At 40.7% G+C, this 72,089-nt stretch overlaps 1 protein-coding gene and 1 pseudogene across 4 annotated transcripts; one reads left to right on the forward strand and one right to left on the reverse strand.

The window, feature by feature from the left end:
• The first annotated feature begins 19,510 nt into the window (after positions 1-19,510).
• On the forward strand, positions 19,511-24,728 carry LOC122001534 (protein SPA1-RELATED 4-like). Of its 4 annotated transcripts, none has more exons than XM_042556323.1 (7): positions 19,511-21,402; positions 21,477-21,634; positions 22,069-22,996; positions 23,054-23,200; positions 23,334-23,645; positions 23,758-23,807; positions 24,457-24,728. In XM_042556323.1, exons 1-7 carry the CDS (start codon positions 20,374-20,376, stop codon positions 24,650-24,652), a joined length of 2,820 nt encoding a protein of 939 aa, XP_042412257.1. In that variant the 5' UTR covers positions 19,511-20,373; the 3' UTR covers positions 24,653-24,728. The 4 variants fall into 4 exon arrangements, with proteins under 4 accessions (XP_042412257.1, XP_042412259.1, XP_042412255.1 ...); XM_042556321.1 differs by having other exon boundaries at positions 19,513-21,402; positions 23,748-23,807; XM_042556325.1 differs by lacking the exons at positions 23,758-23,807; positions 24,457-24,728 and having other exon boundaries at positions 19,512-21,402; positions 23,054-23,244; positions 23,334-23,470.
• Positions 24,729-26,100: 1,372 nt separating this feature from the next.
• LOC122001535 lies at positions 26,101-32,312 on the reverse strand (annotated as a pseudogene).
• Between the last annotated feature and the right edge of the window lie 39,777 nt (positions 32,313-72,089).

Here is a 72,089-nt window from a genome sequence, read left to right on the forward strand (position 1 = left end):
ATATTGTAGTTTAGAATGAATTGACTGTAGCTATCCAGCAAGGATTGCAAGATCAGGTCAGTAGCCAGCTCTTGGCCAAGAGGGAACCCCAACCTTTGTAGGTTCTCTATGTACCCAATCATTTTGAGTCCATATGGGCCTACGGGAGCCCCGTCTGACATCTTGCACTGAAACAGTGCCCTTGAGATCTCAAATCTCTCATGCCTCGCTTGTCCTTGATACAGCTGATGAAGATGTTCAACCATATCATAAGTGCCCATTAACTCGTGTTGCTTCTGAAGCTTAGAGTTCATGGTCGCGAGCATTAGACAGGACACATCTAATGCGTCATCTTGATGCTTCTTGTAAGCATCTTTGTCAGCTCGCGGGGCATTGGCAGGAGGAGACTCCGGAATGGGCTGCTCTAGAACGTACAGTTTACGTTCTTGGGTGAGAACTATTCTCAGGTTCCTGTACCAGTCCAGGAAGTTTGCTCCGTTGAGCTTGTCCTTCTCGAGGACAGATCGCAGGGAGAAGGTGTTCGTGTTCGACGTCATGGTAATCTACAACAGAAATAAAAGCAGAAATAAATACCATATTCTAAATCATTTAATTAGGCCTTTAACTAAATGATGCTCCCACTGAATTCTATAATTCATGTGGGACAAGATCCACATCATACTAACCCTTGAGTTAGCTTTGGCTAATACGCCCAAGACTTAGTATGATCGGTAGGTAACGATTATCAATTACATCTCTATGCAACTCTTGTTTATAGGATAAAATCCGCATTTATATTAAAACTCGAGTTAGCTTTGCACGTGGCTCTGATACCACTGTTGAGTTTTTCGGGCCGCGAAAACCCCGAATCACCCATGCCACCGGATCCGTGCAAAGGAAAAATTCGAAAAATTTCGAGTACGAGTTAGAAAACTTCAATTTACACTAAATCTACAAAGGCTAAGATGTATATACCCTTGATGCGCGCCCAACGCGAATCCCGCTCGTCCAAAATGCCGGATCTCTAGACCGTCAAGCGTACGGTCCTCTAGAAGTATCCACACGGACAACTTAGGTGGAGAAGACCTAAACAAAGGTGTGCTAGCACCTTGATAGGCCACGGCAAGAAGAGGAGAGGGAGAGAGCAAGAAGAACTCAAGGAGGAAGAAGAAGGAATCAATGTGCCTTGAATGAGGAAAATCCATTCATTTCACATTCAAAAGTGGTCGGCCACTTCATGTTGTGTAACTCCAAAAATTGCATTAAGTGCAATTAATGTGAAGCCATTAAAGAAAATGGCTTTGTAACTTCCATGAGGTGGCACCCTTGATGATGTGGAGTAACATCATTGGTCCACATCAATGCCAACTCACCAATGAGGTGGCATAAAGTCAAGTCAAACTTGACTTTTTATCTTCCTCTCAAATCAAGTCAAACTTGACCAAATCTCTTCCATGGTTGATCGAATCCAACCGTTTGATTCAAGCCAACTTAATATAATGAATCTAATTCATTTAATTAAATTGATTCAATGAGTCATAATCTAAATTAGACTCATTGAACACATGAATCAACTTGAATCGAACTCAAGTTAGCCCAATTAGGATTACTCTTAATCCAATTTGATTCATCAAATGAATCTAATCCTCTTGGTTCATCATATGAACCTAATTTCCATCTAATTGTCCTTAGTGTGTGACCCTATAGGTTCTTGTAACGTTGGCAATGCCCCTAAACCCATTTAGGAATATAAGTAATGAGCGGTATCTAGCAACACATCATTACTACCCAATGTTACAAGAATGTTGAGATCCAACATCACCTTGTGACTACTAATTGTGACTCCTCACAATATATGACAAGTGTCCTTCTATCCTAGACATGTAGATTGGTCAATGTGAGGCATAGACCGTGTCATCCTCTGACCAATCTAAATCTTGAACTCCAAGTAGACTCACTAAATCAAATGAGCTCAATATCCTATATTGACTCATTTGGGCATGGCCATGCACTTCGTGGTCTCACTCTATCAAGAATACCGATGTCTCTCCCGTCATATAGGAGGGATAGATCCCATCTACATCATTCACATCCCTCTGCATAATTTGTTATATACCTAGTAATCGCCTTTATAGTCCACCCAGTTACGGGTGACGTTTGACGAAACCAAAGTACATAACTCCTTATGTAGGGATCTATGGTGACTTCAGGTCTAAGGACTAGTAGTCATACTAATAGCCACATGAGAAAGTATATGACACTCATATAACGATCCATGATACTTTCTTATGGCGGGTTATTCAGTATACATTCTCTAATGTATACCCATGTGTCAACTTGATATCTCTATATCCATGACTTGTGAGATCAAGTCATCGAGTTGACCTACATGCTAGTCTTATTGCATTAACATTGTCCTTGAATGTTAATACTCGACTAGGAATGATTAAGAGTAGTGTTCCCTATATCATCTCACTATCGGTTCAACTAACCGATTGATTTAGGTGAGAATCGTCTACTCAAGGACATTATTATACTTAGTTTATTTGGCACCAATACAAGTAAGTATAATAACCAAAATCCAAATGTCTTTATTTATATAGAATATGATACAATAAGTCCAATATACAATCATCAAATGATTGGCTCTAGGGCTCTAGCTAACAGCCTCCAGACTCACGCCTCAACGTGAGTTATAAGTGAGCATGCTCTCATGCATCCAGACTCTCGCCCCAGCGCGAGTTATAAGTGAGCATGCTCTCACACCTTTAGACTCTCGCTTCAGCGCGAGTTATAAGTGAGCTTGCTTTCACGACCAACGAACTCTCAGTCAGGATTCAAGACTCTCGCCCCAACGCGAGTTATAAGTGAGCATGCTCTCACGACCAAAGACCTCTCGATCGAGATTTCAGACTCTCGCCCCAGCGTGAATTATAAGTGAGCATGCTCTCACGCCTCCAGACTCTCGCCCCAGCGCGAGTTATAAATGAGCATGCTCCCACGCTTCTAGACTCTCGCTTCAGCGCGAGTTATAAGTGAGCTTACTCTCATGGCCAACGACCTCTCGGTCGGGATTCCAGATTCTCACCCCAGCGCGAGTTATAAGCGAGCATGCTCTCACGCCTCCAGACTCTCACCCCAGCGCGAGTTATAAGTGAGCATGCTCTCACGCCTCCAAACTCTCGTCCCAGTGTGCATCATAAGTGAGCTTGCTCTCACGACCAACGACTTCTCAGTCGGGATTCTTGACTCTTGCCCCAGCGCGAGTTATAAGTGAGCATGCTCTCACACCTCCAGACTCTCGCCCCAGCGCGAGTTATAAGTGAGTTTGCTCTCACGACCAACGACCTCTCGGTCGGAATTCCAAACTCTCGCCCCAACGCGAGTTATAAATGAGCATGCTCTCACGTCTTTAGACTCTCACCCCAGCGCGAGTTATAAGTGAGCATACTCTCACGCCTCCAGACTCTCGCCCAGCGCAAGTTATAAGTGAGCTTGCTCTCACGACTAACGACCTCTAAGTCGGGATTCCAAACTGTTGCCCCAGCGCGAGTTATAAGTGAGCATGCTCTCATGCCTCCAAACTCTCGCCCCAGCGCGAGTTATAAGTGAACTTGCTCTCACGACCAACGACCTCTCGGTCGGGATTCCAGACTCTCGCACAAGCGCGAGTTATAAGTGAGAATGCTCTCACGCCTCTAGACTCTCACCCTAGCGCGAGTTATAAGTGAGCATGCTCTCATGTCTCCAGACTCTCGCCCCAACACGAGTTGTAAGTATGCATACTCTTACGCCTCTAGACTCTCGCCCCAGCGCGTTATAAGTGAGCTTGCTCTCACGACTAACGACCTCTCGGTCGGGATTCCAGACTCTCGCCCCAGCGCGAGTTAGAAGTGAGCATGCTCTCACGCCTCCAAACTCTCGCCCCAGCGTGCGTCATAAGTGAACATGTTCTCACGCCTCCAGACTTTCGCCTTAGCATGAGTTATAAGTGAGCTTGCTCTCATGACTAATGACCTCTCGGTCGAGATTTTAGACTCTCGGCCTCACGCCTTAGCATGAGCTATAAACAAGCACACTCCTGCACTTAGTAACTCATGGGTCAACTTTCTATCAACAAGCAAAGCCTTCACTAACCTCCCTCGGGGTTTGCATAAAGTAAAGAAGTGCCAAGAAAGAAAGGAACAAGAGATAAAGACTGAAGCCCAACCAGATTTGCATTTATTTGATAAAATGCAGGAGACACCCCTAGAAATCTCATTTCCACATTAAGGACATCTCAGCAATTAGAGTTCCTTTCTAGTATCAGTAGTCTGTCGACACCTTGGGCAAAGGTGTTCCGCTTGACCTGCCTACTCCAAGTAAGATCGTGCCTGAGCCAGCTCCGCCTTGGTGGACTGAATAATGCGACGTTGCTGAGCAATGGTTTCGTCTTTGAGCCAATTTTCTTCTTGAAGAAGGGTTATAGAAGAGACGTGTTTCTCTTTCAAATAGATCAGGAATTGGGCTTAGCTCTCCAGATCTACATAAGCTTTTTGTTTTAATGCTACTTCAGCCCGGACCCGAGATTTAGCGATCAACCAAAGTTCCTCAATATCTCGGCGGAGAGAAGATTGAAGATCTCTATCTTGCGCCATCTCGGCTAAGGTCGTATCCCTTTGGATAAGCAATTGAGTCGTCTGTTCCAATTGTTGAAGGAGACGCTGCAGTTCATCTGACTCAGAATTCACATTTATGGGTAAAGAGCGTCAGTAGAAAGAAAGTACGATTCTATGGAAGGTGATAGACTGGCCTCCTTTTAAATAGGAGGGGAAGGGGGAAAGCAACTTATGAAGTTAAAATGACACTTCTCCCTAGGGTGATTGAGTAATTAAACAGATTACGCGATCGATGACCTAGGAAAAGGAGCAACATTTAGGGACATAATGGCGAAATAAATGAAACTGAGATCCGAGTCTAGTCAGTCAGACTTGAGCCTCATTCGACTAGACTTGGGGGGAAGGTTTGTGATACAGTGAATAATGGTGGGGTCCAATAAAGCCGAGCAATCAGAAGTCAAGGAGACGTGATAGTTAGAAGTCAAGGGGACGTGTCAGTCAGAAGTCAAGGGACGTGACAGTCAGAAGTCAAGGGACGTGACATTCAGAAGTCAAGGGGATGTGGCAATCAGAGGTCAAGGGGATGTGGCAGTCAGAGGTCAAGGCGACGTGACAGTCAGCAGTTAGGGAAAGAAGAGGTAGGACCGTCTGACGACATCAACGACAGGGTTCCCGATCGGGTTCTCACAGATCAGGACCCCAGATCTGAGACACCATGGTCTGAAACATGGTGGACAATCGAGGTGATGCCTGACCTACTCCGACTGGTCGGGTTTCCACAGCTCGGCTATATCCCGGCCTGGTACTCCCAGAAGGCCAACTACCGACCGTCTCAAACTTCCCCTATTCATACTCAGTCGGGACAAAAAGGTCGGGACAGAAGGTGCTACACGACAACAAGGTCAGAGAATCGTAACCGCCTATCAGAGAATAACTGCTGTATGTCAGGGAATATGCTAACGGTCTGCAGTCATCTACGAATGGAACTTTCTTCTAGCCCATAAAAGGGTGATGTGTGCCCTCCATCACCAAACAGGTCCTGACACCCGACATTCCCTGACATCAGTCAGGCTCCAGAAGTACGCACTGTCATATAAAAAGGGAGGTCTTCTCCCTTTCGCAGGTACGTTTTTTCACACATTCGGACTTGTCTTCTACTTTTCTTTCTCTTTCGTACACTGTTCTTCTGGGGAAAAAAATACCTGACTTGAGTATTGGAGGGTCTGCTCTAGGAACTTTTTCCTTGGTTTCTGGCCTCTAACGTTACGTGTGCCTGTTTGAGTGTGCGTAGAGCTCAAGTACCGCCGGTTCAGTTATCGTCGTCCGTTAGCACCACGTGGGGGTCCATTCGTGTAAGTGCATACGAGAAGGGTGTCCTAGTCGCCTCTCCGTCAACGCTAGCAACAACTCATCCGACCTTTGTTTGACAAAGATTCTAAATAGGATAATAAAATAATATTAAAATAACGATTGATGTAGATATAAGTTGACGGGTAGAGAAAAAATTAGGGAGAGGAAGGACGACATTTTAGTCTTTTCGCTGGTTAGGGCCTTAGTGGAAAAAAGGAGGCACTGGGGGGGGGGGGGGGGGGACGTTTTCTCCTGGGTTTCTTCTTGCTTCCGCCGAAAAGGAGGGAGTCAACTTCTCTCCCTGGTGCTCAACTCCTCGCCGAAGCTGCCCGTCGTTCCACTATCCTTCTCCTCTTCGCGACGCCGCCGCCAGACCAGCTACTGCTCCTTCTTCTTCCTTCTCCTCACGGCGCCGGCAACAATCTCATCCATCGGAGATGCCGCCAACACAGCTAATGACGCCTCACTGTTTCCGTTGGCCATCTGTCACCTTCGACCCTTTCTTTTTCTCTATGCCTCTGCCGTCGCCGACATCCCTGACACCATCGTGTTGCCTTCCTCGTCGCCTCCGGCCAGACCCTCATGCACTCTGTAGCCTCATCGCACATCGCCTCACTGGTCGACGCCGCCACCACCAGGTAGCACACCACCGCCCACCTCCTCTATTCTCTCTCTCTCTCTCCCGCCTCCGGCCACCATCGTCAAGGGTGCACGCGGCTGCCTCCTTCTCTCCTCCTTGTTCACATGCGGCAGCACCCTCCGCACCGGCGGGTGCCACAAGCCACAGCCGGGTTCCACCATCGTAAACGACCTCCGATCTGTATTGTTGCCCACTTCCGAAACCAATCCGGTATCTGACCCACGTGGACGAGTATCTTCGGCGCTATTCCGACCATCGAGCTATTGTTGTGATCTGGTCTTCGTGCCGATCTAGCTTGTGTATTGTGTTCCAACTTATGCGATGAGCCAGTCTAGTTGTGTGTCATACCTCGACTTGGGCGCTGATATCGTGTTCTGACCTTTGTGCTATCATTGTATTCTGGCCTGCGTGCCGCTAGTACCTCCCGGCCTGCGTGTCGTTAGTACCTCCCGGCCTGTGTGCCGCTAGTACCTCCCGGCCTACGGGCCAATGTCTTAGCCTGACCTGTGTGCTGGGGTCACATCCAGTTTCGTGCCACCGCGTCCGGCTTCGCGTCGTCAGATCTAGCTCTTCATCCGGCTTCGAGCCACCTGCTCTTCCGTGTCGCGACAACTTGAGCAGCGTCCCATCCGAGGGCACCCCCTGGGCTAGGGTACATTTTTGTACTCGCTGTCTATTTATTTTATTATTCCAGTATCAGTTTGTTACTTATATGTTCGTTGGATCCGCCTCAAGACTCGGGGTACCAGGGACCGGAGGGACCCGGTCGCTGGCTGCAGGTAGCATTTGTTGGTGCGGTTAGCACTAATGGTCTAACTCAGGTTTTGATGAATGACAAATCAGGTTAAGTTAGGTTTGTCGTTGTCTAACACTCTGATCGAGTGTGCAGGCGAAGTCCAGATAGGTCGACGGGCTGACCGGATGTCTGGCACGAAGCCCAGCTAGGTCGACGGGCTGACCGGATAGCTGGCACGAAGTCCAAATGGGTCGAAGGACTGACCAGACATTTGACACGAAGTCCAGCTAGGTTGACGGGCTGACCGGATAGCTGACACGAAGTCTAGACGGGTCGAAGGGCTGACCGGACGTCTGTCAAGTAAGTAAAGGTAAGTCATTGGAAGGGAGTGACTGTGAGGACGCGTTCCCGGGAAGGGAACTTAGGCGCCGATCCGACTTAGAACCATTTCGGAACTCTAAGTCGAGATCGTGACTAGATTCCGATCTCGGAAAGATGGAATCTAAGTCATACTCTTTTCTATCAAAATTATAAACTGTGCTAATTCTTTGTTTTGCAGGATATACATTATATATTTGCCTCTGACTAACCTTGTCTTGCAGGAGAAGATGTTTTCTGGAGAAAGGTGGTCCGGGCGCCCGGAGGCAAGTTTTATCCTGATCGCGGGGTCGACACATGGAGCTCGCTGGTTGGGTCAGCTACGTTATGATCGAGGTGCCCTGAATATTCTAGGCACCCCGAACCCTCCTATATAAGGAGGGTCAAGGCTGAAGCTTCAACACAACTCAGAACTCTCATACTGCTCTCTTATGCTCGTGCGATGCCGCAAGGCTACTCCGAAAAAGCACTGTCCTCAGTTTATTTCTTTTCATTTTGTCAGTATGTATTTTCTTATTAGCATTCCTGTAATTCATTTTTGTAACATTCTTCGAATTGCTAGTGGATTGCCGAACGAAAGCACCCTTGTGTGCGGGCCTTGGAGTAGGAGTCGCCAAAGGCTCCGGACCAAGTAAAATTGGTTTGTGTTAGCTTTGTCTCATTTTCGTACTTTCCGCTACGTACTCGTTCGAAATTTTAGATCGATATTCACCCCCCCCTCTATCGAAATTCACGATCCAACAAGTGGTATCAGAGTGGGTACCGCTCTGATTTGGTGCAACCACCAATCAGACAAGGGGGTGATCTGTTTTAAATCTTTTTTCTCTTCTTTCGGCTTTCAGTTTTTCGTACAATTCCAAACAGGTATTATTACCTTTTTGGAAACTTTTTCCGTTGCAGTTAATCTAAATTGGTGCAACATCAATTTAGTTTTCCTTATTAATTATATTTCTTCCCGTACTACTAAATCTAAGACCAAGTCTTGGGATTTTTTTTGTCGCTACTCTATTGTGTGCAGGATGTCTTAGATCGAAGGCTTCAGCACAGTGCGACCTCCCCTGTTCAAAGGGGATGATTTCCCGTACTGGAACAAGCGGATGGAGGTGTATCTCAAGACGGATTTCGACCAGTGGCTCAGCGTCACAAAAGCCTACAAAGCACCAGTTGATAGCTTCGGGAATCTATTGGATCATGAACAATGGACGTCAGACATAAAGAAGAAGACATCAACGGAGAACAAGGTGATCAACACACTACAATGCGGATTGACAAAGGAAGAGTTGAACCGGGTCGGACCGCATCAGAATGCGAAAGAGCTATGAGATAAATTGATAGAACTGCATGAAGGAACTAGCGATGCTAAGGTAACAAAAAGAGATTTGTTGTTAAATAAAATTTTTAATATAAAAATGCAGGAAGGAGAAACAGCAAGTCAGCTCCACGCGAGGATCAAAGACATCCTCAACGGGCTTCATGTGATAGGCCACCAGATGGACAACAGAGACCTAATCAGGTATGTATTAAACGCGTTTCCACGCAACAATTTGTGGGCATCCATTGTGGATGCCTACAAAATTTCTAAGAACCTCTCTAAACTTAAATTAGATGAATTATTCTGTGAATTAGAATTACATGAGCAGACTAACGCTGGAGCCGAGAAAGATATTGCTTTATTTGCAGGTTCCTCCAAAAAAAAGAAGATCAAGCTTGAACCTGAAGAAGACTCTGACCAAGACTCCGAAAACGAAGAGTACCTGGTGAACTTGGTAAGAAAAATATTCACCAGGAGAAAGAAAAGCTTCAGCAAGAAGGATCTACAAAAGATCAGTTCTCCAACCGAACCGAGGAACGTGACATGCTACGGATGCAACAAGAAGGGGTACTACAAGAATGAGTGTCCGAAATTAAAGATTGACAAAACGAAACTTACCAAAAAGAAGGCCCTCAAAGCGACGTGGGACGACTCCTCGGACGAATCGGAGGTCGAAGATCAGAAGCACCAGAGTCATCTTGCGTTAAGGGCCTATGAAGCTGAGTCGGAAGACGAATCGGAAGACGAGTCCGAACCCGAATCGAGCCACGAGTCGGTACTCGTTTCCGAAGGTTCCGAAAAGGTATACCTAACTTTAAATCGAAAGTTTTTTAAAATTATTTCTTGCTTAAATAGTAAATTAGATAAATTAGAAAGTGAAAACAAATCACTCCTTGAGGAGAATCAAAACCTCAAGGAACAAATTGTGAATAATAATCCAACTTAAGATCTAACACTTGAGAAGAAGAATCTATCACTAAAATCAGAAGTTAATAATTTAAAAGAAATGTTAGAAAAATTTACAACAAGATCAAAAAACTTAGATCTAATTTTAAATAATCAAAAGACATGCTATAACAAAACCAGACTTGGATATAAGTCAAACTCAAATAAATTTTTTAAATCATTAATAACCCAACACAAACCAACGAGTAAAGCCTCGGTTTCGAAAGCGTGTTTGATCATGCAAGTAGGGCTTAACCAATACTATATACCTAAAGAAAAAATATATTATATAAATTCGAATAAACCAAATCAAAAACCAAAATACAAACCTAAACAAAAAAATTCAAAATCTAAATATTTTAAAACTCACCAAAAACTCGACCTATCATCAAGTAAATTATAACTATAAAAGAAATAGACATAAACCCAAAACGAAAAATTAAATTAAAAGTTAATAATTCAAGGGGAGGCTCCAGAATAGCTGGCACCTCCAGAACTAACGTACCCGGAAGGATAACTTAAACTAATCTACTCGACAGGGTACTTAGGATTAATTAGAAAAGGGGACTCAAGTTTAACTTGAAAAATGATACTGGTGAAGTTTTGGATGATAGTACGTTAGGGAAATTTAGTCTATGCATGTATAGGAAGATATGGCTTCGACCTGGTGCATTTGGCTAAGTGGAACTGACCGAAGTTATCCTTTATGGATTCTAACCAGTTAGACCAAGGTTTTGTACTAAGTCTAGTGGATAAGATTATTTGGAAAACCTTGAAGGTATGGTTACTGTGATGATGTCCAAGTGACTCACCATAGTCCAGAATTTTATCCAGAGAATGCCTATCTATTGAATCCAAAGCTAAACCCGAATCTAACACAAGTTAAAACCAAACCCTAAAATTGAATCTAATTCATCTCACAAAATTATAGGATTCTCTGATTGAAAATATAGATTGGGTGAGATGACTAAGGATTTAAAATTAAAATTAAATTAAATTAAACTAAAATTAAAATTAAATTAAATTAACATTAAAATTAAATTAAATTAAATTAAATTAAAATAAACTTAAATTAAAATTAAATTAACATTAACATTAAAATTAAATAAAAATTAAAATTAAATTAAACTAAAATTAAATTTAAATTAAATTAAATTAAATTAAAATTAAAATTAAAATTAAAATTAAAATTAAAATTAAATTAAACTAAAATTAAACTTAATTTTTTAAAAATTTATTTCAAAATTAAACTTAATTTTTTTAAAATTCATTTTAAAATTAAACTTAATTTTTTTTAAAAAAAAATCATTTCAAAATTAAACTTAATTTTTTTTAAAATTAAACTTATTTTTTTAAAATTTATTTTAAAATTCAACTTAATTTTTTTTAAAAATTAAACTTATTTTTTTTAAAATTTTATTTTAAAATTAAACTTAATTCTTTTTTACTTAAAAATTCATTTTAAATTAAACTTAAATTCTGTTTTAACCAAAAAAAAAAAGTTATTTTAAAAATTAACTTAAATTTTTAACTTAAAAATTTATTTTAAAAATTAACTTAAATTATTTTTAAACTTAAAAATTTATTTTAAAAACTAACTTAAATTTTTTTCTTAAAAATTTATTTTAAAATTAAACTTAATTTTTTTAAAAAATCATTTTAAAATTAAACTTATTTTTTTTAAAAAAAATTCATTTTAAAATCAAACTTAATTTTTATTTTTTATTTTTTTAAAATTAACTCACACTCTCACATAGAATAATCAACCTTAAAAATGACTTTAAAAGAATAAAATTAGACTAACTTTAACTCCTACCTATTATAGGAAACCAGGTGGATTTTGGACAGTGGGTGCTCCAAGCATATGACTGGAGATCACACCAAGTTCACCCAACTTACCTACAATAGTTTAGGAACAGTTGCCTTTAGAAACAATAGCAAGCTCAAGGTAAGCGGTATATCATCACGAATTTTCATGCCCTAAAACTCCTTAATAAAATGAAATTGTAGAAAGAAAAAATAAAACTCGAAGCATCTAGGACAATGCTAAATGAATACAACCTACCTAAATATTTATGGGCAGAAGCTGTTAGTACAGCCTGCTATGTACAAAATAGAATAACACTAAATAGAACACATAATAAAGCCCTCTTTGAGCTTTATTATAACAAACAACCCAATATAAAATATTTTAAAGTTTTTGGATGCCCAGTCTTCATCCTAAACACAAGAGAACACTTAGGAAAGTTTACCTCTAAAGTAGAAAATGGAATCTTTGTAGGCTACTCCTTAAATAGTAGAGGTTACAGAGTCTATAATAAAGTGACATTAAGAATTGAAGAGACTATCAATGTGAAATTTGAAGAATCCAAACAAAACCTAGAACAAACTCAACTACAACCAATTGAATTTGTTCAAGAAAATAATAATTCTGAAGGAACCAATCAACCTCTAAATCATGAAGAAGAAGAACAACCTCAAGAGAGTCAACCTCCTAGAACTATAAGAGTCAACCCTAATCATCAAACTGACCAAATAATTGGTGACCCAGACCTAAGGGTTCAAATTAGGTCATCTTTTAGAAATCTAAGTCAAATATCTTTAATCTTAAAAATTGAACCCAAAATCATAGTTGAATCCCTACTTGACCTAGACTGGGTCATAGCTATGCAAGAAGAACTAGCTCAATTTGAGCGTAATGAAGTTTGGGAATTAATACCATCACCTAAAAACAAAAAGGTAATAGAAACAAAATGGGTATTTAGAAACAAATTAAGTGGAACTGGGGAAATTACCAGAAATAAAGCTAGGCTAGTTGCTAAAGGATTTAGTCAAGTAGAAGGACTTGACTATGATGAGACTTACGCCCCGATAGCTAGATTAGAGTCCATTAGAATGTTACTTAGTTATGCAGCCCACAAAGGGTTCAGATTATATCAGATGGACGTTAAATCCGCGTTCATAAATGGACTAATAAAAGAAGAAGTCTACGTAAGACAACAACCTGGGTTTGAAAATCTAGAACATCCTGACCGTGTCTATAAATTAAAAAAGGCTTTATGTGGACTTAAGCAAGCACCTAGGGCGTGGTATGAAAGACTTACTTCGTACCTAATCTCTAAAGGCTTCAACCAAGGTCAAATTGACCCAACCCTATTCGTTAAGTTAATAAAAGAAGATATTTTTATAGCCCAAATCTACATAGATGATATAATCTTTGGTTCAACAAATTCATAATTTTTAGATGAATTTACAAGCCTAATGGAACACGAGTTTGAAATGAGTCTAGTAGGTAAATTAACCTATTTTTTAGGATTACAAATCAAACAAACGAATGAAGGAAATTACATTTATCATTGTACTAGGAATTAGTTATGACATTTGAAATTCAACCTACTTATTTGATTAATATAATTGATTCTGACTTGTCTTATAGACCAGGAATTTTAAAACTGTTTTCAAAATGGTTATTTTCAAATTCTAAGGCAAAATACTTTTATGTTTTCAAAATTTCCTATTTTTAGAATTTCAAAAAGGTTTTAACCTTAGATTAGGTCAATCCCCTATAAATCATGTTCCCCTAGGACTAGTAATTGAGCATCTCATCAACACTCTAGGATTCTCTTGTTTGTGACTATCAAACGTAGAAAGGGGTGCGATGCATAGGCAGATTGTCTGGACTTAAGATACTTATTTCAGTGTATCGACATAAGTCTGAGCGTTAAATACTAAACAGACATTGATCAAGTTAAGTTATTCAGTTTAGTCAAACATTAACTGATTACAATGCACTTAACTTGACTAACCAAGTGAAAGCTACCATCTTCTGATAGTTAGTAAGTAACTAACTGGTTAGACATATTTTGAATATCAGGTTCAGGGGGAGGATTAAATCAACCTATTCGCATACTTAGTACAAAAACTATTTTCTCAGATTTAAAAATTTTTATTTAAATATGATCTTTGAAAATCTAATTTGATAAAATCCATTTTTTATTACTAGCTTGTATAAAACTAAGCTTTTAAATTGTATCTTATAAACTCAGGATTTAAAAATTGAATCTTTTGCAAACTTAGATTTGAAAAATAACCCTTAATTAGTTTTGAAAAGTAGATTTTTCAAACTTAGTTTTGAAATTTTGGTTTTGAAAACTTATGCTTAAAAAGTGTTTCAAAGTTGAAACTTACTTTTAAAACTTGATCTTGAAATTTGAAACTTATACACTTATGCTTTAAAGATCTGAAATTTTAAAAACTTGATTATGTTGCAAAAATTATCTTTTGAAAATTAATCAATACTAAATTATGTTGCTAAATTAGTTATCTTTAAAAAACTTAGTCATTTTATAAAAGTTAAAAAACAAAAATTAAATTCACTATGTTTTAAAATTTAAAGTCCCTCAAGTCAACTTGACCTTATTTCGTGAAATGTTTACATTGGCTGTCTTCTTTTATTTTGCATGTTCTCTCTATGTTCATGTTTGATGAATGCCAAAGGGGGAGGGATAGATGGTTAAGTTAGTGCAACAAAAATATCAAATTTAAAATCTAACTTAAACCCTATAAATGCTTGTTTTACTTGCATATTTTCACTAACTTAACTAGGTTGTCATTCCATCAAAAAGGGGGAGATTGTTGGTGCGGTTAGCACTAACGATCTAACTCAGGTTTTGATGAATGACAAATCAGGTTAAGTTAGGTTTGTCGTTGTCTAACACTCTGATCGAGTGTGCAGGCGAAGTCCAGACAGGTCGACGGGCTGACTGGATGTCTGGCACGAAGCCCAGCTAGGTCGACGGGCCGACCGGATAGCTGGCACGAAGTCCAAATGGGTCGAAGGACTGACCAGACATTTGACACGAAGTCCAGCTAGGTTGACAGGCTGACCGGATAGCTGACACGAAGTCCAGACGGGTCGAAGGGCTGACCGGACGTCTGTCAAGTAAGTAAAGGTAAGTCATTGGAAGGGAGTGACTGTGAGGACGCGTTCCCGGGAAGGGAACTTAGGCGCCGATCCGACTTAGAACCATTTCGGAACTCTAAGTTGAGATCGTGACTAGATTCCGGTCTCGGAAAGATGGAATCTAAGTCATACTCTTTTATGTCAAAATTATAAACTGTGCTAATTCTTAGTTTTGCAGGATATACATTATATATTTGCCTCGGACTAACCTTGTCTTGCAGGAGAAGATGTTTTCTGGAGAAAGGTGGTCCGGGCGCTCGGAGGCAAGTTTTATCCTGATCGCGGCGTCGACATATAGAGCTCGCTGGTTGGGTCAGCCACGTCATGATCGAGGTGCCCTGAAGGTTCCAGGCACCCCGAACCCTCCTATATAAGGAGGGTCAAGGCTGAAGTTTCAACACAACTCAGAACTCTCAGACTGCTCTCTTGTGCTCGTGCGACGCCGCGAGGCTACTCCGACAAAGCGCTGTCCTTAGTTTATTTCTTTTCATTTTGTCGATATTTATTTTCTTATTAGCATTCCTGTAATTCATTTTTGTAACATTCTTCGAATTGCTAGTGGATTGCCCAACGAAAGCACCCTTGTGTGCGGGCCTTAGAGTAAGAGTCGCCAAAGGCTCCGAACAAAGTAAAATTGGTTTGTGTTAGCTTTGTCTCATTTTCGTACTTTCTGCTGCGTACTCGTTCGAAATTTTAGATCAATATTCGCCCCCCCCCTCTCTATCGAAATTCACGATCCAACAGCATTGACCAGAAGACTTCTCATGACTTGGTCAATATTGAAGCCATCTCAGCACACCCCCCTCCGGGACGTCGCGATTCGGTCAACATTCCATCTATTAGTTAGAGACCTAGAGCCAATCACGTTGTATGGACTCATTGTATTATATTCCTATGTATATAAAGGCATTTGTTTTGGTTATTATACTTACTTGTATTGGTGTCAAATAACTAAGTATAATAGCGTCCTTGAGTAGAAGGTTTTTATCTATATCAATCGATTGGTTGAATCGATAGTGAGATGATATAGAGAATACTACTCTTAATCATTCATAGTCAAGTATTAACATTCAGGGACAATGTTAATGCGATGAGACTAGCATGTAGGTCAACTCGATGACATGATCTCACAGGTCATGGATATAGAGATATCAAGTTGACACGTGGGTATACATTGGAGAATGTATACTGAATGACCCGCCATGAGAAAGTATCATGGATCGTTATATGAGTATCATATACTTTCTCATGTGACTATTAGTATGACTATTAGTCCTTGGACCTGAAGTCACCATGGTTCCCTACATAAGGAGTTGCATACTTTGGCTTCGTCAAACGTCACTCGTAACTGGGTGGACTATAAAGGCGATTACTGGGTATGTAACAAATTATGCGGAGGGATGTGAGTGATGTAGATGGGATCTATCCCTCCTATATAACCGGAGTGACATCGTTATTCATGATAGAGTGAGACCACTAAATGCATGACCATGCCCAAATGCTCAGCTCAAGGGCTTTGTTCCCGTTTACCTTCGATCTCATTGGCTCCATGCTCGCGTCGTTCACGAGATCCGCTTTCGCTATGCTCATGAGTTTTGCGATCATTCGTCATCGACCTCTTGGTTCAGCTCGACGATTGTCTCTTTACCTGGTCGACATTTTTTAGTCGCCCGGTCGTGGTTATTGTCGCTTGGTCGGTATTTTCCTAGTCGCGCGCTCGACATCGCTCGCCCGTTCTCATTCTGCTCGATCGACATTATCTTTGTTTCCTGGTCGGTATTTTCTCGGTTACGCGCTCGACATTGCTCGCTCGTTCTTATTCCACCCGACCCGCATTTTCTCTATTTGCCCAGTCGACATTTTTTGATCTCCCGGTCGTGATTTATTGTCGCTCGGTCGCGCGCTCGACATCGCTCGCCCGTTCTCATTCTGCTCGATCGACATTATCTTTGTTTCCTGGTCGATATTTTCTCGATTGCGCGCTCGTTCTTATTCCACCTGACCCACATTTTCTCTATTTGCCTGGTCGACATTTTTCGATCGCCCGGTCATGATTTATTGTCGCTCGATCGCGCGCTCGACACCGCTCGCCCATCGTCTTTCGACTCGCTCGGCATTCTCGATCACTCGGGCGCAATTTACTGTCACTCGGACGATATTTTTTTGGTCGCGCGCTTGACACCGCTCGTTCATCATCTTTCGACCCGCTCGGCATTTCCTGGTCGGTAATTCTCGATTGTTCGGTCACGATTCATGGACGCTCGATCAGTATTTTTCTTGATCATGCTCACGGCTTTGCTCGTCCATCATTCTCTCTATTGTCCGGTCGTGATTTACTATCACTCGGTCGACAACTTTTCGGTCGCTCGGAATTGATTTATTGTCGCTCGATCGTTTTACTCAGTATCTCTCGATCATCTGCTCGATGTCGCTCGACATTTGCCAGATCACTCTTTCAACACTCGCTCGGTATTGGTTTTGTCGCTCGATTGACACTTATTCTTTTCGTCGCTCTGTCAGGCGCTCACCGTTTGCAGCTACTCGTTCGATGTTATAAAACAAGCTCAGTGATATAAGTTTGCGTTAAATAGCAATTCTGTTTTACGTTGGCTTGCTCTAGTCAGTTGGACTTGCGTCTCCTTCGACTAGACTTAAGGGGGAGGCTTGTGATGTGGATATAGGTTGAGGGGTAGAGAAGAAATTAGGTTGAGGAAGGACGACATTTTAGTCTTTTCGCTGGTTAGGGCTTTAGTGGAAAAAAGGAGGCACTGTAAGGGGGGGGGGGGTGTTTTCTCCTGGGTTTCTTCTTGCTTCCGTCGAAAAAGGAGGGAGTCAACTTCTCTCCCTGGTGCTCAACTCCTCACCGGAGCCGCCCGTCGTTCCGCTATCCTTGTCTTCGCGACGCCGCCACCGGACCAGCTACTGCTCCTTCTTCTTCCTTCTCCTCACGGCGCCGGCAGCAGCCTCATCCGTCGGAGATGCTGCCAACACAGCTAATGACGCCTCACTGTTTCCGTTGGCCATTTGTCACCTCCGACCCTTTCTTCTTCTCCACGCCTCTGCCGTCGCCGGCATCCCCTACACCATCGCGTCACCTTCCTCGTCGCCTCCGGCCAGACCCTCATGCACTCTGTAGCCTCATCGCACATCGCTTCACTGGTCGACGCCGCCGCCACCAGGCAACACACCACCGCCCACCTCCTCTGTTCTCTCTCTCTCTCTCCCGCCTCCGACCACCGTTGTCAAGGGTGCGCACGGCTGCCTCCTTCTCTCCTCCTTGTTCACATGCGGCAGCACCCTCCGCACCGGCGGGTGCCACAAGCCACAGCCGAGTTCCACCGTCGTAGACGACCTCCGATCTGAATTGTCGCCCACTTCCGAAACCAATTCGGTATCCGACCCACGTTGACGAGCATCTTCGGCGCTATTCCGACCATCGAGCTATTGTTGTGTTCTGGTCTTCATGCCGATCTAGCTTGTGTATTGTGTTCCAACTTATGTGATGAGCCAGTCTGGTTGTGTGTCATACCTCGGCCTGGGCGTCGATATCATGTTCCGACCTTTGTGTCGTCATTGTATTCCAGCCTGCGTGCCGCTAGTACCTCCCAGATTGCGTGTCGTTAGTACCTCCCGACCCGCGTGCCGCTAGTACCTCCCGGCCTGCGGGCCAATGTCTCAACCTGACCTATGTGCTAGGGTTGCATCCAGTTTCGTGCCACCGCGTCCGGCTTCGCGTCGTCAGATCTAGCTCTTCATCCGGCTCCGAGTCACCTGTTCTTCCGGGTCACAACAACTTGAGCAGCGTCCCATTCGAGGGCGCCCCCCGGGTCAGGATACGTTTTCGTACTCAGTCTCAATTTATTTTATTATTCCAGTATTAGTTTGTTACTTATGTGTTCGTTGGATCCGCCTCGAGCCTCGGGGTACCAGGGATCGAGGGGATCCGGTCGCTGGCTGTAGGTAGCATTGACCAGAAGATTTCTCATGACTTGGTCAACATAAAAATCATCTCAGCACACCCCCCTCCGGGACGTCACGATTCGATTAACATTCTATCCACCTCAACCGATGATCCGTCTGACTCAGATTCCGGACAGAATCAATAATATTTTAGTTCACGAAAAAATAGTGAAGATTTTGAAAAGTTAAAATAATTTTAATTGATATTGAAATAATTTTAATTAATATCTAAAACAGTTTATTTAATTTTTTTTAAAAAAATATAACTATTTTATACTATATATTTTAAGTCAAAACTGTTATAATTGAAATAAAAAATATTTTAAATAAAAAAGAGAAAGGTTGTCCGTGATCTACTTGCTTAAAATGGTTCGTGATGTATCTTTCTCTTCTTAGCTACAAAGAAAATCAAAATCTCCATGTGGATTTGCGATCTGAGGAAAGGCGTCGGCGATGCGCCAGTTGACTGCGATTCCATGAAGAGAAGGGAAGAGTGCCGTCACAAACAAGCACAGGCAAAACGCCGCAAGCGGCCCGACCTATTCAAAGTCGTGTTTTGGGCATGCAAATTCAAACTGAACAGTAAGCGGACTGTTGAGATGCATGTGAACGAATCACAAGTCGCTGCCACTTGTTACAATTCAACTCTTCCCAATGCGGAATGCGAGAAATATGGAAAAGGACAGAGCAGAGAATTAAGAAGTTTGGTAAAAGGATGACCTTTTGGTTGGCGATCGTGGAAGTCTGGAACAGGAAAAGGCGGCTTCTTTTTTTCTTTTGAATGATTGGTGGTTTGGTACCAAATGCTAGTAGTTGTCGCCGCCGATAGGACAAAGATCAGGGTGACGGACCGAATGAGTCATCCTTCCTCGAGCGCCATCGATTTTGCCGCTGGAGAAGCCCGCAAAACCTAGGCGACGCCTACAGAACAGAAGCGCCTTCTTCTTCGCCTCCCACTTGCAAAACCCTAAAATGGCCCAGGGAAACGAAAGGGGAAAATCGAGAGTGAAATGAGACGAAAAGAGGGGGAAATCCTCTTTTTATATTTATCCTCACAACTATACTTTTTTTTATAATATAATTATATATAATGTTTTATACTTATTTATTTATAAGCTAATATCCATGCACGAGTGCACGACCCGACGCTTCCGGCTTCTCCGTCGCACAACTTCTGTCTTGAGCATTCCGTCGAACACTTCGGGCGCACAGTTGACAGCGACTGCTGCTGGCTGTTGGCCGCTGCGAACCACCCAACTCCGCATCAGCTCAACAGCCTTGTCCTGCCTCCCGCTTGCGGACCAGCGATAGGCCACGTAGCTGGCCATCGCCATGGGAGCCGAGCGCGTGCGGTCGGCCAGGCAGCGAACAGGATCCCTTTGCTAATGCTGCGGCTCCACGTAGACTCTTTGTCCGGCTTCCTAGTCGCACCCTCAGTATCGGTCCTCATGTTTACAGCATTACTACGTTCGGTTTCGTGGTCCAGAATGCAGCGCAGCGCCAGGCGCAGCAATGTTTCACGGCATGCCAAGCGGCCGCCAAGTATTCGCGATTAAAGGTGGGCTGAGAGAGGAGAGAGGAGAGAGGAATCGAGCGAAGGGTGGCGAGAAAGAGAAAGGGAAAGGGGAAGGAGCGGAAGCGAAGGGACCGAATCAAAGGTGGGACTTTGCGGCTCTCTTCGCCTCCGCGGCGTCTGGTAATCCTGATCCGCCCTTTGCTTGGTGGTTCTCGTTTGCGAATGCTCGCTTTGTCTTAGTCTCTGAGGTAGCGAGCGGGGAGAGGGAGCAAGGCGCCGGTTTGCCTTTTTTGCTTGGGTTTGATTTGATCGGAAGGGATTTGGTGGAGGAGGTAGAGAGGCACGGGGCGAAGAAGATGGATGGTTCAGAGGAGACGTCGGGGCGGGCGCGGTCGTCATCGGCGTCCCGTGCAGCAGGCGGCGCCGGTTTCAGTGGCAGTATTGATTTTTCCCGTGGCCCAAACGGATGCATCTGGGGTTGGGATCAGGAGGAGGAGGAAGAGAAGAAAAAAGAGGATTTTGTGAGGGAGGAGGAGAAGGAGGAGCTACGCCGCTTGCTCTCCTTCGGAATCGGTGGCAACGGCGCTGGCGGTGGCGGCGGGGATGTCAGTCTTCGGGAATGGCTCGATCGGGCGGGACGGGCGGTGGAGCTCCTCGAGTGCTTGCACGTGTTCCGGCAGGTTCTGGAGGCGGCACACAAGCAGGGCGTCGTCGTCGGCAACGTGCGGCCCTCTTGTTTCGTGATATCGCCTTCTAACCGCGTCTCGTTCATCGAGTCTGCTTCTTTCTCCACCTCTGGCCTCGGCGGGTCGTCTTCCTCCGCTCAAGGCGAGGGCACTGAAGCGTTTCCCGAGGGCCCCTCCTCCCTGCTCAGGGACGCCGACGGCAATGCAGAAAAGACAACCTTCCCAACGAAACCGATCTTGCTTATGGAATCGAGTTGGTACACCAGCCCAGAGGAAGCCGACGGCGCTCCCGCCACATATGCTTCCGACGTTTTCCGATTAGGCGTCCTCCTGTTTGAGGTTGCGGCACTACTTGCATCTTGCTCCTCTACTCATCTGCTTCTCGATCGAGCTCATCGCTCCTTGTTGTGCAGTTGTTCTGTGCCTTCGACTCATTGGAGGATAAGCTGACCGCCATGGCTGACCTCCGGCATCGCATCCTTCCTCGGCAGCTGCTGCTCAACTGGCCAAAGGAAGCTTCTTTCTGCCTGTGGCTGTTACACCCTCAGCCGGACACCCGGCCCAAGATGAGGTCAGTTCATGGTAGAGCTCCATTACTTGCTCATCTGATCATGCTGCATGCATCTGCATGATGTTGCCTTGATAAATTATGGATCCACACCTCATTTTCAGTTGATGAAATGAGATCCAAATCGAAATAGAAAGTTCGGTACCCTTCGGGATTGTAGCATATGATCTCTGTAAAGGAGATAATTTCAGTCACTTCCTTTAGTCTAAGGGCTGGTTAATCTATAGTGCTTTGTTAACTATGCACAAAATGTAGGAGTTCCAATGCGAATGCTATAGTTCATTTCGCATAGCTTGCTTTAGTAGATGCAGAATTAACTTGTATCGAACTAACAGTAATCTGAGCTCCATTTTTATCATAATACTTCGATAATCGTCCATTCGGTATGGAATTTGTATATGCTTGATTCAGTTGTCTTTTATGTGGCCTTTTTTCAGTGAAGTGTTGCGTAGTGAGTTCCTCAATCGACAAATAAATTTTTTGGAAGAGGGAGAATCCGTATCAAAGATTTCAGAAGAGATAGAAGATCAAGAATTGCTTAGGGAGTTTCTTTTGCATTTGCAGTATCAAAAGCTAGATGTTGCTCATAGATTGCATGACGCTATTGCTTGTATCTCTTCTGATATTCAAGAGATCCAAGATCAGAGGTCTATCCTCACACAGAATTCATTTCTAAAATTGAACAGAGATGGACACTCGTCGTCATTATTCACAAAAATTGATCAACCTGCAAGAAAACGTTGCAGACCAGATTATAAGAACGAGCTCAATAATTTAGGTTCTGAGGATCCAGAATCAGTGACAGAATTGCAGATTCATCAGCAGAATATAGCGGTAAAGAGTTCGAGATTGATGAAGAATTTCAAAAAGTTGGAGGCAGCTTACTTTTCTGCAAGATGCAGGAAATCAAAATCAACACACAGACCACCAAATAAGCCCGTGCCAGTTTCGAGGTGTGGCACTGGATCAGCTGTTTGGACCAAGCAGAGTTCGATTGACGATACAGTTCTTAAAGGACATGGTGGAAGGGAAGGCAAATGGGTAGTAAGTTCATTTCTTGAGGACTTGTGTAAATACCTGTCTTTCAGCAAGTTGAAAGTTAGGGTGAACTTGAAGCAGGGTGATTTGTTGAATACCATGAACTTAGTATGTTCCATGGGTTTCGATAGGGACAAGGAGTTTTTCGCTACTGCTGGTGTGAATAAGAAAATCAAAGTCTTTGAATGCGATATGATTCTAAATAAAGATCGAGATATTCATTATCCCATTGTCGAAATGATTAACAAATCAAAACTCAGTTGTATTTGTTGGAACAGTTATATCAAGAGCCAGATAGCTTCGAGCGACTTTGAAGGTGTAGTGAAGGTAATCTTTTCTTGATTATATTGAATTTGATACGAAATTAACTGTAAAATCATGCAGGTATGGGATGTTACAAGAAGTCAAAGTTTGGCTGAAATGAAGGAACACGAGAGACGTGTATGGTCCGTTGATTTTTCACTCACCGACCCAACGAAGTTCGTTAGTGGAAGCGATGATGGTACCGTGAAGCTGTGGAGTATTAATAAGGCAATTCTATTCTTACACATGCTGTATGTCTGCTTTTGAATTATGTATGCCGCATAGTCAATTTTAAGATTAAGATCGAAATTCATCACGAACAAGTTGATAAAACTTGCATTTAAAATGTTTCATCTTGCAGGCTGGAAGCACCGGTTCTATCAGAACCAAGGCTAATGTTTGTTCTGTTCAGTTTCATCCAGATTCTGCATACTCACTCGCAGTTGGTTCAGCTAATCATCGGGTCTATTGCTATGATCTCCGGAACTTGAGGATGCCTTTTTGTACATTACCCGGTCATACAAAAACTGTGAGCTATGTGAGGTATCTAGATGCATCGCATCTTGTCTCTGCGTCCACCGATAATACGTTGACGCTATGGAATTTGCCTACATGTACAACGAGTGCAGCTGACAATATACTTCAAACCTTTTCAGGTCATACAAACAATCAGGTACTTCAAGTTCTCCTGCTGAAAGAATTCTCACCGATATAGTTTTGCTAAATATTTCCTATGGTAATTGATCACTTAGTCTGTCTATCATCATGATTCCAGAACTTTGTAGGTCTATCAGTATACGATGGATATATCGCCACTGGCTCGGAAACAAATGAGGTATGCTTCATATTAAAAGTAATTGTTATTTATTAGGCTTCTTATGTTCAGAAGGACCTGGGAAATATCGAACACAAGTGCTTATATCCTCTTAGTTTTCTTCCATTCCGAGTTTTTTGCTTTTTGTAGAATTCTTCTACATTGAGCTCGTGTTGCCCCATCTATTGGTTGAAGAGTTGTCAACTCGTCTCAGAGGCTTTAGGATGCACCATATCTTGAGGTCTCGTGTTGCACCATGTGTGCCCATATGATTGGTATCGATCAATGTGCTTAAAATCTGAATAACCATATCTTGATGCGTGTCTGAGCTGTTAAAACTATTGTGAGGTAGCTCAAGCATGCATATGAGGCCTCGCCGTGTGGTTACTCTCTACTAGGCTCGATCCCATTCTACCAATTTGGACGAACTATGCTCTGTTTGACCCAGCTCAATCCTTCCTAAACCCCAACAGAGCTTAACTATGACCTTCTCTAGTCACATTCCCACTCGAGGCCATTGCTATCGGTTTCCTAGTTTCTTTCCAGCTTCCTCTTCTTGATAGTAAATGTTAACAATGCTGATTGTCCTATCGGAGCCGAGTACAGATTACATTTGTAGAAATGCTTTAGTTTGGGTTTCTTACAATTCGTTCTCCGTATCCTCGTGCAGGTCTTTGTCTATCATAAATCATTCCCTATGCCTATCTTGTCTTACAAATTTGGGAGTGCCGACCAAATATCAAGCCAGTCAAACAATGACGCTACACAGTTTGTGTCTTGTGTCTGCTGGCAAGGTCAGTCGACGATGCTGCTCGCAGCCAACTCGAGTGGCAGCATCAAGTTCTTGGAGATGGTCTAACTCTTAGTTCGGAGGAAGAATGAAGACACTGCTGCTAAGCTTTTGAAGCTGTGTAGTTAAAGGGGGAGAAGGTAGAATTGTGTTGTTTTATACAAAGAGGGAATTGTTTTGTATAAAGCATTCGATTTGAGGTACATATTCATATGTTTATATATGAGTTGAGGAGAGGTAAATGTTGATCACAATCAACAAAGTTATATGTGGATCTTAGGTTGGGATGAGTACCATATGTGTTGCAACTTTGAATGGTTTTGTTGATTGAGGTTTAAATTGGTTACAAAGGATCTTTTTGTTGCTTTTCCTATGAAAGACTCTTCCATAGAGATTTTTACTCTTCTGGCTGATTGTTAAAAAGTTGATGAAATTTATGTTATTTTATTGTTTTTAGCATATTATAATTAATTTAAAATTATAAAAAATAATATATATATTCCTAATTATGTTTTATTCCCTTCATACTCCATCTCTTCTCTCGTGTCTTTTCTCCTTTTCCTCGCTTCTTCCGGATAAGCTAAACCTAGAGCTGTCAGACGGGCCAACCCGTGGCGGGCTAATCATTTGGCGGGGCGGGGCGGGCCAACCCGCCAACTTAGCGGGTTGGGAAATTTCTAACCCAACCCATTCTAAGGCGGGTTGCGAGTTTGGCGGGCCAACCCGTGGGCCCATCAAAAATTTTTAAAAAAAATTAAAAAATATTTCATATCTTCAACATTTTACTTCAAAAAAGTTTTCTATAATTAAATGTATACATAAATATGTATTTTAAATATAAATGAACACAAACGAGTACTAATGTTGGATGAAAAATATTATTTTTATTTTAAAATTATAACACAGAATGATAATAAATTGGCCTAAAACTTATCTTACATGTGTTTTTCAACCCGCGGGCCAACCCAAGCCCGAGCGGGCCAACCCGCGCGGGTCGCGGGCCTAGGCGGGTCGGCCCACGGCGGACTTGGGTTGATAAAATTCCAACCCAACCCGCTTAAATTGTTTGGCGGGGCGGGCCAACCCGACGGGCCCAACCCAAATTGACGGCTCTAGCTAAACCAACTAGGAACCCCCACGATTTAATATAATTCTAAAAAATTAAAATATTAATTTCGGTGAAATTATATTTCAATATTCATAACAAAATAATTATTCCTTTATTCTACTGACAGTTATTGCTCATTTTTACAAGTCATACGCAAGATAAACTATAAATTAAGGCTTATTCAGCATTAATTGACTAACATTTCCACTAATATATGTGCTCTGGATTTAAGAATTAATTAGGTGAATTATATATATATATATATATATATATATATATATATATATATATATATATATATATATATATATATATATATAAAATAATCTGCATTATATGACCGTGAGTCGGCAAAGTTAGAATAATATACGCATTAATGTGAACCCCAGGACTTAAAAAGTGGACGCCTTTGCAAGTATGTTCAAAAATCAACCATGAAATCATGAAATTAGAAGATCGTGAAGATACACAACTGCAGTTACATGTTTCTGGTGGATGAATGAGAAGAGAGGCTTTTAGGATCTTTTTCCTTCTTCCACATGGCTTCGAAATTTTGAATGCACTTCAACCGAAACAACTGACGAAGGAACAATCAGAACGATGAGTTGAATAAGTTTTCATCCAGAAAGAATGAAAAATCTAGGTTTGAAGGTTTTTTTTACCTTCCAGCGTTGTTTTTTGATAATACTGTGTTGGATGTGATTATCTCTCTAAATGTCGGTCTGTCAGCAGGATTTTCGCTCCAGCATTGTTCGATCAACCTGAACAGAGAAGAAGAAAAACAAGCATTTAATTCACGAGGATAGAAACGCCAATGAACAACTTGTAAAATTTGTTCCATGTTTGTCTTTTTGTCACAAGACTAGTATTACATACATAAGGCGCGCTGTATCGAACTGATTCTAAACATACGGATCACAACTGAATGCACTAGCTTTCACAGCCGGTGGACGTGCAAACTCAGAAGGATTGTAATTGCCGGTGGTGGATATAGAACCAAATGAAAAATGAAAATAAAACCATAATGATGAAAAGGACAGTCGAAAAAATAAGGAAAACTTAATTAAGTAAATTGCTTACTCTTTCAATCCATGTGCGTACAGTTTTGGTGCAGCTCTAAATGGTGGTCTCTCCTTGGATGCATATGCTTTAGGAACTTCATCATCTTGTTTATAACTAAAAGGTGGACATCCTTCTATCATCTACAAAGAGTTGTATACCATTAGAGTCAAACATATATGCAATTTGACCGCATATTGGATTTGAAAACAAGAGCCTATTTGAACAAAATGTTGAAGCATTATTGGCATGGTTTCATAGTGAAGAATCTTATTTTACTAAACTAGACTTGTTACAGTGATAGATGAGAACTACATATTGAACAGCAAGCAAACTGGCACATATTCACATATTTTAATGTTTATATAATTTTTACTCAGAGAACCAGACAGTAGATGATGACATGAGACTTTTTCCGCACTACACAAGTTTCATTATCCAAACCATTATTTCCTAGAAAATTTTGAAGTCTCGACATATAGAATTTTGGTTTAAAGTCACATTCTGAGTCTGGATAGCACAAGATCGTGTGCACTCAAAAGGAGAAGGAAAAGAAGAAACACATCTTATTTGATCAGCGCCTCACATTGCCAACGATGGAGGAAGCTTCATGCACTGTGGAAGCAGAGAAGCCACAAACCCATCTGTCCATTGGAGGAAGTAAGGTTTTGGTGTCAATTGACAGAAAATTAGAAAAGTTCATTTGATGTTGTGTCTCAAGTGGTGGACGGATCATAAGGAACCATGAGGAAGAATCATAAAGGACAGGGTGCTAAGCCTATGTATCATAGAGGAAGAAGCCCGTGGGCACTTTCTTAGTTGTTGTGCCAGTATTATTCCGCATCTCAGTGCAAGAAAGCAACATTAAATCTCAGTGTGCCATTGGCACAACACAAGATTTTAACCCTTGGTTCTAATAAATTCAACTGCAAAATGATGTTTATGGTAATGACAACAATAATTATGATAAAAACGTTATAGATACATCTGAAATAATAATTAAATCAGAATCAAACATGTAAGTGAAGCATATACCTCCTGCAAAATCAAGGCAAATGAAAAGACGTCTACTTTTACATCATACTCTTTATTATAGTAGACTTCGGGAGCCACATATCTGCCTGCATATAAAATAATTGCCACGTATTGAAAATCCAAAAAAAAAAAAAACGACTTTGAGGTTGACTATTGACTTTTATTATAAAGACAAATGCTGTTGAAAACATGTCAATAATTTTGGAAAAGCAAACAAAATGCTTGTTCAAGAAAAGGGTATCAAACAATTAAATAAAATTTTTAGAGCAACAAATCACAAAAATATAACGCCCATCTCGATTATTCCTTTATTAATATCATATCATGCATCACAAAAGAGCTTATACATTACAAAATAAGTGAAAACAGGAAACATAGATCACTCACATGAAGTGTCGAGACAAGTTAATGGCCTTTCCTCTCTAACAGTCTTTGCCAATTTCAATAACTTGCTCACACCAAAGTCTGCAACCTTCAAATGCCTGGTATCATCTCGCAAGATATTTCTGTATCTCAGAAATAGTGAAAGCCAAACTTAATAATCAATCAAGGGTATTCCAAAAAAATAATAATATATGGAAACCACAGTGCACAACAAAGAAGAGCATCTAAACACTCACGAAGGCTCAAGATCACGGTGAATTATGGCTTCTGGTTTATGCTCATGCAAGTAATTCATCCCTCTGAAGGTTTGGTCATAACACAGCAGGTAGTGATGATTAATAAAAAAATGAAAAATCAGTTCTCTTCAGCAAAATGAATGTTTGAAATTAGCGCCCACCAATGGAACCAGTAGAAATGCGGAGGTGAATTGGTACTATCGGATGATAAAAGGATGAACCAACTTACCTGGCAATATCAAGTGCAAATCGCACTGCCACTGATGGCTTCAAAGCTCCTTTCCGTTTCAAATAGGCACAAAGATCACCCTACCTCAAGGAGGATGATTAAGGAATAAGAAACGAATCTTAATAAAAAAAACAAATTTTTCTGTTGGCAGCCCATAAATAAGTTACAAGTTACTGAAACAAATGTTCCATTTTGAACTTGTATTTGTCATCATGCACACACGCATTCTGATGATGAGCATTAAAACAAATCTTCTTCTATAGATCAGTTGGCATTTAAATGATACCGAAGAGGTGTCCAAATCTTGAAAAAATTGTTCACATCAAAGGAGGGAAATGGGAAGTTTTAAATAGCATTAGTTGATAAGATAAAATTTAGAAAATAGTATAAAGAAACATATATGAATTCAAAATTTCCTAAACATAAAGAAGGTTACAGTTTGAGGAGCAACCTTTCGCAAATATTCTGTGACAATCATCATTGGACTACTTTGAGTAACAGCACCTAAGAACTGGACAACATTTGGATGTCGTATTAATTGAAGTAATGCAAGCTCATCTCTGAATGCCCTTCTGTAGAAAAGAGGGGAAACTCTAATTGAAAAACTATGTATGTGTCTCAAGAAATCAAGGTACTAATATCCCCACAGGCCACTATAGATTATAAGATTAGCAGACACAGATTTCATGATGAAATATAGAACCAACCCACAATTTATCTTCATCGGTCATTACTTCATCGCTGAACTTCTTGACAGCAACTTGAATTCCCGCCATCTTGCAATGATGAATGTTCCCTGAAAAATAAATTATAGCACAGGCAACAGAATATGGCTAATTGTAAATTTTTAGAGAGATTAGAAATCGAAAAGTCTTTTTCCTATTCACTTCACAAAAAGCAGACAAGGGAATAATTTTGTTTTGCACTTCAAATAAAAATACAAACAAAATTTTGATTTGTTTGTAGTTTATAACAAAGACTCCAAGGAGCTGAAGCTAGTTAGTGCGAACTGTTTCAAATACAGAACCCGAGTTTCAACTCAATCCAATCAAATTAACAATTCAGGAAAACAATGGTGATTATACATACAATCAAAGAGGTATAAGAATAAGCTAGAAGGTCTCAACTATTAATAGGTTAGCTATGTGATTAATTTGCATATGCTATGCTTGTTAAGGTCGCAACACTATACAAGAATGTTGAGAAAAGCTCCATGTTCTATAGAATTTTCCAAAATATTGCCCTACATATACAACTAATCCCACTGACTCAACTTATTTAATTATGCAACTACAAGTGTCAGAAACAAGAATTGTTTGCAACATAATAGTTGTGGCTTAGAGGATGAAGATGATATACATGATACAACGAAGTTATGAAACAAATAACTCGTAAGCATATTTGTTCAAGATCATATAAGATGCATTGACAATGACAGAAAGTAACATTGAGATGTGCTGAGGCAGAGAGAAGCTGACATAAATTTGGAATTAGAACTAATGTCCACTGAATCTGAAGATACCCCACAATGGAACTGTGGGAGAAGGAATTCATAATACCGGCCAAAAAAGATGATGTTAATTAGACAGAAGTGCAAAGGTTGCAGAAAAATGAAAGAAAAATCTTCCCTTGCTAAGATCATAAAACAAAGCAAGAGAGATTTTAACAGAATGGACGTAAGACCACACATTTTCATAGTCGCGAATGAAGAAAGTATGAATATACCTTTGTAATGTTAACACTGTTAGTGAAATCAAGTTCACTGGGATCAATCTCATATTCAGGAATTTCCCTGGCATTCTCAACATGCATAGGAGCAATCTACGGATGGTACGAGAAAACAAGAGTCAATACCATAAGACAACAAGGAGTTTAGTGTGTGGTATAATGTCTCCTGTTTGATCTAACTACAAAGAGTAACATACTTTCTGTCATACCTTTAGCTTGGCACCATGCTTCTCCAACAGCTCAATTACTTCATGGTTTTTATAATGTATTGCATCTGCAAGAGGCTGTTAGCAGAAGAATGTAAACAAATCTGACTCTGAAATAAGTGAAAACACATGCAATTCAGTGCATCGATCACCACAGTAATTAGATCACCATGACTACAAGTTTACCAGGTCATTAGTTTCAGACAAAATAACAATTCAGTTTTCCCCATACTTTTTTGTTTGAAGTTTCAGGCAGACTAGTGTCGGCCCAGAAAGGTTCCAATGAAACCAGCACAATAGAAAGAATAGCTTCTATCATATCTTTTGTGTGGATTATTGTTTATCTATCAGAACATACGGTGAAAGACAATTCCATTTCATCAATGTTGGATTTTACATTATATTGAGAGATCATGTTTAATTACTTCCTCTAAACTATAGCATCTAATAGAATTTTGCAATCTCAATAGCACAACCTCAAAATTCGACAGTTTGGTTTCTCCAGTATTTCAGTTCATATTTTGGTATCATGTTTCATACTTTAGTAGCCATTTTAAAGAAAAATTGTACAATCTAGAAATCAGATCCAAGGTGAGAGTACCCTTAAGATAAGGGTAGAGCAATGAATTTTGACTATGGTAGCATCTCTTCCTTCTTCTCTGAAATAGTGTCCTGTATTTCAGGTATGTAATAAAAAGTGACTAGAGTGCCCTTGATATTACTAGTAATAAAACCTTCAATAGAAGGATAAGATATACGCAGTGACAAACACAGATTTGATGGTGGTGGTGTTCTTGTGTTTCAGCCTAAACATTAAAATTCCTAAATAAAGCTATCAATTCTACATAAATTGTCAAAACCAAGTATAAATGTGTCCAAAATTGAAAGCAACACAATGACCTCCATAACGATTGTGTATAAACTAGGCTTTGGGAGGAGGTGAAGGAAGGGTAAGTAAAGGGAAGGTGACATTTACCCTTGTTTGGGAAGGAGGTGAGGGGAGGGAGGGGGAACTTTTACCCTCCCTTACCCCTCGATTGAACTATTTCCTTACACCCCGAATCGGGGTGTAAGGAAGTTACCCTCCTTCCCCTTCCTTTCCATTAATTTCGCTATTTAGTAAGGACGATAGTTTAAAAGGAGAATGCACGGCAAATGTTTTGCTTCGATATTCCTGAACACGCCAAGCAGACACCAGCATTATTGTGACTCGATTCCGTCCATCATATTTAAGGAATGCGACTCCGGGATGGTTGACAGAGATTAACATCAATTCCAGAAACAACGGCAAGGCCAACAGGCAGTACATAGAGGGAGGGGGGAAAGGAGGGGCATTCCCACTCACCGTGCTACCCCAGCAGTCCTGGGGATCCACCTGGGCGCCCTTATCGAGCAGTAACCGGACGACGTCCGCGAACCCTTGGCAGGCGGCGACGTGCAGGGCAGTGCGGCCGTCGATGTCCCGGAAATTGACGTCGACGCCAGAGTCCAGGAGCTCCCCGATTCCGCCGACGTCGCCCTCGTTCGCCATGTACATGAGGCGGATGTTGGCGTCGATCTCGTCGGGGACGCTCGCCCACCCCTCCTCATCGCTGCCGGAGGGGGCCAACGAGGACTGCTTGCCGAGAGTGAACCTTCCATTTGACTTCGACTCCATGGCCGGCGGAAAGGCCTCGCCGGGGATCGGGATCCCTAGGTCAAGGGCCTAGAATTTTGGGGGACGGAACATGCGTCAGGAGACGACAATTTATAGCGTGGGCGGAGTCGTAAATAGGTCGTAATTTCTGGCAATCAGCTGGGAAACGCCAGCGGTGGGGATCGTAGATGAGAGCAGCCGTACGATCAAAGAAATCAGGAAAGCAACGAACCGTTGGATGACTTAATGCGCTCGTCGGTTGCGTTTTCGGTTGACATGGCGCCGGCGAGACTCATCGCTGTCTTCCCCCTCTGGCTCCACGGTGTCGCATTAGGATAAGCCTGAAAGATTTCCTTTTCCAGCCGAGTCAGGAAACAGGTACGCTGACCGCTGATGTGCTGGCAAATGTTTCTCGAACATTTAATTACTTCGGAAGGGCAGAAACATAAAGAGGGCAGAAGCAAAAAAAAAAAAAAAAAAAAAAAAAAAAACTAATGGTTAGATGAATGGAATGAATAGGCGGAAATATTATTAAGAAATAAAGTAAATTTTACACATAGAAATATCCATGAATAACCGATTATGAAAACGATTGATTGAGTGCTCAATTAGGGAGGTTATTAAAGGGTGACAACGGTTGTTATGCTGGAAGGGTTGGATCATTAGTAAAGGATGGGGCGGCCCCCATTTGTGGTAAGACAATTATATTATTGCTAAATTGGAGTGGTAACGGCGGATGTCACCGACGTCCTTTGACTCGTGTTGACCTTGGACAGGAGCCTACTCATCCGGTTGCATGAAGACAAACAATGCTCGAGGTCATAACAATGGTATCGTTGAGTATTATCAAATTGTCGTTAGTAATGAAAAATAATTTTTTTTTGTAAAAATACAATAAAAAAAAGGAGATTTAATTTGACTCAAAAAAATTATCAATTTCTGTATGATACGGGAATAGATGACCCCACTAAAAGTGTATTAGAGCATTGAAAATTAGATGGTATGGAGGCCAAAATCAATCGGTCAAACAATTAGGACATAGATTAGGTAAAGTTGATCGAATAGGTCCTCAATGTCGGTCGGATGTGATCATCCGAATGATCGCCCTCTGTAAACTTGCAGCTGGAGTTAAAGACAAATAATAAATTTCCTGACCTATCATCCTGCCTGAGCGAACCTTATGTCTGGTCAGATGATATGCAACCCTCCAACAACTAGACAACCAAGTGAAGAACATGTTAGTAGCCTTACACTGTATGATCGAGATTGTGATGTCCCGGCCGAGAGGTTTTCGGTCGGCCTATAACGGGACCCATAGGCATATATCACCGTACCCCTTTGGAAATTTGTGTCACTGATAACAAAGCATGTCTGACATGCAAATCGTACTTTAGAAGCTTTCAGCCTGTCGCATCAGAGATTTGTGTGCTTGCTTAAGAAAATGTGTAAGGAACAACTTTTGACTTGTCTTTTCCTAGAATGTTTTGAAAAATGTACATATACTTTGAGATACGTGCACAGACGCTACAGTGACACTATAAAAGGGGGTTCTCATCCACATGTGGAGGTATGTGATACTTTACTTTTCAACATGTTCATTGCTATAATTTTTCTATTATTCTTCTCCACTGAGCCGAGGATTGACTTGAGCGTCAGAGGATCAACACTGGGAACCTCTTCCCAGCTCGACACTAACGCTCCTAGTTTTGCAGGACAATAAGAAGTCTTCATCCAGTCAACCATAGAGTCACGTTCCCAGCCTACCATCTTCTCAGCTTTCGGACATGATCATATTTAGCGCCGTCTGTAGGAATTTTGCCTGATCTAGAATGTAAAGATGGAAGATAATGGACGACTTACCACCATGACACTAACCTAAGAAGAAGAAGAGCTGGAGATACTAATTAATGCCTGAGCTGCAAAGATGATGTAGCAACAATAGGAGATAGAAGCCGACTACCAAGCGCCAAACGACCTAGCTACGTCGTGCAGTGTCAGGTCAGCGAGCTAACCAAAGAGATTGAGCGGAGGACCCGATAGGCCGCAAGCCGAACTACCATCAGAATACTTGAAGCAAGCTCCTCTAATGCTAACAAGATGAATTTACTTGATATCCACCTCAAACGAGGTGACTAATCCAAGGATCCAACCCTTTCTCACACATCCACTATGAAAGAGCTCATTCTCAGAAATAATCCGGAGGCGGAGAAACCTCGTACAAGCTCACACAAAAAAAAATACAAGAAGAAGAACAAGAAGAAGCTAATACAATATGAAATCTTACAAGATTTACAACAAATGAAACCCTAGCTTCTTACTTCTTGCTTGTAGACATCTCTTGATCAACTTGGAAGTGCAGCAACATTTCTCTCTAAGTCTCCAAGAACTGGTGTTGAGCGGTGAGAAATTTGTAGTGAGAGCTCTACTGAAACAGTGTACACCTAAACCCTTTTCTAGGGATCTTCATGCGCCTTAATCGCTTAAGCTTACTCTTAAGCGATTACCATGATTACCACGATTACCACGTCAGCAACCTGCTTCAAATGGCTATATTTTTGAAGCTCAATCGATTAACCTAGTCGATTATGCATGCCTAATCGACTAGCCTGATCGATTAAATTTCAACTGGGCTCAAAAAACACATGCTAGGTGGTTGGAAATCCATGTAGTCGGGTGGAGCAAAGAAAAAGCACAGGGACTAGAAATCAGATTTGGTCCCCAAGATTTGTAGGGAGTAGAAGCCCCTCACAATGATTTCTTGATTATCAGGGCGATAATTGCTAACTATAATATTCATCATACTTTTTTAATATAGGCAGTTCGGTGAATATTATATTCAAGAAGGCGTTTGATCAGCTTTAGATCGATCAAAGCGAACTTCAACCCATGACAACTCCACTGTATAGCTTCATGGGTAATGAGGTGTTGCCGATCATCCCAGCTTGGCTGATCATATCACTTAGAGAAGAGCCACTCGTGAGGATGAGGACGATAAATTTCATTATAATGGATGCTCCGCCCGCTTATAATGTTATATTGGGCTTGTTGGTGCAATATTCCCTAGGTCAAGGTTGACCTGGTTAACCAAGCCTGAGTCTTGGTTTGGGTTTCGATGTTTGACAATATATTGGGTTTAGATGATATGGACAATGCAGGTGCAGTTGTTCATTTGGGGAGATTGTTGATACAATTCTCGTTTGGTCAAAGTTGACCAGTTAAGATTGTGAAGGAAAGTCAAGTAGGTCAAGGTTGACTGGATACTTGACTGAAAGTCCTGGTGAGTGAAGCCAGGCAGAAGGAAGTCCTGGTGAGAGAAGCCAGGCAGAAGAAAGTCCTAGTGAGTGAAGCTAGGCAGAAGGAAAGTCCTGGTGAGTGAAGCTAGGCAGAAGGAAGTCCTGGTGAGTGAAGCCAGGCAGAAGAAAGTCCTAGTGAGTGAAGCTAGGCAGAAGGAAAATCCTAGTGAGTGAAGCTAGGTGAAAGTCCTGGTGAGTGAAGCTAGGCAGGAGGAAAATCCTGGTGAGTGAAGCCAGGTGAAAGACCTAGTGAGTGAAGCTAGGCAATTGGGAAAGTCATGGTGAGTGAAGCAAGGCAGGAGAAATCCAGATGTGTCAAGATTGACCAGACATCTGGTGAGAGTCCAAGTAGGTCAAAGGGATTGACCGGATACTTGGCAAGAAGAGAAAAGTCCAAGTAGGTCAGAGGGATTGACCGGATACTTGGCAAGAAGAGAAAAGTCCAAGTGGGTCAAAGGGATTGACCAGACACTTGGTGAGAGAGTCCTAGCTGGTCAAGGGTGACCGGATGCTAGGTCTTATGTACCAACAAGTCATGGTTGACTAGATGTTGGTTTAGGGGGCTTTGGACTTGGTTTTGGGCAAAAACCAAGATCTGGATTGATCAGCCGATTGATCCAGCAGATTTGGATTGATCCGTGGATCGATCCAGCAGATCTGGATCGATCGGCCGATCGATCCGGTGAGTCCCCGCGAACAAAACCCCTCTAGATCGATCGGTGGATAGATCTAGAGGTCCCAATCGATCAGTGGATCGATTGGGACGCTGCTGCTTCCCGCGATAAGCGCTGGATCGATCCGTGGATCGATCCAGGCGTTTTTCTAGAGCACAGAGGCGCTATGGATCGATCCGTGGATCGATCCAAAGCCTCCCCGATCGATTGGGAGCATTCCAATCGATCGGGATTCGACCGTTTGCGTCGATTTAAGCCGCAAGAGTTCATTTCCTTCTACATCGCTTCCACGACAAAGCTCAGATCTTCACCAGCGACTCCACAGAGCTCTCCACGCCAGTTCTTGAAGTTCTTGGAGGTTCTTCCAAGTCAAGAGGCGGATCTATTGCAAGAGGAAGAAAGCTAGGGTTAGGGTTTTCTTGTACTCATTGTAAGCTTTGTGCTTGTATTTTTTATCCTTTCCCCTTCCTTTTGTAGTGTGAACTTGTAGGGCTTCTCCGCCTTCGGTAGTTACCGAAAAGGAGGGTTTTATTAGTGGAGGGTGCGTGAGTAGGTGTGGATCCTTGGACTAGTCACCTCTTGTGAGGTGGATACCAATTAAACCAACCTTGTTAGCGTTGTGTGGTTTGTTTCTTGTATTTCCGCTGCACATGTTTGAAGAAATAAGCAACGACGAGCACCTAGCGAGCGACGAGCTATTCACCCCCCCTCTAGCTACTTTTCGGTCCCAACAAGTGGTATCAGAGCGAGGCCGCTCTTCACCGGAATCATCGCCGGAAGGGTCAAGCATAACAAGAAGAGCTAGAGAGTGAAGAAGTTGAAGCAAAATTGTCAAAGTCAAAGAAATTCAAAAGCTCAACTTCTACAATGGAATTCTGAGATGGGCTCAGATTCGACACGAGGGTGGCTCCACCATACACTTCCACGAGCTTTGATTCTTGGAAATCAAGAATCGAAAATTTTCTTATGATGGAAATAGAGCAATGGTTTGCTCTTATGGAAGGCTTCAAGACTCCAACAAACTAAAGGGCAAAGTTCTCAAGAGGAGCAAGTGGAGCCAAGAGCAAGTCCAAAGGTGCGAGGCAAATGACAAAGTGACCAAACTTTTGGTCAATTTATTTCCAAGCACCATCCTTTGCAAAATTGGAGAATTTGAAGATGCAAAGGAATTATGGAGTAAATTGGCCAAGCTTCATGAAGAGATCCCCTCCACTGTACAAGAGCAAGAAGAATCCAGAGAGGGTGACTCTTTGGAGCAAGACCAAGAGGAGGACTTCGAGGCTGAGAGATGCTCAACCTCCGAAGAAGAAGTCCAAGAAGAAGCTTCATCTTCAAGGGAGTGCAATGAAGAGAACAAGGAGGGAGCATACTCCTTGTTCCATGTACAAGATGATGAAGCCTCCACCTCTAGGATTGAGGGGGAGTGTAGATCAATGAACCCGGAGCAAGAAGAGGCCTCCACATCCGGGTCAAGTGAAGAAGAAGAAGATGGTGCCACCTCCAAAATTCAAGAAATATCAAATGGAGGAGCAAGTGTCATCCCTACACAAGAAGGTATAAATGTTTCAATTAAAAATAAAAATCATATAATATGTTTTGAGTGTAGGGAAAGTGGGCACTACAAGAGCAAGTGTCCCAACTTGGCCAAGAAGAAGGGTCAAGTGACATAAAAGGGCAAGGAGAAGCCCAAGGAGACCACCCCCGGGACAAAGAAGAGCAAGGAGCACATTGTGTGCTTCTTGTGTCAACAAAAAGGGCATTACCGAAGTCAATGCCCTAAGGGGAAGAAGGTGGTCAAGGCTCAAGGAGGAAGCACAATTCAAGGGGGAGCCTCCCAGGTAAAAAGGAAGGTATCGTTCATTGAACCTACCCCCTTTAATAATGGTAAAAAGCATGATAGTTCTAATCTATATCATTTTAATGCTATTTACCATGAAAATAGGAGGCATGATAAGGTTAAGGAAAATCATGTAGCTTATCATGCTAAAACCTCTCAACCTAGGGCTAGGAATGTAGATAAAAGTCTAGGCAAGAACTCCAAGGATTTTAGCTACAAGCCTAGAAACAAAAATGCTCATGGATTTAATGGCAAACCAAAAACTAAGGACTTAGTGATGGAAAATCAAGTCTTGAGGTCAAGACTTGACAAACTAGAAAAGACCCTAAAAAGGATGGAAAATATCCTTAAAGGGCAAAATGAGCAAAATCTAGGTTTAGGACAGCAAGGGTCATCCAAGGGCCATAGAGGTTTGGGATACAAACCTAAAATCAAAAAGGATGCACCTATTTACCATAGAGTTCCATATAGCTATGGAACCAACCCTAAGTCTAGATGTCAAGTCAAGGATACAAGGGAAGTTATCCCTAGAAGTATCTTTGCAACGACAAACGTGACTAAGACTTCTAAGAAGTCTAAGAAAGTCACAAACAAGGTTACAAGGGAAGCAATCCCTAGAGTTGACCTAGAAAAGGTGACCAAGGCTTCTAAGAAGCCAAACAAGGTCACTAGGAAGGTATCTAGCGGAGTTATCCCTAGTGAATACCTAGAGCATCCAAGGAGCACCAATAGGTTTTGGGTTCCTAGGAGCATCTTCTTTACCCCATAGATGGGTTAGAGAGTGTCAACTCTAAGAAGAAGGGTAGTTAACCCAACTTTGAAGAAATTGACACTAAAGGAGCATTTTCAAGGTTTTTGTTAACCTTTGAAAATGAAATGAAATTATCATTTACTCTTTGGAAGAGTAAAATGTGCCAAAATTCGAGAAGTATTAATTTTATTTTAAAATGGCAAAATTTGGGAAAACATAAGAAATACCAAGTTGAGATTTTGGTATTTTCTTAATAATTTAAGGCAAATCTAAGCCTAAATTTAAAGTGCTTCTCTTGTGGAATAATGAAATATGCCAACACTTGGGGAATATGCTTAATTTCAATTGGCATAAATTAATCAAGAGAATTAGAAATGTCAAGTTAGGATTTGGCACTTTCTTGAAGCACTTTGGGCAAATCTAGGGTTTAAATTTTAGGATTAGCTAAGATTAAGGATACTTAGATAGATAATCTAGGTATATTTTATTTATGCTAAATCTTGCCATGATTGTTTGCCCATTATATGTCATGACATCATGTTTTATTTTTGCACTCATGCCTTATTATAAAAATATAAAAATACCATATCATGTCATACATACATCATGTAATTATAGGAATCTTTCTTTTGAAAGCTATTTCATTTTGATGTATGCCATAACATTATCATGCATCATGTTTAATTCCTTAAAAAGCAAGGACAAATGGCATTTATCAACAAGTGTTTTCAACAAGTGTTGTCAACAAGTGGTATTAATAAGTAACATCCTAAGTGGATGTTCAATATCCACAAAATACCTAGATAGATATGCATGATCACTAGATTAGGGCAAAACCAAACTTTATATCTCACAAAGACCAATAAGATGACTTGTATGTGTTTTAGTGCACATTAGATACAAGTGAGATGTTAGGATGATGAACAAAACTCAATATGTTGATTTAGTGCATTCTTTTGAGTTTTAAGTTCATCAAAACACATAGTTATGTGTTTTCCCATCATTGGGAAAGCTAATGTACAAGTAATGTGCATTAAACCCAAGGAATATGGTGGGATATTGTTTTTGAAAATATTTTTAAAAAATAATTTTGGAAAATCTTGGTGAAGGCTATCTTTTGATAGTAATCACCATTGAATAGTTAGACACAAACTTAAAGAAAACACTAAAGTTTTTGTAAGTTCTCAATTTTGTGTCAATATTTGAAAATATGATGTATTTTCATAGAAAACTATTTTTCCATGATAAATTATACCCTAAATAATGTCTACACAAATTTTTACGATTTTTGGAATTTTGTAGAATTTTCTAGGGGTTTCTGAAATTGGCTGAAATTGAATTTCAGCAATTTCAGGCCTCCAATCGATCAGTGAATCGATTGGAGTGCCTCAATCGATCAGCCGATCGATTGAGAAGGCATTTCTCGCGAGCAGAAGCTCTCTGGATCGATCAGCCGATCGATCCAAGAAGACTGAATCGATCAGTGGATCGATTCAGCAGGGTTCAATCGATTGAAACCCAACTCCAATCGATCGAAGATGTTGATTTTGGCTGGGAAAGCTTATTTTCAACATTTTGAACCTATTTTAGTCTAGGTAACCATTCCTAACCCCTCAAAATACATTTGTATACATAAAAAGGGTGTTTTCATGTTGAAAACAAGGATGGATTGGTTAAGGGAGACTAAATTGAAGTTTAGGTTGAGGTTTGTTTCAAATTTTGAATATTTGAACCTCAAAACTTCTAAAATTGGGTTTCCTAAAGTTTTAGGGATTCCGAGTCATTGTTGGTGCAATGACAGAAGTTACCACCATGTCTTTAGGGGGAGGGACTCTTTAAAGACATGAAAATTATTTTTCATGAACCTTGGAAGGTGGTTAACCTTCCGTTAAGAACATGCTCAAGGTTGAGCGTTTGAACTTTAATGGGGAGTGGATATCCTCATTGTTCAAGTGGTTTCAAGTGGATAATGCTCAAGGATGGGCATTTGCCTACATTGGGGGAGAATGTAGGGTGAAGGATAATGAAGGGTATGAGATCTTCATTATCGTGTTGATCACAACGAGTAAAGTTGTGAACAACGATGAGCAACTCTTCAGGGGGAGAGTTTTCCACAAGTGAATTTGTTGATGTGTGCCCAAAAATGGGGCATGGTTTGATGTGTGCCAATAGGGGGAGAATGAAAGGGAGTAAGTTAGGATTTCATTACCTAGAGGGAGTTTGCCCTCTTAGGGGGAGAATGAAGGGCTTAACTTATGGATTCATATATTGACATGAAGGGAGTTGAGGCTATGGGAGTAGCCTAATTTCCTAACTTAACAAGAGGTATTGTCAAACATCAAAAAGGGGGAGATTGTTGGTGCAATATTCCCTAGGTCAAGGTTGACCTGGTTAACCAAGCCTGAGTCTTGGTTTGGGTTTCGATGTTTGACAATATATTGGGTTTAGATGATATGGACAATGCAGGTGCAATTGTTCATTTGGGGAGATTATTGATACAATTCCCGTTTGGTCAAAGTTGACCAGTTAAGATTGTGAAGGAAAGTCAAGTAGGTCAAGGTTGACTGGATACTTGACTGAAAGTCCTGGTGAGTGAAGCCAGGCAGAAGGAAGTCCTGGTGAGTGAAGCCAGGCAGAAGAAAGTCCTAGTGAGTGAAGCTAGGCAGAAGGAAAGTCCTGGTGAGTGAAGCCAGGCAGAAGAAAGTCCTAGTGAGTGAAGCTAGGCAGAAGGAAAATCTTAGTAAGTGAAGCTAGGTGAAAGTCCTGGTGAGTGAAGCTAGGCAGGAGGAAAATCCTGGTGAGTGAAGCCAGGTGAAAGACCTAGTGAGTGAAGCTAGGCAATTGGGAAAGTCCTGGTGAGTGAAGCCAGGCAGGAGAAATCCAGATGGGTCAAGGTTGACCAGACATCTGGTGAGAGTCCAAGTAGGTCAAAGGGATTGACCGGATACTTGGCAAGAAGAGAAAAGTCCAAGTAGGTCAGAGGGATTGACCGGATACTTGGCAAGAAGAGAAAAGTCCAAGTGGGTCAAAGGGATTGACCAGACACTTGGTGAGAGAGTCCTATCTGGTCAAGGGTGACCGGATGCTAGGTCTTATGTACCAACAAGTCATGGTTGACTAGATGTTAGTTTAGGGGGCTTTGGACTTGGTTTTGGGCAAAAACCAAGATCTGGATTGATCAGCCGATTGATCCAGCAGATTTGGATTGATCCGTGGATCGATCCAGCAGATCTGGATCGATCAGTGGATCGATCCAGAAGATCTGGATCGATCGGTCGATCGATCCAGAAGATCTGGATCGATCGGTCGATCGATCCGGTGAGTCCCCGCGAACAGAACCCCTCTGGATCGATCGGTGGATCGATCCAGAGGTCCCAATCGATCAGTGGATCGATTGGGACTCTGCTGCTTCGCGTGATAAGCGCTGGATCGATCCGTGGATCGATCCAGGCGTTTTTCCATAGCACAGAGGCGCTCTGGATCGATCCGTGGATCGATCCAAAGCCTCCCCGATTGATTGGGAGCATTCCAATCGATCGGGATTCGACCGTTAGCGTCGATTTAAGCTACAGGAGTTCATTTCCTTCTACATCGCTTCCACGACAAAGCTCAGATCTTCACCAGCGACTCCACAGAGCTCTCCACGCCAGTTCTTGAAGTTCTTGGAGGTTCTTCCAAGTCAAGAGGCGGATCTATTGCAAGAGGAAGAAAGCTAGGGTTAGGGTTTTCTTGTACTCATTGTAAGCTTTGTGCTTGTATTTTGTATCCTTTCCCCTTCCTTTTGTAGTGTGAACTTGTAGGGCTTCTCCGCCTTCGGTAGTTATCGAAAAGGAGGGTTTTATTAGTGGAGGGTGCGTGAGTAGGTGTGGATCCTTGGACTAGTCACCTCTTGTGAGGTGGATACCAAGTAAACCAACCTTGTTAGCGTTGTGTGGTTTGTTTCTTGTATTTCCGCTGCACATCTTTGAAGAAACAAGCAACGACGAGCACCTAGCGAGCGACGAGCTATTCACCCCCCCTCTAGCTACTTTTCGGTCCCAACAGGGCCTACCGACGCTGAACGAGTTCCGAGCAATCATCTCCACATTCTTTCAAAAGATCAAGTTTCTTGTGGATAACTCGATAGCGAAGTTAAGGGCGACCAGCTGGTAGCTCACCGTTGCTACGTGGAAATGGTGAAGACTAAGTCACGAGCTGCTCGAAAGGCCCAACTATTGGAGAGCAATGCAATTCTGGAGGAACCTCTCGCACGGGACTATGAAGAAAAAGAGGAGGTTCAATTGCACCCAAGCCGACCAAAGGTCACTACCTTTATTGTGGTTGATCTGAGCATAGAAAAGGAGGTCAAACTGGTTGCCTATCTAAGGAAAAATTTTGATGTGTTTGCATGGGCAACTCATGAGCTTCCGGGTATCTCGTCAACAATAGTGCAACATAAATTGCACGTTTGAGTGGACGCCAGGCCAGTCAAGTAGAAGAAAAGAGATTTCAGCTCGAAACAAAATTAGATTATTCAAGTAGAGGTGGAAAAGCTGCTAGAGGTAGGGCACATCTGAGAAGTATAATTCTTGAATTGGCTCGCCAATGTGATGCTAGTCTCTAAGTCGGGCAACAAATGGCAGGTCTGTATTGATTTTAGAGATCCAAACAAGGCATGCCTAAAGGACTACTACCCGTTGCCCCGCATCGATCAGATGGTTGACTCCACAATGGGCTGCGAGCTAATCTGCATGCTAGATGCGTATCAGGATTACCATCAGGTTCTACTTACTAAGGAAGATCAAGAAAAGGTCAGTTTCATCATGGCAGACGAGACCTTCTACTACAACGTCATGTCGTTCGAGCTGAAGAACGTCAGGGCAACCTACTAAAGATTGATGAACAAGGTGTTTTGACAGCAGATCGGCAGAAATATAGAGGTTTACGTCGATAACATATTGATAAGATCTCTCCAAGTTGCTGACTTGTGTGCAGATATAGAAGAGACATATCGGACTTTGAGGAAGTACGGAGTTAAGCTCAACCCTAGCAAGTGCTTGTTCGGAGCAAGGAGCGGACAATTCTTCGGTTACATAGTAATCGAGCGAGAAATCGAAGCAAATCCGGGCAAAGTGAAGGCACTCTAAGACATACCCCCTGCTTGCAATTTGAATGCAGCAAATTATAGCCTTGTCAAGATTCATCTCCAAGTCATCCAATTGGAGCCAGCCATTCTTTAAAGTTCTACGCTGAGCTACCAAGTTTCAATGGGATGCTAAATGCAATAAAGCACTAGAGGACCTCGAGAATTATTTAACTTGTTTACCTATATTAGCAAAACCCATCACCGGTGAGCCACTCTGAATGTACTTGTCTTCCATAGAGCGACCAGTCAGATCAACGTTGGTACAATAGAACGACACTGAACAAAAGCTGGTGTACTTCTTGAACTATTTATTGAAAGATACTGAATGTTATTATACCTGTCTTGAGAAGTTGGCATATGGATTGGTCCTGGCTACTTGGAGGTTATGCCTTTATTTTGTCTCGCATCCTATAATTATCTTAACTAACATTACACTAGGGAGAGTCCTCCTCAACTCGGAGGCATCCAGACGACTAATCAAGTGGACTACGGAGCTGAGTGAATTTGATATACAATACTAGCCCAGATCGGCAATCAAGGCGCAAGCCTTAATCAATTTTGTGACTGAAATGCAAAACACTGAGCTAGAGGCAACTTGGAAAGTATATATGGACAGGTCCTCCATTCGATAAGCCAACAGTGTGGGCATACTTTTGACAAATAATGAAGCAAAAATACAAAGCTCTTATCGCCGATCTGTAGACAGACTAACATGTGGTGCCCACAAGGGTTCTTATCCACTTAGATTCCCAACTAGCAACTCAGTAGCTTTTAAGTATGTTCGAGATAAATAATGGCAGACTAAAATTATATACCGATGCTTTTGAAAAATTAAAGGTAGGGTTCCAAGAGGTCATTGTGCAAAAGATCCCCTGGGTGGACAATCAGTATGTGGATAAGCTGGCCAAACTAGCAAATTCTTTAAGCCCCATAGTGCTAGATAAGCCAATCAAGCAAGTGATGTTGGTAGCTTATATGGCTAAAATAGGAGCACCAATGATTAGAGGACCCCTTTGATTGGGCAATGTATTGATCGACCGAGAGCAGGCTCGGTTGGTAAAAAAGAGGGTTGGACAATTTACATTAATAGGAGACCACTTATATAAGAGAACTTTCTCGAGGCCATTGCTTAAATGTATCGGATCGAAAGACGCCCAATACATCTTACAAGAAGTACACCAGGGTTCTTGTAGTAATCATCCAGGCAGGTATTTGCTGACTCAAAAAAATCTTATTGGCTAGATATTTTTGGCCCACCTTACAAACAGATGTCGCTTAAATAGTAGTGACTTATCTATCATGTCAGAGATAGCAGAACATACCACACCGACATACAGAAGAGTTGAAAGCATCCATTGTCTCTTACCCGTTCTACCAGTGGGACATGGATATTGTTGGACCTTTCCCCATGGCAACCAATCAGAGAAAATTTCTTCTCATAGCTTGGGACTACTTTTCTAAATGAGTAGAAGCCGAACCGCTTGCCAAGATAACCGAGCAGATGGTTATGAAATTCGTATGACAAAACATCATGTGTCGATTCAGCATTCCTCATAAGCTCGTCTTTGACAATGGAAGACAATTTCAAGGACGGAAGCTTTAAGAATAGTGTGCTAACTATGACATTCTGTAGACCTTCACCTCAGTGGCTTATCTACAGAGTAATGGCTAGGCGGAAGCTATGAATAGAGAAATCATTAGAGGGATTAGAACTCGGCTCAACCACATTGGGGGAAGCTGGGTCTATGAGCTGCCAAGCGTGCTATGGGCCTATTAGATCACTTCTCGAGAAGCAACCGACATAACTCCATTCCACTTGGTATATGAGGGAGAAATAGTAGTGCTAGTCGAAATAGGCGTGGAGTCCAATTAGAGACAACTATATGATGAAAAAAATCCTGAATGGCGGCTTATGGAATTAGACTTAATAGATGAAATAGGAGATAAAGCAGCCGTTCAGCTGATGGCATATTGACAAAGGATGAAACAGAACTATAATAGAAGGGTGATTCCAAGATTATTCTAGGTCGATGACTTAGTCTGGAAAAGAGTCAAGTTGGTCGGCGATATCAGCAAGCTGGAAGCCCGTGGTGTGGACCGTATAAAGTAATACAGAAGTTCAGCTCAGGATCTTATTATCTACAAGATAAGAACAGAAGAAATCTAGATCGGCCTTGGAGCGTAAACCATCTATAACCCTATCGGGGTCAAGTAGTAAGTTTGTGATCTAATTTATGTAAATTGTAAAAATATTTGTTATATGAATTTAGAAAAATTTAAATGAAAAACTATTAAGTATTCCAAACTTGTCGTTCGACCAAGTTATAAGCGAGCAAAGCCTTCGTGCTTAAGTGTTAAAGACTCTTGCGCTATTCGAGAGAGTTATAAGTGAGCTAAACTCTCACACCTCTAAACTCCATGTCATTTGGCTGAGTTATAAATGAACAAAGTCCTCGAGCCTAAGTGTCAAACACTCTCATGTCGTTCGGACAAGTTATAAGTGAACATGCTCTCACACCTCTAGACTCTCATGTTGTTTGGCCAAGTTATAAGTGAGCAAAGCCCTCGCGCCTAAGTGTCAAAGACTCTCTCACCATTCAGGCAAGTTATAAGTGAGCTAAGCTCTCACGCCTCAAGACTCTCGTGCCATTCGGCTGAGTTATAAGCTGTTCATGCAATTTACACTAATGATCTATGAATGACAAGTAGATTAAAGTTAGAGTGTTTGTGGTCTAATTAGTTTACCAAATGTGCAGGAGTTGATGAGTCTGGAGGACCTGACACCCTGCTAAAATCCAGCTAGGTCTATGAGATCCGATAGCTGGTGCGAAGTCCAGATAACTTCGCGGGACCCGATATTTGACTAGAATTCCTGTTGGGTTTGTGGGACCTGACAACCGACCGAAATACAATTGGGTCCACGGGACCTAACAACTGGCGGGAAGACCTAGTGGGTCAAAGACAAGTCAAGTGACTGTAGTCAGTAAGTGGAGGTAAGCAAGTGGAGGAGAGATCTAGTGAGGATGTGTTCTCCATTCAGGGAACTATGGGCGTCGATCCAACTTAGGTCCATTTAGGAAACCTAAGTTGAGATCTTGACTAGATCCTAGTCTTGGGGAGACAAGATCTAATTACTATTACTATCCTGCTATATTATGCTAATCTTGTTTTGTAAGATAAATATATTTTTTGTTACCTAGACTAACTCTTTTTTGTAGGAAAAGAAGTTCCCAAAAAATGAGAGTCCGAGCGCTCGGACTCCGGGCGTGCTAACCTTGTTTTACAGGATAAATATATTTTTTGTTGCCTAAATTAACTATTTTTTTTGTAGGAAAATAAGTTGTTTAAAAAAAAGAGTCCAAGCGCTCGGACTCCGGGCGCTCAGAGCTGGTCCAAGAGCCTTGAGCTGGTCCAGGCGCTCGGACCAGCCTCACCCAGGTTGCTTGGCCAAGAACCCGGGCGATCTGGGGGCCCAGAGCTGGTCTAGGCACCTGGAGCTAGTCCAGGCGCTCAGACTGGAACTTTTATCTCGAAGCTGAGTTGGAGCGCGATGACTAGCCGAACCCATGTCAACGGTCCATGCACCCAGGGGGGTTCGGGTGCCCGGAAGTGGATAAACTTGAATTAAGTTTCGACGAGAGATTGTCATGTCAGTAGTAGTCCAGGTAGACTCGACCCCAGGTTGGGTCTGGTTCGGACCCGGCCCGGGCCCGTAACCTGGTCAACGGGCCGGTTGCCCGTTGACCCGGTTTGCTGGGTCGAACTAGAACCGACCCGGCAAGTTGTTGGGCCGGTTCCGGTTCCTTTGGTGAAAACCCGATGGACCGCCTGTTCCGTCCACTAGTTTAACCAATTTATTATTATTATTTTTTACGGTTTGAACCGTCAGTTAACCGGTGGTTCCTAGCCATTGGGGAGGGTGGGGTTGGGGTATTTTTTTTCAACGGTTAGGATCATTTGACCATTTTTTGATCAATGACTATGATTTGTGTCTGTTACTATCCAAACTCTATAAATAGAAAGCTCATTTCATCATTTTCACACACATCTTCTATACTCTTAATCTCAATTTCATATTCTTTATACGCTTTCGTTTCCAATTTTCAATTACAATACAAGGAAGTCGTGGAGGTGCATTATCTCAAGCTAGGAAGGGAAAGGAAATAATGAATCCGCGGGAGGAGGACTCCAACATTCAATCTACCGATGATACGATCGAGCACCTTTCGAATCCGACACCCGAAACATAAGGAAGTACCAATGCAATTGTTGGATCGAGATACACGTGAGAGGGGGGATGAATTACGTGTTTTTTTAAAAAAAACTTATTTTTTTGGTTTTAAAATCACGAGTATGTGTAGCGGAAAATGAAAATAGACAAACAAAAATGAAACAGAGAGAACACAAGTGGTTTACTTGGTTCAGAGCCTTCGACGACTCCTACTCCAAGACCCAGGTCCCGCAGACTTACCGATGGGTAATCCACTAAAGACCTCTTCTGGTACCTCCAGAAGAGGGAATAAAGGACAATAATAGGGACAATGTAACAACCTACACTTCCCTTTTAAAGTAGTAGAATTAAGAATGCAACACTAATTAAAAAGGTTACCAACAAAATGGAGAGCTCCGTGTGTTGCTGTCGGTCTGCTAGAGATGATTCGGAAGTCTCGGAAGTGTAGCTCGAAGGCAGACAGACTTTCTAGAGTAACAGCAGGAAGCAAAAGCAGTCAAAAGCTCAATCGAATGCGTAGTAGCTCGTATGTGTGTTCTATATTGAAGCTTTAAGTGAGCAAGCTTATAAAGGGCATAGAAGGCACCTCCAACATGAAAAACTTGATCCCGAACAACCTGGCACTTATCCAGGACAAAGTCCAAATTTCATCTTGCGGAAGGCGCCTTCTATAGCTTTGGAAGGTGTCTCCTATGAACAGTATGAAGGCATCTTCCATCAAACTTCAAGGCGCCTTCAGACACTATTCATCCGAAAGCAATTTTACTCCTTTGTCCTGTAAACCATGTTAGTCCAATAAATAAAATAATAACTTGTAAGACAAATGTTAGCACAATAATAATGAGTTGTATGAATTAGTTCCTATCCTCTCAGGACCGGAACTAGTCAAGGTCTCAAATTAGGGATCTAAAATATACCTAATCTGGACCGACGCCTACTGCCCTCAACCGGGACGCGTCCTTACAAAGTTACTCTCCTCTAGTGACTTACCTTAACTTACCAACTTGCCAGTTGTCCGATCCGCAGACCCAACTAGACTTCCTTTCCAGATATCCGGTTAGCACATCGACCTATCTAGATTTCGCACCAGCTATCCAGTCGGCCCGTCAACTTAGCTGAACTTCACACCAGCTATCCGGTTGGCTCGTTGACCTAGCTGAACTTCTTGTCAGATATCCGATCGGCCCGTTGACTTATCTGAACTTCGTACCAGATATCCGGTCGGTCCGTTGACCTATCTGGTTAATCACTTGCACACATGGTAAGATGATTAGATTAGAACAATACCTAACTTAACTTGTCATTCATCAAAACCTGAGTTAGACCATCAGTGCAAACTGCACCAATAATTTCTCCCTTTTGATGTAATGACAACCTAGGTTAAGTTAGGAAAAAATATGCAAAATAATCATAAAATAAAATATGAGTAAATTAGTTTTATTGTCTTGATTATTTGTAGGGTTTAAATTATTCTGATTTTTCTTTTGTTTGCTAACTTAATCCCTAGCCCTCTCTCCCCCTTTGGCATTCATAAAAAAAAATAAGAGAAATAAGACAATGCAAAAAAAAAAAAACTTGTTAAAACTTGTTCAACCTGATTGAAAAAGTAGTGAAATTTTAGCAATAATAAAAATTTCAGAGCTATCGTGGGAGTTTAAAGAATTTTAAATTTTTACATAGAATAGCTGTTAAGAAACATTTAAATATTATTCAACGTGTACTAGCTTTTCAAAATACTTTGGACAAGAAAGTCAACTGGAAATTTTAAAGGAAAGTCCAAAGTATTTTTAAGGAGCCAGGCAACTGGAAAGTCCAAGTGTGATCTTAGCAAAAGGAAAGTCCTGGTGAGAAGCCAGACAATTGGAAAGTCCAAGTGTGATCTTGGCAAAGCGAAAGTCCTGGTGAGAAGCCAGGTAATTGGAAAGTCCAAGTGTGATCTTGGCAAAGCGAAAGTCCTGGTGAGAAGCCAGGTAATTGGAAAGTCCAAGTGTGATCTTGGCAAAGTAAGTGACCACCCGACAGCTAGGATGAGGCCGATGGAAGCTCCAGAAGGCAAGGCGTGAAAGATGGGGAGATATCTGAGGGACGTAAGGCTGATTGAGGAGGCTAGAAGGCTAGTTCAAGGTTGGTCGGGAGTAGCCAAATGCTAGGCGCGCAAACTCAATAGGTCATGGTTGACCAAGTGTTTGGTTTGGGAAGCTGGACTTGAGTTTGAGTCAAGTCTAGGGTGTTCAATCGATCGGGTGATCGATTGAACAAGCTCTAATCAATCAACCGATCGATTAGAGTGTGCTGCGAGTGTCGGATGACTTCAATCGATCGGTCAATCGATTGGGAGCGTTACTCGCAAGCACAGAAGCTTTCCCAATCGATCGGGCGATCGATTGGGATCTACCAATCGATCGGTCGATCGATTGGGGAGGAGAAGCTCTCGCGCAGATGCGAGAGCACAGAATGAGTTTGAATTGGTTGACCGATCGATTCAGATGGTACCAATCAATCGATCGATCGATTGGGAAGTGACTGTTGAGCAGGAAACGTGTAATGGACGGCTGGGATTGTGCAGATGTGACGTGGCAATCGATTGGGACTAATTTGGATCGATTGGGAGCATTGTATAAAGCCTGGGCGGAGCGTTTTCTTCGCCAGAACTTTGTGTTCTTTCTTGTGACTCTTCTATGACATTCACAGCAATCTTCTCTAAGCTTGCAACACCAGCTCTTGAAGGTTCTTGGAGGCACGTCCAAGTCAAGAGGCGAGTTACAACAAGAAGAAGAAGCTAGGGTTAGGGTTTGGTGTACAAATCTTGTAAAATTTTCCTTGTATCTGCTTCTCTTTGTATTTGTGTTGTATTGTCAACTTGTAAAGATTCTCCACCTTTGGTAGTTACCGTAAAGGAGTGATTTCATAGTGGAGGGTGTGTGAGTGTGTGGATCCTTGGACTAGTCACCTCTTTTTGAGGTGGATACCAAGTAAATCCCTAGAGTTAGCGGTGTTTGTGTTTGTATTGTATTTTCCACTGCATATCAAGATGAAGCAAGCACAAGCGCGCGACGAGACACTATTCACCCCCCTCTAGTGGCATATCGGTCCCAACAATTGGTATCAGAGCAAGGCCGCTCTTCTACGGACTAACCGCCAAGAGAGTAAGAAGCTAAAGGAAGAAGAAGATGGACTTGGGAGGTCCACTTAGATTGGACATCCAGATTCCTCCACCATATGACAAGGAAGACTTCGCCTTTTGGAGGAATCAGCTAGAGACATGGTTCCAAATGGATTGGAACCAATGGATGGTCTTGGAGGACCCATTTGAAGCTCCAACGGACAAGAAGAGGAAGCGCCTCCGACCTCGACATTGGATCGAGGAACAAAAGGAGTAAGCGGAGGCGGATAAGGAGGTAATGAATATATTGTTAAATTTATTACTTTCTAATATCATTGTGAGTGTAGGTGAATACACAAGTGCAAGTGATCTTTGGAAAAAGATCATTACTTATCATGAGACCCCTACACAACTCCAAGGAGTGGAGGAGCCAAAGGAGAAGGGCTCATTGGTCCAAGAAGAGAAGGACCAATCGGATGTTGACACGAGTGCAACATTCGAGGAAGAAAAAGAAGAGGAGAAGGAAGAAGATGAGAGATCCTCTACATCTTCAAGAGAGGAAGAGGTGGAGGCATCCACATCCTCAAGAGTTGAAGAGGTGGAAGCGGCCACACCCTCAAGAGAAGAAGAAGAAGATGATGATGCAACTTCCACAATGCAAGCTACATCAAATGGAGAATCAAACATCATCCCTACAAGCAAAGGTATAAGAACTCCAATTGTAAATAACAAAAATCATATCATTTGCTTTGAGTGTAGAGAGTATGGGCACTACAAGAGCAAGTGCTCCAAGTTGGCCAAAAAGAAGAGCCAAGTAGTACCCAAGGGCAAGGAGAAGCCCAAGGAGACAATCCCCAAAACAAAAAGGAGCAAGGAACACATTGTGTGTTTCTTGTGTAATCAAAATGGACATTATCGAAATCAATGTCCAAAGGGGAAGAAGTCAATCAAGGTCAAAGGAGGAAGCACAAGTCTAGGGGGAGTTTCCAAGGTAAAAACTAAGGTATCATTTAATAAACTTATTCCTTTGACACATGATAAGAAGCATGCTAGAAATAATTCTTATTATTTTAATGCTAATTATCATGAAAGTAGAAAGCATGATGGCACTAAGGGTAAATACATTCCTCCTCATTCTAGAACTACCACACCTAAGGTTAGTAAGGTAGATAACCATTTAGGCAATAACTCTAAGGACTTTAGATATATGCCTAAAAATAGAAATGCTTATAGGGGTCAAGAAAAATCTAAACCTATGGATTTAATGACGGAGAACCAAGTCTTGAGGTCAAGACTTGATAACTTAGAAAGAACCCTAACAAGAATGAAAAATATGCTTAAAGGTCAAAATGAGCATAACCTAGGTTTAAGGAACCAAGAAACATCAAATGGTAAGATGGGTTTGGGATACAAACCTAAATCTAATAACCATAAAGGTTTGGGATATAAACCTAAAACTAAGAAGAATGTTCCTTCTTATCATAGGGTTTCATATAGCTATGAAACCAAACCTAGGTCTAGTGGTTAAGCCAAAAATACTAGGAAAGTCATCCCTAAGAGTACTTTTGTCAAGACCAAGGTGACTAAGACTCCAAAAAGGCCTAGTAAAGTCACGAAGAAGGTTACAAGGGAAGCAATCCCTAGAGTTTACCTAGTAGAAGTGACCAAGGCTTCTAAGAAGCCTAGAAAGGTCCTTAGGAAGGTATTTAGGGAAGTTATCCCTAGTGAGTACCTAGAGCATCCAAGGAGCACCAATAGGTTTTGGGTTCCTAGGAGCATATTCTCTACACCCTTGATGGGTTTAGAGAGTGTCAACTCAAATTAGAAGCGTAGTTAACTCAACCTTGTTAAAGTTGACATTTGAGAGCATTTTCAAGATTATTGTTAATTTTTAAAAATGAAAAAGATTATTCGTATTACTCCTTGAAAGAGTAATATATGCGCCAAAATTTGAAGAGTTGAACTTAATCTAAATTGGCACACTTAAGAAAAGTATAAGAAAAATTGAGTTAAAATCTTGATACTTTCTTAAGGAATTAAGAGAAAACCCATGTTTTAATCAAATGTGATTAAGCCTTGAAGGGCAAAAAGATGCCAAGTGTTGAGGATTTGAAATTAATTTTAATTGACACACTTGAGAGAAGCAAAAGTAATGCCAAATTTGGAATTCGGCATTTTCTTATGGAATTAAGGAAAATGTAAACCTTAATCCAAAATTGTCACTCTTGGAAAGAGTAACATTTGCCAAATCTTAAGGAATTATGTTTAATTTAACTTGACACAATTGGGAAAACATAAGAAATACCAAATTGGGGTGTTGATATTGCCTTAGGATAATTAAAGGAAAATCTAGGTCCTAATGTAAGATGTTCACTCTTTGGAAGAGCAAAATGTGTCAAACTTTGAGGACTTAAACTTAAGTTAAATGGACACATTTAGAAAAGGATAAGAAATGCCAAGTTGGGGGTTTTGGCATTTTTCTTAGAAGGTTAAAGGTGAATCTACGCCTTAATGTGATTTCATTTACTCTTTGAAAGAGTAAAATGTGTCATACTTTGAGGAATTTGTTTAATTTAAAATGGCATAAATTTAGAAAGGGAAAAAGAAATGTCAAAATTGGGTTTGACACACTCTTGATGAAATTGGGCAATCAAAGATTTAATTTTAAGGTTTAGCTAAGAATTAAGGATACTTAGATAGATTATCTAGGTATATTTTGTCTATGCTAAAATTCCATGATTGTTTGCCCATCATATGTCATGACATCATATTTATTGTTGCATTCATGATTATTATGAAAAATACAAAAAATACCATGTCATGTCATACATACATCATGTAGCTATAGTATGATTTTCTTTTGAAAATTGCTTATTTTGATGTATACCATTGATCATCATGCATTATGTTAATTTCCTTATAATTAAGGACAGAAGACATTTATTAAGAATAGTAAATATCCCAACAAGTGGGATTATACCAAATGACATCCTAGGTGGATGATCATAAGTCTCTTAATGCCTAGATAGATATGCATGATCTCTTAGTTTAGGGCAAAACCAAATATACATCTCACAAAGAATCATAAGATGACTTGTATGTGTTTTAGTACACATTAGATACAAGTGAGATGTTATGATGGTGAACAAAACTCAAGATATTGATTTAGTGCATCTTGTTGAGTTTTAGGCTCATCAAAACACATAGTTATGTGTCTTCCAATCATTGGGAAAACTAATGTACAAGTCATGTGCATTGAGCCCAAAGAACATAGTTGGATATTGGTTTTGAAACTGATTTTAAAATGCTTTTGAAAAACCTTGGTGAAGACTATCTGTTGATAGTAATCATCATTGAATAGTTAGACATCAACTTGAAGAAAACACAAAAGTTTTTGTAAGTTTTCAAATTTGTGTCAATCTTTAAAAATAAGAAGTATTTTCATAAAAAATTATTTTTTCTTGATAAAGAATACCCTAAATAATGTCTACATGAATTTTCATGATTTTTAGAATTTTGTAGAATTTTGGGAGAGTTTCTGAATTTCGCTGGAATTGAATTTTATGAAATCAGAAACCCAATCGATCAGCTGATCGATTGGGATGGGATCAATCGATCAGCCGATCGATTGGGAAGCCAATTCTTGAAAACAGAAGGGTAGTGAATCGATCAACCAATCGATTGCCCCAGTCTGGATCGATCAGTCGATCGATTCAGAGGGAATTTCTGCGAGCAGTAGGTTGCGGAATCGATCAATGGATCGATTGAAGTGATTTCAATCGATTGAGTCCCAACTTCAATCGATTGGGAAGTTTGATTTTAGCTGGAAAAGCCTGATTTCAGCACTTCAAGTCACCTTGAGTCCCGTTAACCATTTCAAACCCCTTGGAATACATTTGTATACATTTAGGGGGAGTTTTCATGTGAAAACAAGTATGAATTGGTTAAGAAATACCAAAGTGAAGTTTAGGATAAGGTTTAGTTTCAATTCTGAATTTTGGAACCTTAAAACTTCAAGTTTTGGTTTTCAAGGGTCATTAACCATTCCTAACCCTTTGGAATACATTTGTATACACTTAGGGGGAGTTTTGATGATGAAAACAAGCATGGTTTGGTTAATGTCGACTTAGGTGAAGTTTAGGTTGAGGTTAGTTTCATTATTGAATTTTGAACCTCAAAACTTCGAGTTTTGGTTTTCCTAATTATTTAGGAACCTCAAGTCATTGTTAGTGCAATGATAGAAGTTTGACTGTGTTTTTAGGGGGAGTTACTCTTTGAAAACATAAAAATATTTTCAAAGACCTTGGAAGGTGAGTTAAACCTTCGTGATGAATTAATACTCAGGGTCGAGTATTGGAGAGCAATGGAAGGTTGGTTATCTTCATTGCTAGGATGTTAAATGCTCTTGGATGAGCATTTTGGAGTAGATGTTTGCTCAAGGGGGAGCATTGGGGTCAATGAAGGGGATCGGATCTTCATTGGTAAAGTGGAACATGCTCGTGGATGAGCATTGAGAAGAAGATTACTGCTCAAGGGGGAGCATTGAATACAATGAATGGGAGGTTCATTGGGAAGTTGATGCATGCTCTAGGATGAGCATTGTGAAGTGAAGTAGAGCTCAAGAGGGAGCTTTGGAGACAATGAAGAATATGATATCTTCATTGTGGGGTTGTTAACAACATATGAGGTTGTAAACAATGAAGAGTTAACTCTTATGGAGAAGAGTTTATTTTCTGATTTGATGTGTGACAAAGGGGAGAATGGAAGGTTAAGTTAGGTCTTCATCCCAAGCAGAGGGAGTTTGCCCTCTAGGAAAGGGAGAGAATGAAGGAAACCTTCATTCATGCTTTGTCATGAGAGGATTAAGGCTATGGGATTTAGCCTTGGTAGAGAGAAGAGATTAAGGCTATGAGATTTAACCTTGGTACAGAGAAGAGATTAAGGCTATGAGATTTAGCCTTGGCACAGAGAAGAGATTAAGGCTATGAGATTTAGCCTTGTGATAAAGAAGAGGTTAAGGCTATGAGATTTAGCCTAACTTAGAGGAATTGTCAAACATCAAAAAGGGGGAGATTGTTGGGGCAATTTCCCTAAGTCATGTTTGACCAGTTTGACTAAGCTTGAGTTGAGTCAAGCTTGAGTCGGGAATTGAATTTTGATGTTTGACAATATATGGAGATTGCTGGAGCAATCGCCCGATTGTGGAGATGGTCAAGGGATTGACCAGGTTGATGAGAAGACAAGTCAAGTGAGTCAGTGTTGACCAGAGACTTGACCGGGTAAGTCCTAATTGGAGTTTAGGCATCTGGGAAAGTCCTAATTGGAGGTTAGGCAAGAGAAAAGTCAAGTAGGTCAAGGTTGACAGGAGACTTGACTAGGAAAGTCCTAATTGGAGATTAGGCAAAGGTAAGTCCAACAGGAAGGTTGGCAAGAGTGAAAATCCAAGTAGGTCAGTGTTGACCAGACTTGGTGGCGAAAGTCTTGATAAGTGAGATCATGCAATTGGAAAGTCCTAGTATAGCTAGGCAAAGGGAAAGTCCTGGTGAGGAGCCAGGCAACTGGAAAGTCCAAGTATGATCTTGGCAAAAGGAAAGTCCTAGTGAGGAGCCAGGCAATTGGAAAGTCCAAATGTGATCTTGGCAAAGGGAAAGTCCTGGTGAGGAGCCAGGCAATTGGAAAGTCCAAGTGTGATCTTGGCAAAGTAAGTCCTAGTGTGACTTGGCGAGGAGAACCCGACAACTAGGATGAGACCGATGGAAGCTCCAAAAGGCAAGGCGTGAAGGATGGGGAGATAGCCGAGGGACGTAAGGCTGATGGAGGAGGCTAGAAGGCTAGTTCGAGGTTGGTCGGGAGTAGCCAAATGCTAGGCGTGCAAACCCAATAAGTCACGGTTGACCAAGAGTTGGGTTTGGGAAGCTGGACTTGAGTTTGAGTCAAGTCCAGGGTGTTCAATCGATCGGGCGATCGATTGAACAAGCTCCAATCGATCAGCCGATCGATTGGAGTGTGCTGCGAGTGTGGGATGACTTCAATCGATCGGCCGATCGATTGGGAGTATTACTCGCAAGCACAAAAGCTTTCCCAATCGATCGGGCGATCGATTGGGATCTACCAATCGATCGGGCGATCGATTGGGATCTACCAATCGATCGGTCGATCGATTGGGGAGGAGAAGCTCTCGCGCGGATGCGAGAGCATAGAATGGGTTTGAATCGATTGACCGATCGATTCAGATGGTCTCAATCGATAGGTCGATCGATTGGGAAGTGACCGTTGAGCAGGAAACAAGCAATGAACGATTGGGATTGTGCAGATGTGACGTGGCAATCTATTGGGAGCACTGTATAAAGCCTGGGCGGAGCATTTTCTTTGCCAGAACTTTGCGTTCTTTCCTGCGACTCTTCTACAACATTTACAGCGATCTTCTCCAAGCTTGCAACGCTAGTTCTGGAAGGTTATTGGAGGCACGTCCAAGTCAAGAGGTGAGTTACAACAAGAAGAAGAAGCTAGGGTTAGGGTTTGGTGTACAAATCTTGTAAAATTTCCCTTGTATCTGCTTCTCTTTGTATTTGTGTTGTATTGTGAGCTTGTAAGGTTTCTCCGCCTTCGGTAGTTACCGTAAAGGAGTGATTTCATAGTGGAGGGTGCGTGAGTGTGTGGATCTTTGGACTAGTCACCTCTTTTTGAGGTGAATACCAAGTAAATCCCTAGAGTTAGCGGTGTTTGTGTTTGTATTGTATTTTCCGCTGCATATCAAGATGAAGCAAGCACAAGCGTGCGACAAGACGCTATTCACCCCCCCTCTAGCGGGCATATCGGTCCCAACAGTGGTAACCCTATGCGGAAATCCTTGGCGAGTCGAGGTCTTCGGGCAAAAGTCTTAGAGTCAGATACTCTAGGTGAAAAGTCATGGTGTCGCGAACCAAGTGAAAGTCTGGGCGGGTCGTGGAGCAGACGCCCAGCAGAAAGACCTGAAGACTCGGGCGCTGAGCAAAATCCTAGTCGATCTGGAGGATCGAACTGCCAACAGATATACTCTCCTAAGTGAAGTAGGTGAGGACGCGTTCCCCGCTGAGGGAACAGTAGACGTCGGTTCGACTTAGGGTTTCCGGTCGGAAATCCGAAGTCAGAATCGGACAGTCCGGTGACTGTTAGACTTTTATATTTATTATTATGTGCTAACTTTATGTTGCAGGGTATTTTTTGGGACTAACATATCTTGCAAGGACAAAGGAGCAAACTTTGCCTCGGATGAACAGTACCCATGGCGCACTCCATGGAGCTTGATGGTGCCTCGGGTGCAAGGCAGAAGGAGCGCGCACAGTAGAGCTGGAGGCGGCCTCCAAAGGAGTTGGAGGTGCCTCGAACAGCTCTGAAGGCGCCCTCCAGGAGGTTGGAGGTGCCTTCAGGTGGATAGGCATAGACCACTTCGGCTCTCATCCACGCAGCGGATCTAGTGGTAATGGAGGCGCCCTCAAGGGGCTTGAAGGTGCCCTCAACAGCCTTTATAAGGTAGTCTCGATTAGCAGCTTGTATTAATCACTTCTGAGCCATCCTTCTTTAGCGCACTACTAACGAGACTATCCAGAAAAGCTGTAACGAGATTCTGACGACTTGAAGCTTCAGTTTTACGATTTCTTATTGTCGATATAAATTTCTAGTGCATTTGCTTATAGTGATTGCCCAAAGTAAACGCTCAATGAGCGTGGACCTCGGAGTAGGAGTCGCTCAAGGCTCCGAACCAAGCAAAAATACTTAGGTCCTTCTGTGTTGTGTTATTATTATTTCGCTGCTTTTACTCGTAAATTTTCCGAATACAAAAAGTGAAAGCCACAAGCGCTATTCACGCCCCCCTCTAGCGCATTTCGATCCAACAATCATGACTCGATATAGGATATAGTCCTAGACCCTAAGATAGAGTGATCTAAAGTTAGTCAATGTAGGTAGTCTCTCCTCCCTAAAAAAATACATATAGATAGTATCTAATGTAATATGGGAGTAGGGCTCACCAAATGGCAGATCCCTACCAGGGTAGCACAAAAATGTGCATGCAGATCTACTAAGTCCTAAGCTATCATATAATAAGGTGGGGGAAAAGTGAAAGTCCTTTCCTCTAACTTTGGTGGAATAGGTTAGATCATAAATGTTAATTAGATTGTTATAAAACTATGCACACATGTCTAGATTTACTACATGGCTGCAGTAAACTAGTCTATCTAACTGATAGTAATCAATAATCTCTATAATTGGTGCACAGTATTGGGTAAAGAAAGTCCTACTCAGAAACCTAGATTTTAAGGCAACATATATATGCTGTAAAAAAGACAACCTAAGTTTCTCAGTGGGGAATCTGGCATTAGTAGATGGAGTATTACTAGGCCTAGGGGCAACATGTCATCTTTTCCTAATTTTATACAAGCATATAAGCACAAATTGACAAAGAAAACACATATGAACCAAGTATTGATGAGATAAACTAAGTTGAGGTATACCTAGGAGGCATTTTGAGATTTTGGGATGAAGAATCACGGGAGAAAGTGGCTGGAAGACGCCTTGTCGCCTTTGAAATCGCGAACAGAGCAACGCTCTATTCGTTGGAAAAATCTTGCTCGAAGGCGCCTTCAAACTTAATGGTAGGCGCCTTCCATGCGCTTCGGAAAGTGTCTTCGGTCGATTAGGGCGGGATTTTTCCTGCTCTTCCAAGGGCGCCTTCAGTTGACCTGGAGGCGCCTTCGGTAGGAGTTTTTTTTATTTTAAGGTTTAATTTTAAGTTTTAGGTTTAATTTTAATTTTTAATTTTAGGTTAAAGTTTAATTTTTAATTTTAGGTTTAAGTTTAATTTTTAAATTACTTTTTAAGTTTAATTTTAATTATAAATTTTAAGTTTAATTTTAAAATTTAAGTTAAATTTTTAATTTTAGGTTTAATTTTAGTTTAAGTTTAAATTTAAGTTTAAATTTTAATTTAAGCTTAAATTTCTAATTTAAGTTTTAATTATAGTTTAAGTTAAAATTTTAAATTTAAGTTTTAAGTTTAAATTTTTAATTTAAGTTTTAATTTTAGTTTAAGTCTAAATTTAAGTTTTAAATTTTTAATTTAAGTTTAAGTTCAAATTTTTAATTTAAGTTTTAATTTTAGTTTAAGTTAAAATTTGTAATTTAAGTTTTAATTTTTTATTTAAAGTCCTAAGTCATCTCACCCGATCTATGTTTTCAATTAGGGAACCCTATAATTTTGTGAGATAAGTTAGGTTTAATTTCAGGATTTGGTTTAACTTTGTGTTAGATTCAAGTTTAGCTTTAGCCTCACCAAATAATCATTCTTTGGATAAAATTCTAGGCTAGAGTCCCCTGGACATCATTAGAGTAACCATGCCTCCAAGGTTTTTCAAATAGTCCTATCCACTAAACTTAGTACAAAACCTTGGTCTAACTAATTACAATCCGTAAGGGGTAGCTTTAGTTAGTTCCACTAAGCCAAATGCACCAGGTTGAAGTCATATATTCCTAGACATGCATAGACAAAGTTTCCCTAACCTACTTTCATCCAAAACTTTACCAGTACTATTGGTTAAGTTAAACTTTTGTTCCTATTTAGACTACTCATAATTACACATCTAGGTAAGTTATTAATTTTTGGAGGTACCAACTAATTTAGAGTCTCCCCCTGAATTATTGAACATTTGGGTTTAAGTTTTGGATTTATGTTGATTTGTTTTATAGTTATAGTATACTCAGTTATAGCTTGTGTTTATGTTGTATTCATTTAAGTTAGGTTTAATTAACTTAAGATTTTCCTTTTGATTTGTATTTATTTTTGAAGATTTAATTTTAGAATTTAAGGGAGAGTCATTTGATTTATGTAATAAATTTTATCTTTAGGTATATAATGTTGGTGCGGGAAGCATTCGACGATCGAACCTGAGTTTTGATAATGGCAAAGGATTCAAAGTTAAGGTGTGTGTTGATCTAACAGTCTGAATGAGTGTTTCAGGAAAGTCCTAACTGCGGTTAGGCAGGTGAAAACCCTAGGGGGTGGTAACCCTAGGTGGAGAAAAGTCCTAGCTGCGGTTAGGCAAAGGGAAAACCCTAGGGGGTGGTAACCCTAGGTCATAGGGGGTGGTAACCCTATGCGGAAAGTCTTGGTAGGTCGAAGGCTTCAGGCAAAAGTCCTAGGGGGTGGTAACCCTAGGTGGAAAGTCCTGGTGTCGCGAACCAGGTGAAAGACTGGACTAGCCGGGAAGCGAATATCCAGCAGAAAGTCCGGAAGCTTCGAGTGCTGAGCAAAAGTCCAGTCGATCTGGAGGATCGCACTGGCAGCAGGTAAAACTCCTGAGTGGAGTAGGTGAGGACGCGTTCCCCGTAGAGGGAACAGTAGGCATCGGGTCGACCTAGGGTTTCCGGTCGAAAATCCGAAGTCAGACCCGGACAGTCCAGAGACTGTCATATCATTCCATTTTTCATATTTATATTATTATTTTGTGCTAACTTTGTGCTGCAGGGTATTTTTAGGATTAACATATCTTATAGGGACCAAAGTGTAAAAATGGCCTCGGCTGAACAGTGCCGAGGCGCCTCCATAGAGCTTGGAGGCGCCTCGGGTGCGAACCAGAAGAAACCAGCGCAACACAGTCCAAGGCGCCTTGGAAGAGGTTTAAGGCGCCTTAGACCAGCGGATGGAGGCGCCTTCGGGTGCATGAAGGCGCCTCTAGATGGGATAAGCGCAGAATGGTCAGCGCTCATCTGCACGGTGGACTCAGAGCTGTGGAGGCACCTTCGGAGGCTTTCAAGGCGCCTTGAGCTTACTATAAAAGCAGCACTCGACGTCCAGCTTAAAAGACAACAATTCACAAGCTTTCCTTCTGCTGTGTGCTGCTCAAGAGTTGATTCTAAAGTGTTGTTGCAGTCACCGACAACCCGAAGCTTCATTTATTATTATTCTGCTGTCGGTATTATTTCAATTCCAGTTGTACTTATTTCTACTTGTACTTATTCACGATATTTTAGTTGTTGCCCACGGAAAGCGATCAAGGATCGCGGGCCTTCGAGTAGGAGTTGATCTAGGCTTCGAACGAAGTAAACGACTGTGTTCTTGTGTGTTTATTTTTTTTATTCCACTGCTTTAATTACTCAACGAACGTTTTACGATTCCGATAATCGAACGAAATAGCCGCGAGCGCTATTCACCCCCCCTCTAGCGCTTCTCGATCCAACATATAATATTGATTAAGTCCTACTTGCGTGATTAGACATGCTTTTGGAACTCAAGCCCTAATTTGATTTTTATTTTGGTTAACTAAAGAAATAAAGGTTTTGTTGGTTGAGCTGGACTTATATCCGAGTCCGGACTTATTGTAGACAGCTCTTTGTGATCCAAGTATCATGTCAAGGTCCTTGGATCTAGTTGTAAATTTTTCCAGTAATTCTTTTAGTTTGACTACTTCGCTTTTCAACCTAAGATTGCCCTCCTCAAGTTTTGCAACTTGAGTTAGGATTTTAGGTTGAATTGATTTAACTATTGGATCCGATTTTAATTATTCTTTAAGTATTTTATTTTCTTAAATTAGTTCAATTATTTCATTTTCAGAAGTAGTTAATTTTTTATTTAAACATGAAATTTTTAAAAACTTTTTACTTAAATCAAAATATACCTCATCGGAACCTTCGGAAATGAGTGTAGACTCGTGGCTCGACTCGGGTTCGAACCTGTCTTTCGATTCACTCTCTGATTCTGGTCTATACACCATCAGTGTGAGGTAGTTGGAGTGCTTTGGTTCTTCGCCGTCTGAGTCATCCCCTGACAATTCATCCCAAGTCACCTTCAGGGCTTTTTTTCTTCTTGAGGCTCGGGCAGTCAGTCTTGTATTGCCCTTTCTTGTTACATCCAAAGCATGTCACGTTCTTGTTGTTCGAGTTAGAGGTGGAATTGATCTTTTGCAAGTCCTTGTTGGTGAAGTTCTTCTTTCTCCTGGTGAACATCTTCCTTACCAAGTTCACCAGGTATTCTTCATCTTCTGAGTCTGGGTTAGACTCGACTTCAGGTTCCGACTTGGTCTTGGATTTTTCTTTCGACGTTCCTGCAATAAGGCAATATCTTTCTCGATTTTAGTGTTAGTCTATTCGTGTAGCTCTAATTCACAAAAGAGTTCATCTAATTTTAATTTGGACAAATTCCTCGCTTATAAGCATCCACGATGGATGGCTACAGTGCATTCCGAGGAAATGCATTTAGAGCATACCTGATTAGATCCCGATTCTCCATCTGGTGGTCGATTGTGTGAAGTCCATTGAGGATATATTTTATCCTCGCGTGCAGCTAACTGGCAGTCTCACCTTCCTGTATTTTTATATTAAATAATTTATTCAAGTATAAATCTCTCTTTGTTACCTTTGCATCGTTGGTTCCCTCATGTAATTCTATGAGCTTGTCCCATAGTTCTTTGGCATTTTCGTGTGGGCTGATGCGGTTCAGGTCCTCCTTGGTTAACCCACACTGGATTGTGTCGAGGGCTTTGAAATAATCTGAGCCTTTTTCTTCATTTCTGGATTCCAATTCTCCGGATCTATTAGAATTCTGGCGTTGTCGACGGGCGCCTTGTATCCTTTGGTGATGCTAAACTATTGGTCGTAGTCAGTTTTAAGGTACACCTCCATTCGCTTCTTCCAATATGAGAAGTCATCCCCGTTGAAGAGTGGGGGGTGTATGATGTTGTACCCTTCAAGTTGTGTCATTTGAGTGCTGAAAAGATAAACTAAAGAATATATATATCTATATATGAGAGGTGTTGCACCAATCTCAAGTTAAAACCGAACAAAAATTATCTAAATAGGTAAAATTTTACTTTTCTTGTGATGCCTTATTACTTTGATCACAAGAATATGCCCACATTCTCTCAAGTCCTTCATATCAAAACACTTGGATAACCATGCCCTTACGTCTGACAATCACTTTGACATTGTTACCAATGAGCAAAATGTCATCTACGTATAGTACAAGAAATACCACCATGTTTCTGTCACTCTTCTTATATATACAAGACCTATCCGGTCACTGAATAAATCCATAAGACTGGATCACTTTATTAAATCGGATGTTCCAAGATCTCTTCTTTATCATATGCCCAGGGATCAGATTCATGTTCAACAGGGATCAATTCCAAAGGCTCTCCCAAAAATAACCCTCCCACTACGATAAGACATTACTTGTAATTGTGCATCATTTGTGACACATGTTGCAGTTTCTTGTAGTATCTCATCTTGTACCTTTGGTACTAAAATAGACGTGTCTTCTCTAATTTCATCAAGAACAATTTTACTCATGGGCTTGTGGTCTATTACATAGTCCTCTTCTAAAAATCGGGCATTGGTGCTAACAATGACCTTTTGATTTTTTAGGACTATAAAATAATCCTTCTTTCATTCCTTTAGGATAACCCACAAACAGGCAAACTTCTGTATGTGATTCTAACTTATCAGTGTCTTCCTTCAGCACATGTGCTGGACTATCCCAAATCTGAATATGTTTCATACTAGGCTTACGCCCATTCCACAATTCTGTTAGAGTAAAGGGTTCAAACTAAGTTCAGAATGTACACTGCCATTTCCAGAGCATACCCTTAAAACGAATTTTGTTGTGTCGTGAGAGTTATTGGATTTACAGTATACAAATCATCAGTCAACGTACCAGAACAAATAATTACTTTATTTTCTTTACCAAAAGAAATAGAATATCCATTCATAATTTTAGAAACTGAAATCAAATTTTTTCTAAAACTTGGTATATAAAGATAATTTCTCTAAAATCAATATTTTATTCCTATCTAAAGATAGATAAACATCTCCTATTGCAATAGCCGCTACTTTCATAGCATTGCCCATGTAGACGGTAATCTCCTCTTCATGTAGTCGTTGAGTTTCCTGGAACCCCTGCAATGAATTGCAGACATGATCAGTGTGTTAGATGTATACTAAAAGCCTAGCTTTTGTATAAACATTTATTTAGAAATAAAGAATCACAATGGTCAAATACCTACATTTATTTGTTAAGTGTAGTTGCTCAATTAATTTATATTGTAGATAACATGGTGTGTGGTGTCACACACAAAAGATCATGTTATCAGTTCTTTATAAATTATAAATAGTTGCTCATGACTAAGATAGAAAGGAACAAACCATTGGAATAGTCGTAGTATAATTAGGTATTAGTTTATCTTGATTAATAAATTACACTAGTACACTCTGAGTGTATTGAGTAGGACCATTTGAGGTAGTTTCTTTTTGTACTGATTTTATAAAAGAACAAGACCTCTGTTATTATGGAAGTGTGTGCTCTTAATCCTAATATAATAACAAACACATATATTTAATATTTATTTCTTTAATTTATCAATGGGTGAGATTTAGTTCGATAAATCAATAGACCCGATAAGTTGGAAAATAATATTACTTATAGTGTGTGTTGTTGATTATAGAAGGAAACTGTGTCCTAGAGAGTTAGGTTGATGATGTCCCCAAGAGGAGCTCATAAGGATTGTCATGTTAAACCCTGCAGGTGGACCTAGTCCGACATGACGATAAAGTTGAGTGGTACTACTCTTGAAACTCGTTATTAATTAAGTGAGTTGTCAGTAACTCATTTGAATTAATGGACATTCGATATCTTAAACACAGGGAGACTAACACACTCATAATAAGAAGGAGCCCAAAATGTACTTTGAGATTGGTGCGGTAGTTCAATAATAGTTCTTTAGTGGAATGAATTATTATTGATGAAATTAAGTTATGTGTTCGGGGCGAACACGAGATGCTTAATTTCATCGGGAGACCAAAATCAATTCCACCTCTCGGTCCCTATCGTAGCATCTTAATTATAGAGTACTATACCCACCATGGGATGCTTGCGAGGAGTAGTACTTTTGAAGAACCAGAGGTGCAGCGGAATAAGAAGCAAAATGGATGTGACGTCTTGACCCGATGGCGGTGGCTAAAGATGGCAGCAGCTAGGGTTGGAGCATACTGAAGACAGTGATGGAAAATGTCATAATAGTTGGAAAATTAATTTTCAAATTTATTACTTTTATTTACTGTGATGTTTATGTGCATGTGATGTATGCTAGCATAGGTTAAAATCCTTATTTTTAAATAACTAAGTGGGAAAGGGATTTTAATAATTTCCACGGTCTCTATTACTGGTTTGTAAGTGATGCAATAAGCTTGCGTGTTGGCTCTGAGTGCCTCCCTCCACAACGGATGGGTTTGTTGCGGATCACTAGATCAAACTTCCTTTATGGATGGTTATAGGAAATTATTTAGGAGCATATGATCTTCTCCAACTGAAGGGTCATAATCCTATTTAATGGACTAAGTATCATGTAATGGTATACACTTAGACGCATTCAATAGTATCCTCCCCAACGGAGTCACTGCTATTATTTTGCGAGACCAAAGCAATACCAACTATTAATTTGCCATAAAGTTAGGTAAAACCCTCCTCTTACAAATGTTTGAATTTGTATAGGTCCACACTAACGTGGCATACAAAATTCACGGTGTTTGAGAAAATTTTATTTGTCATAAAGTTAGGTTGACAATATAAAAAGGGTAATACCTCCTCTTACAAACAATTGAATTTGTATACGTCCACACTAACGTGGCATACAAAATTCATGGTGTTTGAGGAAATTCAAGGTTGGCAAGATAATTAATGGGTAAGACCCTCCTCTTACGAATGTTGAATTTGTATACGTCCACACTAACGTGACATGCATAATTCCCGGTGTTTGAGGTGTTGGTGAATTTAAATAATATTGGTTGAGAAATCAATATTATTTTAAATTCAAAGTTTTGACCAAATATTTGATCAAAGACAAACCAACTATTAATTTTATTCGTCATAAAGTAAGGTTGACGAGATAATAAAATTAATGTATAAAATCTCCTCTTTGATTTTGTATACGTCCACACTATTGTGGCATACAAAATTCACGGGGATTTTTAAGGAGTTGGTCTTGACCAAATATTTTTGTGATTCTTAGGTTTTCAAATGTTAGTTAATCCCCTAGTTGTTATACTATAGAAAAGACTTAATAGTCCGAATTATAATGATTGGAAATAGGACTTGGACATTAAGGTAGACTGTCTTCTTAGAACTAAGAACAATATAGGTGTATTTAATTCATTGGTTGAAACATGTTTAGTGGTGTTATCTACCAGAACCTGGAGTATAGATACAGATGCCATTAATCATGTCTGTAATTCATTGTAGGGTTCCAGGAAACCCGACAACTATATGAAAAGAAAAACACCGTCTATATGGGCACTACTGCAAAAGTAGTAGCTGTTGCAGTGGGAGATGTTTATCCTCTGATAGGAATATAATATGGATTTTTAGAAATTATCTTTACGTACTAAGTTTAGAATGAACCTGATTACAGTTTCTAAACTATTAAAGAATAGATATTCTGTCTATTTTGATAACAAACTTGTTATCAAGAAAAATAGGGAAGTTATCTGTTCTGGTACGTTGGTTGACAATTTATAATCCAATAACTCCCACGATGCAATAAATGGAAATTAATAACACATTTTCTAAATAAGAGAAAGTAACCTTCAGAGATGAACCAATCATATTTTTGGCATCTAAGGCTATGTTATATTAACTTGAGTAGGATTCAAAGGATAATAACCAATGAACTCTTGGGTTCATTGATAGTGGAAATCTTTCCAACCTGCGAGTCTTACTTGGAAGGAAAAATAACCAAGAAGCTTTTAAGTCTAAGGGGTATAGAACCAAAACTATGATGGAATTGGTTCATTCTGATTTGTGTAGACGTTTGACTATCCAGGCAAGAGGTTGTTTCGAATATTTCGTCTCTTTTATAGACGATTATTCAAGATAAGGATACATTTACTTGACGCACCACAAGTCTAAGTGCTTTGATTAGTTCAGAGAGTACTAGGCTGATGTGGAGTAACGTCAAAGTAAAAGTATCAAGACACTACGGTAAAATCGTAGTAACAAATACATCTTAGGAGAGTTTAGGAGTCACTTATCAGAAGTCGAGATTCAATCCCAACTAACTGCACCTGGTACACCCCAACAGAATGGTGTAGTAGAAAGAAGGTATAAGGCTCTTATGGAATAATTAGATCGATGATGAGTTATTCAGAAAATTACCAAATTCGTTTTAAGGATATACATTGGAAACCGAAGTGAACATAGTACCTTCTAAGTCAGAACTCTCTACTCCCATAGAATTGTAGAATGGGCATAAGCCTAGTCTGAAGCATATTCGGATTTGGGTGGTCTAGCACATGAGAGACACTGATAAGTTGGACATGAGTTCACTTATTTGTGAGTTATCCTAGAAAAACGAAAAGAGGTTTATAGCCCTTAAAATCGGAAGGTCATTGTTGGCACCAATGCCCGATTTTAGAAAAGGACTATATTATGAACCACAAGCCCATGAGTAAAAATTGTTCTTAAGGAAATTAAAGGACACGTCTAACCTAGTACCAATTGTACAAGATGAAATATCACAAGAAACTGCAACACGTATCACAAATGATACACAATTGCAGAAAGTGCCTCGTTGTAGTGGGAGGGTTGTTAGGCAACCTAAAAGATTCATGTTTTGGGAGAGTCTTTGGACTCGATCCCTGGTGGACATGAACCTGATCTCCGGACATATGATGAAGCACTCCAAGATAAATATGCAACATCTTTGCAAAGAATACAAAATTAGAATATATGTATTCTAATAGAGTCTAGGAGCTTATAAAATCACCAAATGGTGTAAAAGTCATTGGGTGAAAATAAGTCTACAATAGGAAAAGAGGGATAGATAGGAAGGTAGAAACTTTCAACGCAAGGCTTGTTGAAAAAGGAAACTTTTTTATCGGTAGCCATGCTTAAGTCTATCCGGATTCTTTTATCTATGAGATTTAGCAAGTGGATGTCAAGACAACTTTCCTTAATGGAAGTCTTAAAGAGAACATCCATATAAAGCAACCAGAAGGGTTCATTGCAAAGAGCAAAGAGCATCTTGTGTGTAAGCTCAATCAGTCTATGGACTGAAGTAAAGCTTCAAGGTCTTGGTACATCCGGTTTAATAAAGTAATCCAGACCTATGGATTTATTTTATAACCGAATGAGTTTTGTGTATACAAGAAGTGTGATGGAAACGTGGTGGTATTTCTTGTACTATACGTAGATAACATTTTTGGTAGTTGGAAACAATATCAAAGTGTCATCAGAAGTAAGGGTATGGTTGTCCAAACAATTCGATATGAAGGACTTGGGAGAATGCATATATTCTTGGGATCAAAAGGATCGCAAGAAAAGAATATATTTTACTTATCCCAAGCTTCATATATCGAAACAATCCTTGCTCGTTTTAAGCATGCAAAACTCCAAGAAAGGTTTCTTACCTTTTCAGTATGGAGTAGCTTTATCTAAAGAGATGTCTTCGAAGACATCAAAGGAGATAGAGGAAATGAAGGCAGTTCCTTATGCTTCGGCTGTCGGAAGCCTAATATATACTATACACGAGATCAGAAATTTATTTTGCCGAGGGCATAGTTAGCAGATATCTAAGTAACCCTGGACAAGGACATTGGACTACGGTAAAACATATATTGAAGTACCTTAGAGGCACTAGAGATTATATACTAGCTTACAAGGCAGATAATTTGGTCCTTGTGGGTTGCATAGATTTTGACTTCCAATCAGATAGGGACAATAGTAAGTCGACCTCGGGGTTTTGTGTTTACTTTAGGAGGTGAAGTTATAACTATGGAAGAGTGATAAGCAAAGGTGCTTTTTCGGACTCCACCATAAGAAGCTGAGTAAGTGGCAACTTTTGAGGCAGTCATAGAAGTTGTATGGCTCAGATACTTCATGATGAACTTAGACATGTTTTCTGGTTTGCCCAAAAATTATTACAATTTATTGTAATAATAGTGGTGCAGTAGCAAACTCGAAGAAACCATAAGTCCATAAGGCAAGTAAACACAATAGAGCGCAAGTACCACCAATACGAGAAATCGTATAAACGAGGAGAAGTTGTTGCCGCCTAGATTACATCAGGCGATGACCTATAGATCCTTTCACTAAGGTCCTTAAGGCAAGAGATTTTGATGGGCATGTTGAAGGGTTGAGAATCAGATGTATGGCAGCATTTAAGGCAACATAGTCTTTTAGTATAAGTGGGAGATTGTTAGAGTGTATACTAAAAGCCTAGCTTTTGTATAAACAATTATTTAGAAATAAAGAATCACAATGGTCAAATACCTACATTTATTTATTAAGTGTAGTTGTTCAATTAATTTATATTGTAGATAACATGGTGTGTGGTGTCACACATAGAAGATCATGTTATCAGTTCTTTATAAATTATAAGTTGCTCACGACTAAGATGGAAAGGAACAAACCATTGGAATAGTCGTAGTGTAATTAGGTATTAGTTTATCTTGATTAATAAATTATACTAGTACACTCTGAGTGTATTGAGTAGGACCATTTGAGGTAGTTTCTTTTTGTACTGATTTTATAAAAGAACAAGACCTCTGTTATTATGGAAGTGTGTGCTCTTAATCCTAATATAATAACAAGCACATATACTTAATATTTATTTCTTTAATTTATCAATGAGCGAGATTTAGTTCGATAAACCAATAGGCCCGATAAGTTGGGAAATAATATTACTTATAGTGTGTGTTGTTGATTATAGAAGGAAACTGTGTCCTAGAGAGTTAGGTTGATGATGTCCCCAAGAGGAGCTCATAAGGATTGTCATGTTAAACCCTGCAGGTGGACCTAGTCCGACATGACGATAACGTTGAGTGGTACTACTCTTGGAACTAGATATTAATTAAGTGAGTTGTCAGTAACTCATTTGAATTAATGGACATTCGATATCTTAAACACAGGGAGACTAACACACTCATAATAAGAAGGAGCCCAAAATGTAATTTGGGATTGGTGCGGTAGTTCAATAATAGTTCTTTAGTGGAATGAATTATTATTGATGAAATTAAGTTATCTGTTCGGGGCGAACACGGGATGCTTAATTTCATCGGGAGACCAAAACCAATTCCACCTCTCGGTCCCTATCGTAGCCTCTTAATTATAGAGTACTATACCCACCTATACCCACCTTCTTACCCATCCTATAGTGGTCGGCCAAGATAGCTTGGAGTCCAAGTTAGGGCTGGCCAAAGGCATGGTTCATGGGTTCATGAGGTGGTTGACCCTAGCTTGAACCCAAGCTTAGGTGGCCGACCCTATTAAAATAAAAAGTAATTTTATTTTTTAAAATTTTCTTATGTGGATTTCATGGTTTTAAAAGAGAGTTTAAAATTTAAATCTTTCCTTTTATATCTTTCTACAAAAGATTAAGAAAAGATTTGAAATCTTTCCTTATTTGTAGATTGAAAGGTAGATTTTAATTTTGAGAAAACTTTCCTTTTTTTAACCATGTTCATGATTTAAAAGAGAGTTTAAAAATTAAATATTATCTTTTATTAGTTTCTACAAAAGATTAAGAAAAGATTTGATATTTTTCCAAAAGGAGATTTTAATTTTTAGAGATAACTTTCCTTTTTGGAAATCATCCACATGTTTAAAAGCAAGATTTTAATTTATAAAATTTTCTTTTTACAAATCACCATGAAGGGAAAAATTATTGGAGAAATTTTTTATAAATTTCCGGAAACAAATTAGGAAGTTTTAATTCTTGTGTGAATTAAATTTTCCTTGATTGGGATTAGAATAGTGGTCGGCCATATGGTTTGAGAAAAGGAAATTGATTTTAAATCAATTAAATTTTCTTTTTTATGGCAAAGGAATTAAGGAAGTTTTTATTAAAATTTCCTTATTT

This window comes from Zingiber officinale, chromosome 7A, assembly GCF_018446385.1.
Source record: "Zingiber officinale cultivar Zhangliang chromosome 7A, Zo_v1.1, whole genome shotgun sequence".
NCBI classification, from domain to species: Eukaryota; Viridiplantae; Streptophyta; class Magnoliopsida; order Zingiberales; family Zingiberaceae; genus Zingiber; species Zingiber officinale.

Excerpts from the sequence above, each read along its gene's own strand:
- LOC122001534 (XM_042556321.1), top strand. The coding sequence starts at position 20,374 with ATGTTTCACGGCATGCCAAGCGGCCGCCAAGTATTCGCGATTAAAGGT. Across the intron at positions 22,997-23,053 it reads ACTTTGAAGGTGTAGTGAAG|GTATGGGATGTTACAAGAAG; the intron begins GTAATCTTTTCT and ends AAAATCATGCAG. Across the intron at positions 23,808-24,456 it reads CTGGCTCGGAAACAAATGAG|GTCTTTGTCTATCATAAATC; the intron begins GTATGCTTCATA and ends ATCCTCGTGCAG.